General features: G+C 39.0%; 1 long non-coding RNA gene and 1 pseudogene across 1 annotated transcript; one reads left to right on the top strand and one right to left on the bottom strand.

Annotated features, from left to right (window-relative positions):
- Positions 1–5,488: 5,488 nt before the first annotated feature.
- On the bottom strand, positions 5,489–5,790 carry LOC100684008 (annotated as a pseudogene).
- Positions 5,791–21,307: 15,517 nt separating this feature from the next.
- Positions 21,308–59,377, top strand: LOC111096473. Its single transcript, XR_005354060.1, has 4 exons — positions 21,308–21,400; positions 21,518–21,601; positions 36,934–37,010; positions 58,429–59,377. It is a non-coding gene; the product is annotated as an uncharacterized LOC111096473 (long non-coding RNA).
- The last annotated feature ends 12,712 nt before the right edge of the window (positions 59,378–72,089 follow it).

Raw genomic sequence — 72,089 nt, 5'->3', positions numbered from 1 at the left:
TTATAAATTTTCTTAATATTTCATACTTTCCCACCACATTTATCATAATTATTTTTTTAAAGATTTATTTTTATTTATTTATGATAGACAGAGAGAGAGAGAGAGAGAGTCAGAGACACAGGCAGAGGGAGAAGCAGGCTCCATGCCGGAAGCCCAATGCGGGACTCGATCCCGGGACTCCAGGATCCCGCCCTGGGCCAAAGGCAGGCGCGAAACCGCCAAGCCACCCAGGGATCCCCCATAATTATAATTTAAAACTGTTAATGGAAAATTTCAAGCTTAGAAAAATGTTGAGAGAATAGCATAGTAAATTCCTGCATTTCTGTCACCCAATTTTAACAATTAACTCAATTTCAGTCTTGTTTGAACTATATGCCATCCTTTGATTATTTTGAAGGAAATCTTCAACATCATATAATTTAATTACTAACATTTTGGCATTGTAATTATCATTTGACAACTAATTGTGAACTCTATTGTTCACTGACTTTTGCAGAACGTAAGTAAATTCCATGAGTTCAGGGATTTGATTGTCTTGTTCTAGCTCAGTGGTGTGAATGAATGGAATGTTACAGATTACTGGAGAAAACAGGAATATGCATTTAGCATATTGAGAGTTCAGCACAGCACTTGTCATATTCTCCCACAGAATCTTTGTTAATGATATGTTCTAGAATTAAGAACAATTAAGTGGATCCATTTTTTGTTGATTGATTGCATCCAAATGGATTAATGAGATTGTGGTTTTTAGTGTCGTGTTCTTCCCATGGTCTGCTCTTGTTCTCTCTCTGTCTCTGTCTCTCTCTGTCTCTGTCTCTCTGTCTCTGTCTCTCTGTCTCTCTCTCTCTCTCTATATATATATAAATTATATATATATATATATATATAATTTAAATCAAAGACTTGGACAAGTCAGAGAGAGGACAATTTTCTCAAATATGGGATGCATTTTCCAATACTGGAAGACAGAATCAGAACCCAGAAATGATTTTGACAGCATGAGGTGACTGACAAAACCAGTAAGAGAAATTTAACAGTAATAACAGCCTCATACTTAGGGCCAAAAGACACAGTTGCAGGAGTTTATGGTGGGAGAACATGTGGCTTAGCAGCAGCATGTATTAAAAATATCTGATGTCCACAGTGTAGTCACTTTGATGAGAAGATAATTCAAACTGGATTTTCAGTATCATAAGGATAGTGTGACAATTCTAGCCTTTCCACTTCCATTGGGTGCTGTAGTGACACTGTCTGGGACTTTTTAAAGCAGCTGAGTCCCCATCAGGCTCAGCCAATCAATTTTCTTGTTGCTCTTGTTTTACTTCTTTGAAACTTCTATAGGACGAGCAAATAGTGAGTTGGAGGCCCATCAAAATTAGATCCCATTTGTTGAGTACAGTGCTAAATGCCTTATATGTATTCTTCATGGTTATGAGAATGAAAGAAAATGAAGGGGTTAAAAAATTTATTTTCTTATTTTTTATTAAAAATATCTATTGTTGTATTTTCTCTAAAATTTGTTTTCATTAAATAATGAACAGATTAACTGCATTTATAAGATACATGTAAGTTTTAAGGAATGATGGTGAAACATATCAGTGTCTCCACACACAGCTTAAGAACCAGAACATTCTAGGGAATTCTGAGGAATTTTCCTTCCCAATTACACTTCACTTCTTCAGAAGAGGCCATTATCCTGAATTTTGTGTTTAACACTTTCTTGCTTTCCTCTTTAATTTTACCACTCTGTATGTATTCTTAAATAATATGTTGTTTAGTATTGCATGTTTTATAACTAAAAATGAAATCCTAGGATATATGCCTTTCTGTTTTTTGCTTTCCACCCCTCAACACTATATGTTCCATGCTGATGGCATGTGATTAGTTTATTCATTGTGCTGTGTAAGATTTCATTTTAGGAAAAGACTACATTTTGTGCATCCATGTATTTATGGACATTCAGATTGTTTCCAGCATTTTGTTTTTACAAATATTGCTATGAATATCCTTGTACACATATTTTGGTGCACATGTGAAATCATTTTGGGAGGACATCTGCTTACATGTCAACTAAGATTATTGGGTTGGGCTGTGTCTATTATACTAAAATAAAACAATTTTTCGAAAGGTTAGGTTGGGCTGCACCTCCTCTGTATCACCCCTTTGCACTCTGGTAGCCGTGACTTCTGACATATTCAAGAGGTAAGACTTAGGAAAGGTCTTAACTGACTATTGTTCCTTGGTCTTTGAAGCTGTTTTAAGGCTAATTCTGTCTGAACCTAGTAGTGATCATATTTTTTTGGTGCAATAGTGGGATTTTTTTCAGAGGCGATCCCTTGCACTGCTGGGAATCTCTACCGATAGATGCCTTGGTAGGGGTGAACACATTTCCTCTGCATGGTCACTTATGAGTTCCTCAATAACTCCTGCACATCTCTCCATACATTTTTAACATCTGTCTAGTGAGGTCATTACACTATGCCAGTGACTCTCGCTGGTGGGATCCAAGACTGCTCCACACCTGCTTGTATTCCCACTTGACATTTACCCTGCCACCTTTTACCCTCATAATGAGGAAATGTCAGATGCTTGACAGAAAATGGAAGATGGGGCATTTTCAAAAGTTTTTTGTTTCTTTTTTTTTTTTTTTCTCTTTAAAGATTTTATTTATTTGAAGAATGCCTGGGTGGCTCAGTCGGTTAAGTATCTGCTTTCGGCTCAGGTCATGATCCCAGAGTCTTGGGATTGGGCTTTCTGCTCAGCGAGGAGCCTGTTTCTCCCTTTCCTTCCTCCTCTTCCCCTGCTTGTTTGTGTGCTGTCTCTCATTCTCTGTCAAATAAATAAATAAATAAATAAATAAATAAATAAATAAATAAAACATTTCCTTAAGATTTTATTTGAGGGAGAGAGAGAGACTGAGAGAGAGAATAGAGGGAGGGGCAAAGGGAGAGGGAGAGAGAGAATCTCAGGCAAATTCTGCACTGAGCATGGAGTCCAAGCCTTAAAACAGCTTCAGACCATTTGAGCATGCCCCTCAAAAATTTTAAGACCACTTAAACTCACTCTAATTATTATTATTATTTTTTTTTTTAAAGATTTTTATTTATTTATCCGAGAGATAGAGAGAGAGGCAGAGACACAGGCAGAGGGAGAAGCAGGCTCCATGCAGGGAGCCCGACGTGGGACTTGATACTGGGTCTCCAGGATTATGCACAGGACTGAAGGCCGCGCTAAACCGCTGAGTCACCTGGGCTGTCCAGTTATTATTATTTATCATACATTACTGTTGGGGGCAGCACCTATTAAAAATGAAAATGCATGTGCCCTAACATATTCATTTATAGTACTTTGTTCTGGAGATATACCTGCACAAGTTTGCACACACACGCACAACTAGTCATTGTCACATTGCTTATAAAGCAAAAACATTGGAAACAATTTAATGTGTATGTATAGGTAATGCATCCATGCAGGGTTATCGTAGGCAATCCTTAAAAATGAATAAGGTATATTTTGTAAGAAATAAATTGCAAAATATATTGTTAAGCCAATAAAAGTAATTTGGAGAATAATGTATATAGCATGCTACCATTTCAGTGTGCTGGAATATTTGGAAATTTTTTTTAATATTTAGAATTTTTGAAGATTATATATATATATATATATATATATATACATTTGCAAATGCATAGGATATTTCTGGGTAGGTATATAGCAAACTGATAACACTGGTTGCTTCTAAGAAAGGGAATTGTAATTGTAGGTATAGTGGTCAGGGATGGGAGGATAACCTACCTTTTGCTATGTGTAATATACTATTTTGTATTTTTGGATTATTCTTTAATAATACTTTAGGTGATTATAATAATACTAAAGATAATACTTTAGAATTAATTTCTTTAGAAAAGTATGCATTAATTCTGAAAAATCCTTTTTTAAACAAAATAAAATAAATCCTATTAAATATTCCACTTCCCACTATTAATATTTGGTAATTGGGATGTCAGTAGGACAGCAGATGGAAATGTCTGCAAGGCAGTTGGGAATGTGGACGGGAGCAAGTCAGAACTGAAGATGGAGAGAAAAGACTCATAAAATTGCCAAAAGATAGAGGGTAGAGGGGAGAGAAGTGGGCAGTGGGCACAACCAAAGGGAGTACTTACATTCAGGGTCAGAAGGAGAAAGAGAAGCAGAGGGAGAGGTAGATGTGAGAGTGAACAGCATTGTAAAACATCAGGGGAGCAGATCATCTGAAGCAATAGAAGTTGTTGATAGTGGCTGGCTGCAGAGAGCCTGAGGAGGACGGAAAGTGTTAACAGCTTGTTGGATCCTTCATTGGCTATCAAGAAGATTTCTCTTGCATGATTAGATGTAAGGAGATGGAGGCACTGAGAAAGAAACTCGATAGTGAAGGGAAGAAAGGAGGAGCAGGAATGTAGTTCAAGGAGTAGCTGATGAGTGGAGGTGGGCTGTGTGTGTATGTATTTTAAGGTGGGAAGCACCTCAAAACATTTATTACATTGGCAGGAAGCAGTCACATAAGAAAGAATGAATATGTAATGAGATCTGGTTCAGGGTTGGGGAATTATTGATGGAGTAAGGCCCCAGAGAATGGATGAGAATGAGGGCCATGAAGGGAGTCTTTTACTTTGAAACAGAAAAGGGTCATCTCTCTCTTTTTTTTTTTTTTTTTTGATACCTATCACTTTTATTTCAGGACTAAGCTACTCTTTAGACTCATGGATGCTACTAAGTTATACCCCTGTTTAAATATCTGTAGGATATTTTATTTTGCAAAGATAGGTTCTAAAAATCATAAAACTGGACAGATTAATGATATCACACATATCAAACAGACTTAAATGTAGATCGTGGCTCTCATTCACTCAGTCCTACTGTTAAGATGTTACAAGATACATATTTAGAATACCACCCTGCTATTTTCTCTTGGGGAGGCTATATTCAAGTTGACAAGAAGTACCCCAATATTTATAGACATAGCTATTATCAAAGGGATCTTTCCCTGATTTTAGCAAAGAGAAACAGTCCAAGTTTTATTTTTTATGACTACTGACATGATTTAACTATATCACTTTGGCACATGGTCTTACTATTTCTCCCACTATGGCAAATCCCAGTTTCCTCAAGTCTTTTGCTTACACTTCTCCAGAAATAAAGCTTAAATATCATATCTTTCAAACCTTCAAACTAAAATGTTATCTTTATATATACATGTATAGGTTGATATATTTACAAATATCCTTTCCAATTTCAAGCTCAACAAAGACATTCATTTAGAGCTATATGAATGTATCATTGCAAAGGACAACAACTTAATATCAAAAGAAATCATTACCTTCCATTGTAGCATTTGATAGAGAAAACATTGATTTTGACACATTATTTTATTCAGATAGCAGTTTAGTCAAACATGGTTCAAGAACCTCAAATAATAAATCAGATATAATCAAATGTTAATGATTGGGCTTCAAGTATAGTGAATGATGCCATGCCTACCTATGATCTTGCCAAGATAAAACCACATCCACACCTCAGAGGCCACCAAACCATTCAGCACAGCTTCCTTAACTGTGAATTATTTGAAGCTGCCAAATTGAGTGCCAGTGACAATTTTTTTGCAGCTCTGAATAGGGACCTCAGCAGGAATTGGAGGAACCAGCTCTACCCTAAGATAGCATCAAAATATGGCAGTCTAGGCTACAAGAGAGTCACAACAGCTTTTTCCAGGAGTGGAATCTTCTCTATGAGGTTATAGACAGATTGGATCATAGCTCTAGCATGAAAAATTTGTCATTCAGAACTGGAGGGTGACCTCTCTGTGCGGCTCTAGTGAAGGAAGGGATGATGGGGAAGAGACAAAGAAGTGATGTTAATGAGGAATCACCTCTACATTATGAATAAAAGAATGAATGTGATCATCTGCAGGGAATAAGATGATAGAATGGAAGAGATTTTACATTTATAGAATAGTCTCATAAATTTTATAATTAGAAAAGATGCAGGAGGGTTCTTCTTAATTTAGCAAAGCAGGTGGTGTGCAGCAGCATGATGTAATGGAAAGAACAGTAATTTTGAGGCCAGAAAGACCTGAGTTTGAGTCTTGGCTTTATTCCTTTTTAACAAGGTACCAAACTTATCTGTCACAGTTTCTTCATAGTAAAATGGGGACAAGAGTATTTATTTTGCCAGGTAGTTATACACATTCAACGATAGGACATGGAAGTTAATTTCATTTCCAACAGCCATTTATTAATCTTTTACTGAGTGCCAATATTCCATTATGTCTTTATCCTCAAGGAGTTTGATGTCTAGAAAGGAATTCTTTTTCATTCTCTTTTTGGGCCAAAAAACCTCCAAATACCCAACTTTTGCAGAATTGTGAGAGGACTTGTTGACTGCTTTCCTGTCTGTGTGCTTTTAGATAACTATATCAAATCCCATGTGTAAGTGTTATTCCGGTCTGCCTGGATTTAGCCACTAATGCTGGGCAAGCCACTTCTCCAAGGCAGTGTGCCATGAATGTGACCCCTTGACCTCTGGCCAACCGGCTTGGTGGAGGGAACCCTTTGTAGCTGCCAGTCATAAGGCATGAGTGGCCTTGGACTCCTGGCTTCAATAGTGATTCAGCCTGTCTCGCCCTCATCTCTGTAATAAACTTGATGTGTGTTTTTTCTAGTCTTCTTTTTGTTATTGTTGTTGTTAGCAGCTGAACATAGGGTTATTTAACTTTTAGATGGTCTCCCAGAGAGCAATGGTACCAGGCTGAGGACCTAAGAGCCGCTGACCACAATCATGAACAGTAAATGACATTCATCCATTTATTATCTCCATTACTTTTAGGGAGAATAAGTAAAGACATGTGTCCTTGATTAGGGAGATTGGAATTAAACATGATGATTGAACTTGGAATGTGAGTCTAGAGAAATGTTAAATTAAATTCTAACAGAAATGCTTTGGCAAAAGGATTATAAATTAAAGCTTTAATATGTGTACTCTAGTTGCTTAAGTGATCGTAACATTGGTTAAGCATTTAACAGCAGTGAAATTGTTCCAATGTCATCTGTGATTTATGAAGATCAGCACGTCCAGATCAGAATTGGGTTAATTGGAGCTCATCACCAAGGAAAGGACAAAACATTCTGACCAATACCTGGATTGTATAATAGACCTCATTCCCTTCTTCAGTGTTTTTTTAATGCAGCAGAACATTTAGAAGGATCAGTAGGGATTAGGTTGGCTCCATTTCTAGAACCCTGTAAATATGAACCTTTCAAAGTTGGTGATTGACAGTTCATAGATGTATCTATTTCATACATGTGACCTCTCAGTTTTCCAGGCAGGTCAGTCTGTTTGTCCGTGTTGTCAGGCTTGCACAAGAATGATCACATTGTCACAGGTATCAGTAGAATGTTCCAGCTGACCTCTGTTAGGCCTTTGAGAAAAGGTGGAAAACAAAAACAAAAACAAAACAAAAACTGACAAATGCCAAGATATTTGATTCAGTGATTAACAATGATTTTTTTAAGACACTTTGTGATTCTGTTAAAATAGAATAGACCAGAGATTGATGAGCTTGCTTTGAGTGAGATAATGCATGGAAGAAAGGCACTCACCCAGCACGGGGTCAGTGCTCAAAAAACACAAGCTCCTACTACCTTTCTCTCTATTATTTGGAATGAATGTCGCTGAATCCCCTGCCATCTCCCACTTTGGTCCTCCTGAGCATCTGTTGTTTTCTCTGAACCTTGGTGGCATGAAGGCAAAACACATTCATTCTAAGGACATGCCACCCTGATGTTGAAGGTGACAGGACATAGTCAGTGGCCCTGGAAGCCCTATTTCAGATTCCAGGTAATTTTGCTGGGTCAGCACAGCATGCAAACTGGACGATTGAGGTCATGTTCTGCATTGGCCTACACTGGGGAATTGCTGTATACAGCCAACAATCTTCCCTGGCAGTAAGGAGTGATGAGCGGCCCTGGACCTCATTGTGCAGCATTCCTTTAAACCATGTGTTCATAAACCAGCACTCAACTGCTGTACTAACAAGAGAGCCAGTTTTTGGATAGTCAGAGGCATTCTATCAAGGCATTGTTGTCCAGGTTATATACTAGAATTGCTACATTTTTGGTTCTCTTCAACTCATTTTATAGATAGAAGAGGAGAATTTGGAACTTCTGTAGCTTCTAAATCAACTCTTGTTTCTTTCTTTTTTTTTTTTTTATTTATTTATGACAGTCACACACACAAAGAGAGAGAGAGAGGCAGAGACACAGGCAGAGGGAGAAGCAGGCTTCATGCACCGGGAGCCCGACATAGGATTCGATCCCGGGTCTCCAGGATCGCGCCCTGAGCCAAAGGCAGGCGCCAAACCGCTGCGCCACCCAGGGATCCCTCAACTCTTGTTTCAATGCAGATGGCTCCTTGTACTAAATAATATCCTCTACATTCTATACTTTATACTTGTAAATTCTTTCTTTTTTTAAAGAAAATATTTTATTTATTTGAGAGAGCAAGGGAGAGAGCACAAGCAAGCGAAGGGGCAGAGGGAGAGGGAGAAGCAGGCTCTTGGCTGAGCAGGGAGCCTGACATGGGGCTCGATCCCAGGACCCCGGGATCATGACCTGAGCTGAAGGCAGACACCTAACCGACTGAGTCACCCAGGAGCCCTGACATTTCCAGTGACTGTTTCTAGTTCTCCACCCTTTGTAAAGAGAGACGAAAAAAAGGGAATATGGCTGGGCATGGTTGTTGAAATAGCCAGGCCACAGTGACTGCCACAGTGATGAGTGCATGTTGGCTGTTATTGTTGCTGTGATTCTAGTTCCTTAGATTAGGAAGTTATTTCATGGAAGTTATTTCTTACTCCCCCCTTCTTTCCTATCAAACACTTAGACACCAAGTTTGGTGATTTCTCCTACTCAGTGTTTTCTATGCCCATCCTTCTTTGCCTTTTGTACTATTCCTAATATTTCTGGTTTTTATCATCTCATACATGCAAGAAAGTAGGAATTTCATTCTGTCCCTTTGATCTCCAGTTTCTCCATGCCCTGCTCCACCTTCTCCTGTAGCAATGAATCTTCATTGAATACCTGTCATGCCACATCTGGCCCCAGATCCCTCAGTTCCTCCCTACTGTCCAGGGTAGTGATTTTTTTTTTTTTTAATACTGGATGGCTAAATTTTATTAAGATTTTATTAAAATGTTGTTACCTCTAAATTAGTTTAAGTCATTTAATTGATGTGAGACAATTGTTTAAAATAATTACAAAATATAACCCCAATCCAGAATCAATCTAGATTTTTTGAGATACTTGATAACTTTAAAGTTAATAGGGAAGAAATTTCTGCAAATATCTAAATTTTGAAAAGGAATAACAAAGAGAAGAGTTACCCATTTCGATACTAAGGTAGACTACAAAGCCTAGCAAGAAAAATATATGTGATACTAGTATAGGAATAAATAGATCAATGGAATGGAGCACATAATACAGGGACAGATCTTGTATATGTGGGAATTTTTTTAGATTTATTTATTTTTATTTATTTATGATAGACACAGAGAGAGAGGCAGAGACAAAGGAGGAGGGAGAAGCAGGCTCCATGTCGGGAGCCTGACGTGGGCCTCAATCCCGGGACTCCAGGATCGCGCCTTGGGCCAAAGGCAGGCGCTAAACCGCTGAGCCACCCAGGGATCCCCTGGAATTTTTTTAATATGGGAATTTGATATACAATCAAAGTGGTCCCAGAAATCAATGGGAAAAGGAGAGAAGGTACTGGGAAAACAAGCTTGTATGGAGAAAAAGAACAGTGGGACCCTACTTAGTACCATGTTCAAAAATGGACTGTAGGTGCATAAAATAACTAAATGTGAAGAATAAAGCGATAAAGTTAAACAAAGATAATCCTGGAGGTTTATGTCCACAGGGAATGGGGCTTCTTAAATAAATCTCCAAAGCAAAACAGGAATAGTGGGGGGGTGGAGAGAAATTTTATTATAAAAGAATTAAGGATTTCTGTCCAACGAAGAAAATGTGAGCAAAGTAAACAGTTAGATGACAAACTGGGAGAAAATATTTGCAGTGTCAAACTACAAGAAACTCCTGCAAATAAATAAGAAAATGATACTTGAGTAGAAAAAAAATGCAAACGGAAAAGAAGTAGCAATTCACAGAAAAAAACAAATGACTATATCAGGTATATTAACAGATGCTCTAAATCATTAATAATTAGTAAATACAAATTAAAATAATATTATTTTGCACCTACCAGTTTGGCAAACATCAGAAGAGTGGATAACACACCGATGGGAAAATAGGAACCATTATACATCACTGGAGCGAATGTGGGGAGTAGATTGTTGGAGCTATTCTAGCGAGAAATATGGCAGCTCTTAGGCAAATTAAAAATCTTTATACATTATAACCAGAAGTTCCGCTTTTGGTTATATGTCCCAAAGAGTTCTCATAGAGGTCTGTTAAGGTGATTGCAATTGCACATGCTTGTCACAACATTATTATTTTTTATTTTTTTATTTTTTGTCACAACATTATTTGTGGTAGTGGGGGTAGGGCATCATACAGATGCACACCACTGGAGAACGGTTAATCAAGCATCAAGGGTGCAACTCATGGAATCCTGTGCAGTAATTAGAAGCATCAGACCAGTTGTACACAGTCACATGGAAAACTTAGAAACATAGCGCTGAGTGAGGAAGAAAACTGAGGGCATGTACATGAGAATGATGAACGGGACTGAAAGAATAAATAAATAAAATACAACAAGAGCAGGACCTTGCATGGACCAATGATGACAACATGTCACAAAGAGGATCCTTAACTCAATCCTTGGCCAACTAGCGTTCTTCGCTGAATGCCCACTGCCGCCTTCTCTCAGCTTCACTGACATGGTTATGCTGAGCTTTTGCTGAGAAAAGTCTCTTTGAGAGGTCCTTGCTTTTGCCTGTATTGTAAAACGTTAGGATTTCCTTCACTTCCCAGCTTTTTTGAGTGTTACTGTCAGGCTGGCCCAATTGAATTTGTAACTACCAGATATTTCTTTCTTTTCTGATCTGTTGCTGATATATGGTAGTGATTCTTTTTTTTTTTTTTTTAAAGATTTTTATGTATTTATTCACGAGAGACACACAGAGAGAGCAGAGACATAGGCAGAGGGAGAAGCAGGCTCCCTGCTGGGAGCCTGATATGGGATTCCATCCCAGGACCCTGGGATCACACGCTGAGCAGAAGGCAGACACTCAACTGCTGAGCCACCCAGGTGTCCTTATGGACATGATTCTTAAACCTCAGTGTACATCAGAATCATCTGGGAGGCTTGTTAAAAGTTAGATGTCTTGGGATCCCTGGGTGACTCCAGCGATTTGGCGCCTGCCTTTGGCCCAGGGTGTGATCCTGGAGTCCCGGGATCGAGTCCCGAGTCGGGCTCCTGGCATGGAGCCTGCTTCTCCCTCTGCCTGTGTCTCTGCCTCTCTCTCTCTGTGTGTGTCTATCATAAATAAATAAATAAACCTTTAAAAAAATAGATGTCTCTTAAAAGTAGGTACTGAGGTTACAAAATAATATATTCTCAAGTCACATGGTGTAATGGGAAAGACAGGTAAAATAATGATAATCAAGATCATTGCTGTTTATTTTCTATGCCAGTTATTTGGCACATTAAAAGTATTGCTTTACATAGGATCCATTATTAGTTATCTTTTCATCTATATAGAAGGCTTACTTACCTCTTTCAGTAGATCAGAAATTCCTCGAAGGCAGAGATTATATATCACTTTGCTGCTCTCATTAATCCTAAAACATTCAACAAAAACTTGTTGAATGAGTCAGTGGTATACATACAAGATATTCACTGGGAGCTTTAAAAATATGGGACAGATCCATCAAAAACATTGGAAAACCTTAGAGACTGGGTAAATAAATCCTCTGTCAGATTAGATATATAGTTTGAAGCAACAGAATCAACAATCCTGGCGTGCCCAGGAATGAGGAGTGTCCTAGGGTGTAGGACCTTCAAAGCTAAAACCAGGACAGCCATAGGCTCACTGAGAGGAGTTTGTTGCCTTAGGATGTAGTAGAAAGATTTGGAATTAAGGGACCTGGGTTAAATTCCTGATCATGGACAAGTCCCTTAATTCCGGTGGCTGCTTTAGTCATGAAACCATGTGTGTCCTTGGAAGCCAAAGCAGCCTTCAGCCTGCAGATTCAGAGTGAACATCTCACACAACCTACTGGGCTTGTCTTGTCCCCTAGTTGGGCCAAGTCAACATAAGCATATGTTTACAGTAAATATTTGATATAACTTTGTTGGAATTATCAGAGATTCTCATGGTCTTCTTCTTCTTTTAAAGATTTTATTTATTTATTCATGAGAGACACAGAGAGAGGCAGAAACATAGGCAGAAGGAAAAGCAGGCTCCCTATGGGGAGCCCGATGCAGGATCCCAGGACTCTGGGGTCATGACTGAACCAAAGGCAGATGCTCTACCACTGAGCCACCTAGGCCTCCCATCTCATGGTCTTCTAATAATGTTTTATTAGACAAAAAAAATAATATAACAACTTTTAAAAATTAAGTTTATTTCTTAAGTTCTTATCAAAGAAACTCCTTGAGTTTTTTATTATGAAAAATGAAATCCTTACTTTTTTGTATCCTTACTTTTAATTTTTAAAATTTAAATCCAATTAATTGACATATAATGTATCATTAGTTGCAGAGGTAGAGTTCAGTAGTTCATAAATCTTGTATAACACCCAGTGCTCATTATATCACGTACCCTCCTTAATGTCTGTCACCCAGTTCTACCTTGTTCCCCCACACTCCTCCCCTCCACCAACCCTCCGTTTGTTTCTCATGATTAAGAGTCTCTTATGGTTTATTTCCCTCTCTGATTTCATCTTGTTCTATTTTTCCCTCTCTTTCCCTATGATCCTCTGTTTTGTTTCTTAAATTCCACATATGAGAGGGTGCCTGGGTGGCTCAGTCAGTTAAGCATTTGTCTTCTGCTCAGGTCATGATCTCAGGGTCTTGGGATAGAGTCCCACATCGGGTTCCCTGCTCAGTGGGGAGTCTGTGTTTCCCTTTCACTCTCCCTCTGTGCTCTCTCTTTCTCATATATATATATATATACTATATATATCTCAAATATATATATTATATATATGATATATATATATATATATATGATATATATATATATCACCTCTTCTTTATTCATTCACCTGTCAATGGACATCTGGACTCTTTCCATAGTTTGGCTATTGTGGACATTGCTGCTAATAACATTGGGGTGCAGGTGCCCTTTGGATAACTACATTTGTATCTTTAGGAAAAATACCTACTGTGTCAATTGCTGGGTCATAGGGTAGCTCTATTTTCAATTTTTTGAGGAAACTCCATACTGTTTTCCAGAGATATTTAACAATTTTTAGATCAACCTCCTGATTTTTATTAGCTTCATGAGGCTGGTTCTAGTCATCAGAAAGCTGAGTATGAATTTGTCACTTGCCAGCTGTGTGATCTTAGATAAAGGCTTTGTTTTTCTCATCTGAAACATATGATAAGGCTTATTGTAATGTTTAAATGAGTAAATATGACTCTAGGTCATGAAACAGAGACTATTTTGTTTATTCAAAACTTTTCAAATGAGGAAACTGAACCATAGAGAACCTTGTCCAAATATAGAGCCAGGACTGAGCTCTCCAGTGGTCCATCGTCATCCATGCTCTAATTGCTACTCTCCTTATTGCCTCCTAGACATGGGGGACCTGCAGCCTGGGGAGGTGGTAAGACCTCAAAGGGCAATGAATGGATATATCTGTAAGACTGGATCCTGGGGGGAATATTAAAAAAAGAAAACCATAGCTGGGGGCATCACAATGCCAGATTTCAGGTTGTACTACAAAGCTGTGGTCATGAAAACAGTGTGGTACTGGCACAAAAACAGACACATAGATCAATGGAACAGAATAGAGAATCCAGAAGTGGACCCTCAACTTTATGGCCAGCTAATATTCAATAAAGGAGGAAAGACTATCTACTGGAAGAAAGACAGTCTCTTCAATAAATGGTGCTGGGAAAATTGGACAGCCACGTGCATAAGAATGAAACTAGACCACTCTCTTTCACCATACACAAATATAAACTCAAAATGGATGAAAGATCTATTTTTTTTAAGATTTTATTTATTTACTCATAGAGACAGAGAGAGAGGCAGAGACACAGGTAGAGGGAGAAGCAGGCTCCATGCAGAGAGCCTGACATGAGACTCGGTCCAGGGTCTCCAGGATCACACCCTGGGCTGCTGGTGGCGCTAAACCACTGCACCACCGGGGCTACCCCAGGATGAAAGATCTAAATGTGAGACAAGATTCCATCAAAATCCTAGAGGAGAACACAGGCAACACCCTTTTTGAACTCGGCCACAGTAACTTCTTGCAAGATACATCCATGAAGACAAAAGAAACAAAAGCAGAAATGAACTATTGGGACTTCATCAAGATAAGAAGCTTTTGCACAGCAAAGGATACAGTCAACAAAACTCAAAGACAACCTACAGAATGGGAGAAGATATTTGCAAATGACGTATCAGATAAAGGGCTAGTTTCCAAGATCTATAAAGAGCTTATGAAACTCAACACCAAAGAAACAAACAATCCAATCATGAAATGGGCAAAAGACATGAACAGAAATCTCACAGAGGAAGACATAGACATGGCCAACATGCACTTGAGAAAATGCTCTGCATCACTTGCCATCAGGGAAATACAAATCAAAACCACAATGAGATACCACCTCACACCAGTGAGAATGGCGAAAATTAACAAGGCAGGAAACCACAAATGTTGGAGAGGATGCGGAGAAAAGGGAACCCTCTTGCACTGTTGGTGGGAATGTGAAATGGTGCAGCCACTCTGGAAAACTGTGTGGCGGTTCCTCAAAGAGTTAAAAATAGATCTGCCCTACGACCCAGCAATTGCACTGCTGGGGATTTACCCCAAAGATACAGATGCAATGAAACGCCGGGACACCTGCACCCCAATGTTTATAGCAGCAATGTCCACAATAGCCAAACTGTGGAAGGAACCTCGGTGTCCATCAAAAGATGAATGGATAAAGAAGATGTGGTTTATGTATACAATGGAATATTGTATTGTACTCAGCCATTAGAAATGACGAATACCCACCATTTGCTTCGATGTGGATGGAACTGGAGGGTATTATGCTGAGTGAAATAAGTCAATCGGAGAAGGACAAACATTATATGGTCTCATTCATTTGGGGAATATAAAAAATAGTGAAAGAGAATAAAGGGGAAAGGAGAAAAAATGAGTGGGAAATATCAGAAAGGGAGACAGAACATGGAAGACTCCTAACTCTGGGAAACGAACTAAGGGTGGTAGAAAGGGAGGTGGGCGGGGGGTGGGGGTGACTGGGTGGCGGGCACTGAGGGGGGCACTTGATGGGATGAGCACTGGGTGTTATTCTATATGTTGGCAAATTGAACACCAATAAACAATAAATTTATAAAAAAATAAAATTAAATTAAAAAGAAAAGAATGAAAAAATGAAAAGAAAAAGAAAAAAAAAAAAAAAAGGACTGGATTCTGGGTTACTGAAAATGCCCCAAGTCTAGCATGGAAGCTGTCTATCTTTTAGCAACTGGATCTGAAGATATAAGCAAATGAGCACAATGGACTGAGGATATGGCCTGTTCATGTTTTCTTGGAATCTCCCAAGTCTCTATGATTCTTAGGCAACCTAAGGACAAATCTAGGATTGGTTGAGATTGCATTTTCTAGCACAAGCTTTGTCATTTAGGTTGAGTTAAAGAAAAAAAGGAAATCGATGTTTTCTTTATACTTCAGTGTGTAATTGTAACATCATTTCTACTACACATAGAAAAAAGCCCAAAGGACATACACAATAGGGTTTTTTTTCTCTCTTATCTTTTCTCTTTGGAGAAGTTTGGAGTTTGGATGAGAGGAGTTCACACATTTTACTTCATACATTTACTCATTTTTTTGGCTTGGTTATAAGGGGCTGTTATGGACTGAATTGTATCTTACCAAATCCCCCTCTCTCCTTCATTCATACGTTGAAGCCCTAACCCCCAGTATCTCAGAATGTGACAGTATTGGAGATAAAGTCTGTAGAGAGGTAATTAAATTAAATGAGGTCCTTTGAACAGGCCCTAATCCAGTGAGACTGATGTCCTTTAAGAAGAGGAGATAGGAAAGAAAAAAAAAATAAAAGAGGAGATTAGGATATAAGCACACACAGAAGAAAGACCACATGAAGACACCAGGAGAAGACAGCCAAGGAGAGAGATGTCAGCAGAAACCAATGCTGCTGAAGCTTTGGTCTCAGACTTCTAGTCTCCAGAACTCTAAGAAGATAAACTTCTGTTGTTTCAGCCTCTTGGTCTGTGATACCTTGTCATGGTAGCCTGAGCTGACCAAGACATAGGCATTATCTTCATTTGGGCTTTCCCAGATGCATATGGGGATTTACACACCAGTAGTTTATTTGGGAGATGATTCCAGGAAGCCTTGAATGGAGAGAGGACATGAGAGAGAAAGGATACCAACCCAGAGCTGCTGGGGACAACTGGGGCCAGTTCCACTGTAGGCCTCTTAAGACTGTGTAGAGCACACAATCTGAGATTGTGCCTCCAGAGGCCTAAGGAGCTGGGTTGTTCCCCAAGCACCCCCCCAAGCCCCATCTCTCATTTGCCTGGGGCAGTGGCTGGCTGACTCTCTGGCAGCTCTGGCTTGCCTTATGCAGTGGTGACTCATTCCTGCAGTCATAGAAAGCCCGCAGGCAGGTCTGGAGGAGTTGGAAATATAAAAGCTGCAGGTGTGCACAGCAACAGTGAATGCATGCTGTATTTGCTTTTGCAGTAAAAATCAAGATTTAAAAACCAGGAAAGTGGTTGTATTTCAAGTTCAAACTCTGGAACTTGGCCTTGAAAGAAAAGTTGCCTTTTCTAGGCAGGTGTGAGATATGAGATGAACCATCTGCTCTCAGTGTTCCTGTGGCATTATTCATTAGGTCCACAGTGCCAGCATCACTGTCATTCCCGAATTTCTAGGAATTGTGCTTTGTTGGTGCTAAAGGTCTCTGTAAGTTTCCTTTAAATCAGTGACATGCTGATCCAATAAGCAGTGGGACTCTTTCATACTTAAGCTAGCTGAAGGCAAACAGCAACATTTATTTTTCTTTTATCAAAATTAAAACAGAACTCTCAGTGTTGTGGGACAGCTAGAGACAAGTTCCTGACCCAGTCAGTAACTTCCTACCTTTTCCCACTGAAAATGAGATAGTAAATACTCAGTACCTTCACCTAGGAGGACAAAAATCAAGAATGCAGGTAAAGTTCTCAGCAAAGGGCTGGGCTAGTAACCCCAAACATCAAAGCAAATTGAAAATACTGGTAATTTGTGTATTTGTGTCTGGTAACCAGAAATCTCTCTGTTATATTAAGAAAATGAATCTTACCCTCAGATCCTGTTTCACTTACGAGTAGTGCAGAACCGTGACTGAGGATCTTTTGTTGTGGCTTAGGTATCTCCACGTTGAATTACTGGGAAGCTTTTAGTTAAAATAAATATCTTAGGAGAGCTGGGGCTAGCCCTGGATGAAGGGAGGAAAGGAATGGGGAGGAGAAGCAGAGAGCCAGGGGCTGGGAGGGGCTGGCAGCCTTCCTGCTTGTGGCCCCCTCTCCTCCTCCTGCACTCTCTGCCACCTGTCTCCGTGACTTTGACAGACTGGTGGGGCAAATATAAATGACTCACAGTATAACAAAAGTTGCTTGCCCTCATTATAAGCCAGAACAGGAGAATTAAAACAACAGATAATTGACTGTGGGTCTTAAGTAGGGGAGGTATATGGTTAGAAAACTTTATAAATGAATGCTTTCTGACTAGAGTCATTATTTATTTATTTGTTTTTAAAGATTTTACTTATTTGAGAGAGAGAGAGCAAGAGAGCGAGAGAGCACACTAACAGGGGCGTGGGGCAGAGGGAAGGGGGAGGGAGAAGCAGATTTCCTGCCAAGCAGAGAACCTGACAGGGGGTTTGATCCTAGGACCCTGGGACCATGACCTGAGCTGAAGGCAGATGTTTATCTGACTGAGCCATCTAGGCATTCCATGGGAACCCAAGTTTTTTGTTTTTTGTTTTTTCTTTGTGAGATAGAGCATAAGCACAAATGTGTGAGTTGGGGTGAAGTGGGGCAGAGAAAGAGGGAGAGAGAATCTTAAGCAAGCTCCATGCCCAGCAGAGAGCTAGATGGGGAGGGGGCTTGATTTCACTACCCTGAGATCATGACCTGAGCGGAAATCAAGAGTCAGATGCTTAACTGACTGAGCGCCCTGGGAACCAAGTATTAATAAGGCTTTGAAGCATCTCAGGGCAGGACTACTCCATCCGCTTTTCCCTCTCCAATTTGGAAGGATCGGATGGCCAATGACTCAGAAAGGTTACTCACTGAGTGCCAGGGCAGTAGTATTTTTTTTATTTTTATTTAATTTTTTTAAAAAATATTTAATTTATTCATGATACAAACAGAGAGAGAGGCAGAGACACAGAGGGAGAAGCAGGCTCCATGCGGGAAACTTGACGTGTGACTCGATCCCGGGTCTCCAGGATCACGCTCTGGGCTGAAGGTGGCGCTAAACTGCTGAGCCACCCAGGCTGCCCTCTTCCATTGTTTTTATTTTTATTTTTATTTTTTTATTATTTTTTATTTATTTTTTTTGATCTTTTTTTTTTTTAAACTTTTATTTATTTATGATAGGCACACAGTGAGAGAGAGAGAGAGGCAGAGACACAGGCAGAGGGAGAAGCAGGCTCCATGCACCGGGAGCCCGACGTGGGATTCGATCCCGGATATCCAGGACCGCGCCCTGGGCCAAAGGCAGGCGCCAAACCGCTGCGCCACCCAGGGATCCCTATTATTTTTTTAAATACATTTATTTTTTATTGGTGTTCAATTTGCCAACATACAGAATAACACCCAGTGCTCATCCCGTCAAGTGCCCCCCTCAGTGCCCGCCACCCACTCACCACCACCCCTAGTTTGTTTCCCAGAGTTAGGAGTCTTCCATGTTCTGTCTCCCTTTCTATTATTTCCTACCCATTTCTACTCCCTTCCCCTCTATTCCCTTTCACTATTATTTATATTCCCCAAATGAATGAGACCATATAATGTTTGTCCTTCTCCGACTGACTTACTTCACTCAGCATAATACCCTCCAGTTCCATCCACGTGGAAGCAAATGGTGGGTATTTGTCATTTCTAATGGCTGAGTAATATTCCATTGTATACATAAACCACATCTTCTTTATCCACTCATCTTTTGATGGACACCGAGGTTCCCTCCACAGTTTGGCTATTGTGGACATTGCTGCTAGAAACATCGAGATGCAGGTGTCCTGGCGTTTCATTGCATCTGTGTCTTTGGGGTAAATCCCCAGCAGTGCAATTGCTGGGTCTAGGGCAGATCTATTTTTAACTCTTTGAGGAACCTCCACATTGACTTTCTTCAGAGAGTTAGAACAAATTATTTTAAGATTTGTGTGGAATCAGAAAAGACCCCAAATAGCCAGGGGAGTTTTAAAAAAGAAAACCATAGCTGGGGGCATCACAATGCCAGATTTCAGGTTGTACTACAAAGCTGTGGTCATCAAGACAGTGTGGTACTGGCACAAAAACAGACACATAGATCAGTGGAACAGAATAGAGAATCCAGAAGTGGGCCCTCAACTTTATGGTCAACTAATATTCGACAAAGGAGGAAAGACTATCCACTGGAAAAAAGACAGTCTCTTCAATAAATGGTGCTGGGAAAATTGGACATCCACATGCAGAAGAATGAAACTAGACCACTCTCTTTCACCATACACAAAGATAAACTCAAAATGGATGAAAGATCTAAATGTGAGACAAGATTCCATCAAAATCCTAGAGGAGAACACAGGCAACACCCTTTTTGAACTCCGCCACAGTAACTTCTTGCAAGATACATCCACAAAGGCAAAAGAAACAAAAGCAAAAATGAACTATTGGGACTTCATCAATATAAGAAGCTTTTGCACAGCAAAGGATACAGTCAACAAAATTAAAAGACAACCTATAGAATGGGAGAAGATATTTGCAAATGACGTATCAGATAAAGGGCTAGTTTCCAAGATCTATAAAGAACTTGTTAAACTCAACAGCAAAGAAACAAACAATCCAATCATGAAATGGGCAAAAGACATGAACAGAAATCTCACAGAGGAAGACATAGACATGGCCAACATGCACTTGAGAAAATGCTCTGCATCACTTGCCATCAGGGAAATACAAATCAAAACCACAATGAGATACCACCTCACACCAGTGAGAATGGGGAAAATTAACAAGACAGGAAACCACAAATGTTGGAGAGGATGCAGAGAAAAGGGAACCCTCTTGCACTGTTGGTGGGAATGTGAAATGGTGCAGCCACTCTGGAAAACTGTGTGGAGGGCAGTAGTATTAATGGTAGCAGTTGGGCAGCCCGATGGCTCAGCGGTTTAGCGCCGCCTTCGGCCCAGGGCGTGATCCTCGAGACCGGGGATTGAGTCCCACGTCGGGCTCCCTGCGTGGAGCCTGCTTCTCCCTCTGCCTGTGTCTCTGCCTCTCTCTCTCTGTGTTTCTCATAAATAAGTAAAATAAAAAAAAATTGTAGCAGTTACTACTAATTGAATTAGTCATCATGCTAGTGCTTACCATATATTGCTCATTTCTTTTCTTTTTAAAAATATTTATTTATTTGATAGGGAAAGAGAGAGAGAGAGCACAAGCAGGGGGAGCAGCAGAAGGAGAGGGAGAAGCAGGCTCCCTACTGAGCAGGGAACCTGGTGTGGGGCTCAATCCCAAGACCCTGGGATCGTGACCTGAGCCAAATCAGACGCTTAACCAATTGAGCCACCCAGGCAACACTGCTCATTTATTTCTGACAATAATCTTGTGAGATGAGTATTATTAGTTCCAGTTTATAGATGATGAAACAGATGCTAAGAGAGATTAAGCAAAATTATTCAAGATAGCACAACTAGCAAGCAGCAGAGCAGAGATTCAGACTCAAGACTCAATGAAGTCCTAGTGAAGGTCATGTTCTTCAAAGGGCAGCAGGGGGTGTCTCACTACTTCTCAGAAACCATATGAGGTGTCTGATCACTGAGCAGAGGGCAGTGACATGTTGTTTCTGCATGATACAGATAGTTCCCCAGGCCCAGACTGAAAGCCCAGGAGCACTGCTGAGTTATAGGAATTCAGGATGGCTAAGTGAGGCCTCCGGTGTTTTCTCCCCTTTCCTCTCTCTCCTCTCAGGTGGTGTAGACTGTTTAGCAGAAGCTCCCAGAGCTTCTAGCTTTGTTCCATACATAGCCTTGGCCAAGGAGAATCCCAGAAAAGCTAAGAGATGTCATCTCTTCTACTTTATTGTAGGCTGGGAAGAAAAGGTCCTAATACCTCTTGTCACCTGTAAACAGTTATCTTCATCAGTAGCAGCACCAGCAACTCCTACTATAGGTAAGTGTGGGGGTATTCAACTTTGTGGAGGGAGATAGCCAGGACTCAAGGTCAGTGAAGTGAGCACATAGGCCTAATAACACGACAGCTTGGATAATGGGAATAAAGGCTTTGCATTTGTCAATGCCAGTACTTAGGTTAGCTCTGTATCTTGGAGAAAAAAAGAGTAAGTTGACAGGAAATGCAAAACAGGGATACATTTTGCAGAATTCTGGGTTCAACATGACTGTATTTTAAGATTTTATGCCTCCAAAGGCATCAATTAGGCCTGATGAGTAGAAGAAGCAATAGACATGGTTCGATAGAAATGGGAGGAGGAGCTATAGCAGATTTCAGCAAGCAGTGGTGGAAGAGTTAGGGGATAGGTCTTTTCCAAAAATGTGATAGATTGGACCTTTTCATTCTGGTAATGTAAAGGAAGAAAGGAGGATTGTGTATATTAATATTATATTCCTGTGATATGAAGGGAGAAATGGGTTGCAGATTTCCATCATATCACCATGCTCACTAGGTCAGCATTAGAGGGACTTACATAAATGCTCAGAAATACTTTGTATGGATGAAGGCAGTAGAACAATAGAAGATGGGAGATTTTTAAAGAATAAAGTAAATAGAAGGCCTTGTTTCCTAGATGCCTTGGTGAGTTTTCTTTTAGCTTTGTGATTTTATAAGAAGATGTGGATATTCTTAACACATATCAGCCCCATGGTCAGAAGAAGATAGCTTTAACTCCTCTATTGGAGAATAATTTACCACTTTTCCTGCTTCAAAGTGAAATACGAGCTTTCAAAAATATCCTGCCCAGCAGTTGTTACAGCATTTTGATGTGCTTTTATATTTTAATAATTTTCAGTTTAGTATATTAATTTTGATTATAAATGTCCCCACACACATGCCCACTAGTGGTAATATTATGTTTACCTTCTCGTTTGTACAGTTTTTGGGCATAATGCATTCTGATAACTTATTAGGATACATGGCTGGAAAAATTCTCATTTTAAAGTAGAATAGTTGTTAAGCAACATTAAAATTTAATTAGAACTGTTCACTGCATTTCATTATGAGGTTAGTGTGTAATTACTAAGCAAGTCCTGGTGTTTACTAATAACAGAAGTGACAGCACATAATGCTGCTAAATTATTGCCACATCGCTAGAGAAGACAATTGGAAAATGAGGAACAGATAAAGGCATTGTTTAAAGAGCCTCAGGAGAAAAAACACAACATTAGAACATAATCTTTATTTCCTTTAAACTGCCTTTTCCCTTGTCCATCTAGGGCAACATATGCATGTAGGCCTCCTCTATCACAGATTAAGTAGCCTACCTATAATGCCTCTAGTTGCTATTTTCACATTTTGCACAAAACTCTTCTCTTGGAAGAGTAGGCATGAAGTGGGCCTTGGGAGATATAGTTCTAAACTGCTCAGATGCATTATGTATGGGGAGAAAATAAACCTTCAGGTAAATGACATAAACTGAGTTTTCTAAGAAACTTTATGCTTTTTAAATAATCATAACTTACTCCTCTCTAATTAAGACATAAATGTTACATTATGACAGAGTAATGATGTTAGAAAGCTCTATCAAATGTAGCTTGACCCTACACAACATGGCCAGTGATGTGTGGGTTGCAATTTTCATATATGGGCACATTGAAATGTATTTTTTGAATTTCCCTTTGTACAGACCTCATAATCTTGCTGTTAATTTGATTCCCTGCTCCATTTTCTCCTTATGCCCAAGACTGCCTCTATACATTCACAGCGAATTGGGGCAACTATTTCGATAATTTGGATGAAAATTAGTTTTAACAAAGACATTCAGATAATAGGTATGATCTGTGTGTGTGTGTGTGCGTGTGTGTGTGTGTGTGTGTGTGTGTGTTTAGTTGGTGTTGGAGTTGGTCTGGTGGGGAGCATTGAGGTGAGAGGGTAAGATAACATCTCTGGAATAGATTATTTTGATAAATCACTAAACTGTCCTTTTCATATGCTTTTGCTTTGTTTTTGATCTTGGAAAGGGATGGGGGAGCACTTAATCTTTCATCCTTAACAATGGTGTTAGCTATAGGTACCTGTATTATTTTGTAGGTCTTTTTTGGCCAGGGCTGTCATAACAAAGTACCACAGACTGTGTTGCTTAAACAACAAAAATTTATTTCTCACAGTTCTGGAAGCTGGAAGACAGAGATCAAGGCAAAAGTTGGTTTGGTTTCTTCTGAGGCCTCTCCTTTTGGCTTGCATGCGGAGATCTCTCCATGTCCTCACTTGCTCTTTCCTCTGTGTGCATATCCCTGGTGTCTCTCTGTGTGTCTAAATTTTCTCTTAAGGACACCATTGGGATTGGATTAGGGCCCATCCTTATGGCCTCATTTTAATATAATCACCTTTATAAAAAGACCCTATCTCCAAATACAGTCAAGGCTCAACATCCAAATTTGGAGGGAACAAAATTCAGACTATAACAGAACCTTTTATCAGGTTAAGGAAGTTCTATTTAAGGTTGTTGAGAATTTTTGTCATGAATGAGTATTGAATTTCATCAAGTGATTTTTTTTTTGGCATAGATGAAAAGATAAGGTGGATTTTTTCTTTAGACTTTTTTCTTTAGATTACATTGATTTTTGCATATTGGATCAGTTATGCTGTATTTGTTTATATATAGCTGCATTTTATTTTGTAATGTTTTGTATTTTTGCAAAAATACTTACTAAGGTATATTGTTTTCTTTTCTTGTAATGTTTTTGTCCAGTTTTGATATCAGGATTATGCTTATTTCAGCAATAAGCTGAGAAATGTTTCCTCCTCTTTAATACAAAACATTGTGTAAAATTTGTGTTCTTTCGGGATGCTTGGGTTGCTCAGCGGTTGGGTGGCTGCCTTCAGCTCGTGTCGTGATCCCAGAATCTGGGATCGAGTCCCATATGGGGCTCCTGCGAGGAGCTTGCTTCTCCCTCTGCCTGTGTCTCTGCCTCTCTCTCTCTCTGTGTCTCTCATGAATAAATAAATAAATCTTTTAAAAAAATTTGTGTTATTTCTTCTTTATTGCTTGATGGAATTCATTAGTGAAATACTTGGAGTCTGGAGATTTCTTTTTCAGAAGATTTTAAATTACTAATTCAATTTCTTTTAATAGTTATATTGGATTATTTAGTTTTACCTTGAGTGAGTTTTGATAGTTTGTGGTTTTTGCAAAAGTGCTCATTTCATTTACAATGTTGAATATATGTGTGTAGAGTTCTTTGTAGTCTCTTCCAATTTCTGCAGTTTGTAGTAAAATCCCCTTTTTCATTCCTGACATCAGTAATTTGTAAATTCTCTGCTTTTTTCTTTATTGCTCTTGCTAGAGATTTATCAAATTCTGCCCTTCTTTCCCAACCTGCCTGCTACTATTGACTTTTCAGAGTCCTCAAATAGCTGCTCCATGCATCTCTCTAGGTTTTATATATTCATTCTGTGGCAGAGACAGAATGAAGTGGGTGTATTCCTTTTTATTTGGAACTGGAACTCTTATATGTAACTTTTCAGTTTGATCTACAAGATTCCAGGACAGGTAATTTACTACCACAGCAGTCTTTATGGTAAATATATGAAATACATTTGACCTACTGGTACTGTTCCAATGGTAATAGAAGCCTCAGCTGTTACAGAAACAATTCAGAAAGGAGACAACACTTACTCTCCCCCCACTAAATTTTACTTTGACAGTACCTGCCAATGATGCTTTTTGTGAGCAGTGTTATGGGTATTGGGGGACTAATAGATCCCAGGTAAACTTGGGAAGTTTGTCAAATATGCCATGAAGATCCCGGCCTCTCCTCTCCACAGCTTTTGCTAACCTCAGTGGCCCTGTGACTCATACTCTTCATGCAGAAGGGTTCCTGAATTTTTAAAATTTATGGAATGGGTGAATTAAGTTCAATCACAGGGGTCAACTCTTATAAGTATGCTATGTTGAGAGTGTTATGTCTAAGTTCAGAGGGAAATTGTGCTGGATTCTCTTAGTGGTGTCTGTTACGGTTTGCGGAAGGGCAGTGGCAGCAGATGTTCTGTTGTGTTATTTGCTAACTTTCTTCTCCTTCTCACATAAAATCTCGCAAAAAGATGTGCTATTGTCAGATACATTTTTTGAATACATTTAAGATAGTTAACTTCCCTTACCTCACATCATTTCTATTATTATTACATTCTCTGATTGTGAACTAAAGTCCTGGTCATCTGTTAAAGGGTTTTCCAGGACCAGTGAGCAGTTGTAGGAAACTATTGGGGAGAGGAAATTAGTAGGTGCTGGTGGGAAGGCTCTCCTTGACTCCTATCATGATTCTTTGTATATCCAGGAAGTCCAGTCATGTCCGCCTGGGTGTAATAACATGGGAGCCTTCTCTGATTGGAAGAGGGGATAGATGGGCTCAAAGGGTGGGTCAGGCAAATGATGTGGTATTAGCTATATCTTAGCAGGGTCAGTGACTGCTGTTTCTTTCTTCTTCCAAAACTTACTCCATTGAAAAAGATCCATGGCTTACAAGTGCAGCTTGAGGAGTCTTGGCCTTTGTGCAGGCAGGGGAAAAGCATATGACTGGTAAGAGCCTAACTGACGTGGCTATATGAGCCAACTTTGAAGAGTGACTTGACCTATGGCCTTTGGAATAACACACATTTGACTTTGAGTCTGGGATTTACAATTTACTAATTGTGAGGCTGAGAGTAAGCTGCTACTTTTCTGAGCCTCAGTTTCCTTAATTGTAAAATAAGATAATAGTGTTTACCCAATTCCCTCTCTGGATGATTGTAGGGACCAACAATAAAATCTGAAGAAAAAAATGCCTGGCATAGGCAGTAAGTCCTCAGTAAATATTAGCTTTTTATTATTTTTAGATTGTATCATGGGCGTCACAGAGTCACTGCTCACCTTGGATCTTCTGTCTAATGGGGTGCAAGCAGGGACAAAATCATGGGCATGACCTTTCTTGGATAGGCAAAAGAGTCCTCATGTTTCTCATGTTGAAACTAAATCAGTCCCTTAAGTCAAATGTTACCAGAGCTAATAATGATCTACATTTTTAACAACTGCCATGACATTCAGAACAACTTTTAATTGTGTCTCTTTCTTCAAAACAAAAAATTCATATAAGCAAATGCTACTATTTCAAGAAAATCCTTCGAGGGACTTTAATTGACACATGTAAATGCTGTAGTTCAATTTGCATTTAAATAGGCATTCTTAATATTTCTTTTAAAATGGGTTTTATTTCTCTCTTATAAAACTAAAAATTGATTTCTTCTTTTTAGCAAAATGAGTGCCTACTAGGGTTCATGGTTAAGAGATGTGGTGCAGCTGTTCTTTTATTTCTCCCACTCAGTGTGGAAATAGCCTTACCAGGCAAGGTAGAAATGAACAATAGAAATAATATTTTTAAAAAATATGCTTCTGCACAGGATTGATCAGTGGGTTAGCAAAGATTGACATCAGCGTGACATTCTTTCCGTAAATGCACAAGGCTGCACAGAAAAATCTTCCCTATTTACAAGTACAGTCAATCTTCCATCCTTTATTTCTCTTTGATACCACAGTTGACTCTCTTAAAATGCACTGCAGAGACGGTCTTTCTTGCCTTTCTTCCCTTTAAACTGGGATGGGGGTGTTCCCGGAAAAAGACTTTGGTAACGGTGTTTGGGAGGTAGAAGTCTCATCTGGAATATATTACTGAAGTAATTCTTGAACAGGTGTTTGGCACATGTTCCCAGGCTCCTAAGAATGGAAATCCAAGTGTGGAGTTTGGAATTTATTGAGGTCCCTTATTCAAGTCTGACTGTAGGTCTGCTAATGGTCTGTAGCAGGAAATACTAAGGGCTCACCCAAAACACATTTTCCTTTTCATTCTGGGCAAATAGTTAGACTATATTGCCCTGCCTGCCTTGTAGTTTGGTATGGTCACATTCCTAAGTTTTATCCAAAACCGATACATCCTACTTCTGGATTCGGTCCATATAAGCCTCCCACATGGTCTTTGCTCTTTTCTCCTTCTGATTAGAACTAGGTGATTAGAACTGGGTGACTCCCAGGGCAACCTTGGAAGCCGTGTGTTGAAGATGGCTGTGCCTCCATCAACTTGGGCTCCCTGAATGTTCTGCCAACCTGTTCACTTGCTCAGTGCTGTTTTGTGAGCAAAAGAAATAAACTTCTATTGAGATTGAACCATTATACATTTGGGGGTTTATTTGCTATAGCAGTTAACCTATCCTAACTATGACTTACTCTTTCTCTACAGTTTAAGCTACTATATATGTTTAAACAGGGCTATGAGTTCTGTTGACATGGAACCAGTACTCCTTCAAGCATCTGGTGGAACTATTAGTCCTCATATATATCCTTCCTTGGGAATGTGTGGTCTGGATTATTGTCCAGTAATGCTAAAGTAGTTCTTCCTCAGCATGTCTGGCATTCCCATCCCACCAAATCACTTTAAGGACTTTTCTTTTCTTGAAAATAGTCACAATTTATTCAACCACGCATTCATTTTACCACCTGATGAATAAATTGCCCATTTGTTTGATTATCTGTTCTCAAAAATGTTCCAGACAAGGAAGTCAGTTTACAAGATGAATAAAATGCAACAAAATGGCCTATGAAGACCAGGAGTGAAATAAAGGAAAATAAGGGTAGAATCAATAAACCTGAGTCAGGAATATAGCTAACATACTTTTATTTTTAAAGGGTTTTTGTTTATTCATGGAAACATAGAGAGAGGCAGAGACACAGACAGAGGGAGAAGCAGGCTCCCCTGCAGGGAGCCCGATCTGGGACTCGATCCCGGGACTCTGGGATCACACCCTGAGCCAAAGGCAGATGCTCAACCGCTGAGCCATCCAGGCTCATCCATAAATCTTTAGCTGACATACTTAACAAACATGAACATAGTTGATCTTGCTAGCTCCTGCCCTCTCTGACATCTTCCTCCTAAAGCTGCTCCTGGCCACTTTCTCTCACCTCCTTCCTAAATCCCAATTTTTTGGGAGAACCATTTCTTTAAACATTTCCTGGTGGCCCCACATTTCCATCTGTCTCTATAGGATCTTTGATGGCTTCTTATCCCCTTAAATTTCATTTAAGCAGTTGGACAATTTGATGTGGGAAGACTTAACCTGGGAAGTCATTTTTCTTTTCTTTTTTAAGATTTACTTATTTATTTTAAAGAGAGAGCACGAGCAGGAAGGGTAGAGGGAGAGTGAGACAGAATCTCAAGCAGACTGCTCTGAGCATGGAGCCCAACATAGGGCTTGATCCCATGACCCTGAGATTATGACCTGAGCCCAAACCAAGATACTTAACCAACTGTACTGTTTAGGTGCCCCAGGAACGTCATTTTTCTTATCACTTGTGAGGCTGAGTATTTTTTCATATATTGTACTTACTTGCCATTTACGTTGCTTCCTTTGTGAGTTTTTATTTTTATTTATTTATTTATTTTTAAAGATTTTATTTATTTATTCATGAAAGACACACAGATTGAGAGAGAGAGAGGCAGAGACACAGGCAGAGGGAGAAGCAAGCTCCATGCAGGTAGCCCGACGTGGGACTCGATCCGGGGTCCCCAGGATCACACCCCGGGCTTCAGGCGGGGCTAAACTGCTGTGCCACCAGGGCTGCCCCCTTTGTTTTTAATAGTTTTTTAAATCTAATCTATTACTGATTCTTCTAGGGTTTTAAAAAAATTGATGTATCGGATTTGTATGTGTACAATATTAATCATATTTTTAATATTTATGTTACAAATATTGTTCCCAGTCTGCCTTTTATCTTGAACATGATGTATGCAAGTTATGTATTTTGAATTTGTTCCCTTTTGTTTATATCTTTATTTTTTGAGCAGTTATAGGATAATTGAAAAATTGAGGAGAAGATACAGACATTTCCCATAACACCCTTGCTCCCATACATGCATTGTCTCCCCCTTTACCAAAGAGGTACATGTATTACATTGATGAACCTACATTGACACATCATTATCATCCCAAGTCCAGGGTTTATGTGAGGGTTCACTCTTGATGTTGTACATTCTGTGGATTTTAACAAATGTGTAATGACATTTATCTATCATTTTATCACCATACAACATGTTTTCACTGCCCTAAAAATCCTCTGTGCTCTGCCTATTCATCCCACTTCTCCCAACCTCTTGCAACCATTTATCTTTATACTGTTTTCATAGTTTTGACTTTTCTAGAATGTCATATGGTTGGAATCAGAGTATGTAGCCTTCTCAGATTAGCTTTTTTCACTTATGAATATGCATTCAAGTTTCTTCCATGTCTGTCCATGGCTTGATAGCTCATTTCTTTTGGTCCTGAGTAATACTCTGCTGTCTGGATGTACCAGTTTATTTACCCATTCATCTACTGAAGGACATCTTGGTTGCTTCCAAGTTTCGGCAATTATGAATAAAGCTACTATAAACATCCATGTGTTGATTTTTGTGTGAACGTTTTCAGCTCTTTTGGGTAAACACCAAGGAGAATGATTGCTGGATCATATGGTAAAAGTATGTTTAGTTTTATAAGAAACTGCCAAACTGTTTTCCAAAGTGACTGTACCATTTTACATTTTCCAGCAATACATGAGAATTTCTGTATTTCAATCTTTGCCAGCATTTGGTGTTGTCAGTATTCTGGATTTTGGCCATTCTAATAGATATGTAGTTGTATCTTATTGTTTTTTAAGTTTGCATTTCCTTAATGTCATCTTTTCATATGCTTATTTATCATCTGTATATTTTCTTTGGTGAGATGTCTGTTGAAGTCTTTGGCCCATTTTTTAATTGGGTTGTTTATTTTATACTACTGAATTTGAAATGTTCTTTGTATATTTTGGGCACATCCTTTATCAGATGTATCTTTTGCAAATATTTTCTCTAGACTATAACTTGTCTTTTCATTTTCTTGACATTGTCTTTTACAGAACAGATGTTTTCAATTTTATTTTTTTATTATTATTTTTAATAATAAATGTATTTTTTATTGGTGTTCAATTTGCCAACATACAGAATAACACCCAGTGCTCATCCCATCAAGTGCCCACCTCAGTACGTGCCACCCAGTCACCCCCACCCCCCTTCCACCACCCCTAGTTCGTTTCCCAGAGTTAGGAGTCTTCCATGTTCTGTCTCCCTTTCTGATATTTCCCACTTATTTTTCCTCCTTTCCCCTTTATTCCCTTTCACTATTATTTATATTCCCCAAATGAATGAGATCATATAATATTTGTCCTTCTCCGATTGACTTATTTCACTCAGCATAAAACCCTCCAGTTCCATCCACGTCTAAGCAAATGGTGGGTATTTGTCGTTTCTTTTTTTTTTAATAAATTAATTTTTTATTGGTGTTCAATTTACCAACATACAGAATAACACCCAGTGCTCATCCCGTCAAGTGACCCCCTCAGTGCCCGTCACCCAGTCACCCCCACCCCCCACCTTCCTCCCCTTCCACCACCCCTAGTTCGTTTCCCAGAGTTAGGAGTCTTTATGTTCTGTCTCCCTTTCTGATATTTCCCACACATTTCTTCTCCCTTCCCTTATATTCCCTTTCACTATTATTTATATTCCCCAAATGAATGAGAACATATAATGTTTGTCCTTCTCTGATTGACTTACTTCACTCTGCATAATACCCTCCAGCTCCATCCACGTTGAAGCAAATGGTGGATATTTGTTGTTCCTAATGGCTGAGTAATATTCCATTGTATACATAAACCACATCTTCTTTATCCATTCATCTTTCGATGGACACCGAGGCTCCTTCCACAGTTTGCCTATTGTGAACATTGCTGCTATAAACATCAGGGTGCAGGTGTCCCAGCGTTTCACTGCATCTGTATCTTTGGGGTAGATCCCCAACAGTGCAATTGCTGGGTCGTAGGGCAGGTCTATTTTTAACTCTTTGAGGAACCTCCACACAGTTTTCCAGAGTGGCTGCACCAGTTCACATTCCCACCAACAGTGCAGGAGGGTTTCCCTTTCTCACATCCTCTCCAACATTTGTGGTTTCCTGTCTTGTTAATTTTCCTCATTCTCACTGGTGTAAGGTGGTATCTCATTGTGGTTTTGATTTGTATTTCCCTGATGGCAAGTGGTGCGGAGCATTTTCTCACATGCTTATTGGCCATGTCTATATCTTCCTCTGTGAGATTTCTGTTCATGTCTTTTGCCCATTTCATGATTGGATTGTTTGTTTCTTTGCTGTTGAGTTTCATAAGTTCTTTATAGATCTTGGAAACTGGGGATCCCTGGGTGGCGCAGCGGTTTGGGCCTGTCTTTGGCCCAGGGCGCGATCCTGGAGACCCGGGATCGAATCCCACGTCGGACTCCCGGTGCATCGGAGCCTGCTTCTCCCTCTGCCTGTGTCTCTGCCTCTCTCTCTCTCTCTCTGTGACTATCATAAATAAAATAAAATAAAAAAGAAATAGATCTTGGAAATTAGCCCTTTATCTGATAGGTCATTTGCAAATATCTTCTCCCATTCTGTAGGTTGTCTTTGAGTTTTGTTGACTGTATCCTTTGCTGTGCAAAAGCTTCTTATCTTGATGAAGTCCCAATAGTTCATTTTTGCTTTTGTTTCTTTTGCCTTCGTGGATGTATCTTGCAAGAAGTTACTATGACCGAGTTCAAAAAGGGTGTTGCCTGTGTTCTTCTCTAGGATTTTGATGGAATCTTGTCTCACATTTAGATCTTTCATCCATTTTGAGTTTATCTTTGTGTATGGTGAAAGAGAGTGGTCTAGTTTCATTCTTCTGCATGTGGATGTCCAATTTTCCCAGCACCATTTATTGAAAAGACAGTCTTTCAATTTTAAGGAAGTCTAGCTTATCAGTTATTTCCTTCACACATTCTAAGAAGGCAGTGTTGTACCCAAGGTCATCTAGGCTCTCTCTTATGTTACCTTCTAGGAGTTTTATAGTTTTGCATTTTACATTTAGGTTTATGATCTGTTTTAAGTTATTTTTTAAAAAGATCTATTTATTTATTTTAGAGAGAGGGAGAGAAAGTGTGCAAGCTTGGGAAGGGGCAGAGGGAGAGGAAAAGAATCTCAGGTAGACTCCCTCCTGAGTGCAGAGCTTACCTAGGGCTCAATCTCACAGCCCTGAGATCATGACCTGAGCTGAACTCAAGAGTTTTTTCTTCTTCTTTTTTTCATTGATTGATTGATTGTATATTTTTTATTGGAGTTCGATTTGCCAACATATAGTATAACCCCCAGTGCTCATCCCGTCAAGTGCTCCCCTCAGTGCCCGTAAAATCAAGAGTTTGACACTTAACTGACTGAGCCACCCAGGAACCCAAGGTTAATTTATTTTTGCAAGTGGATATCCAATTTTTCCAGCACCATTTGTTGAAAAGCTTATCTTTACTTCATTGTATTGCCTTCTCTTTCTCAAAGATCAGTTGACTATATTTATAGGGGTTTATTTCTGGGCTCTCTATTCTGTTTCATTAATCAATTTGTCTATTTCTTTGCCAATACCACATTGTCTTGATTACTGTAGCTTTATAGTAAGTCTTGAAATTGGGTAGTGTCAGTTCTCTAGCTTTCCTCTTCTCTTTCTGTATTGATTTGGCTATTCTGGATCTTTTGCATCTCCATATAAACTTTGGAATTCCTATCTTTTGCTCACTATAGGAAGGATGTCTTTTTCCCCTCTGGCTTCTTTCAGGACTTTTTATTTAACTTTGATTTTCTGTAGTTTGATTTGGGCTAGAGTTCGGATATTTCCCTTTCCCAGGGAAGAGGTGGTAATACTCCAGGCTACATTCTTGTTAAGTTTCTCCTGAGGACAGGCCTTGTTGAGAAGAGAGTACTCTGGCTTATTTCAAAAATGGTTCCTTCTCCCTCCCAGAAACACGAGGGGATTTCTCTTTGGTATTTACTGTAAGAATCTGGTCAAACTCCTGGAGGTAAATCTCACAAAACCATGAGGGTACCCCTTCTGACTGGGTCCCCTGGTGTTTTACTCTCAGACTTTGCACACTGAGCCTCCAGTAATTTGTCAATTACAGTTCAGATTTTCTTACTTTGGCACCATTTCCCGTGATGGTTTCCACTTGTGAGCCTTCTCTGTTAAGCCATGACTATTTGTGTTTACCTGTCTGTGTCTCCAATCTTGGGAACAGTGCATTACTCTGTGTCCTCACCTCTTTTAGGGATCTTATAAAAGTTATCATTTTTTCAGTTTGTTCTGCTTTTTATTTGTTGTTAGAATGGATTGGTGACTTCCAAACTTCTTACATGCAGAACCAGAAACCAGAAGTCAACTTATTATATATACTTCCTGAAAATTTCCATCACATTTCTTATTTGTACAGGTGATGCATTATATAGTCCTATAAAAATTAAAAGAATACAATTATATAAGGAAAATATTCCCTTTTAACCTTCCTTCCTGTGTTGTAATTTCACTTCCCTCTTGGGGGGAAAAATACTTATCTATTGGGTTAGTGTGTATCCTTTGAGTTATTTAATTTTCTACACACTTAAATTTAAATATTTGTATAGGAATTACATATGTATATATACAAAAAGAGAATCATGCTGTATGTATTATCCTGTTACTTACTTTTTCACTTAATGTATGTTTGGAGAACCTTCTATGTTGTATATCTAGATCTACCTAAAAAATTGCTGCATAGTATTCCTTTACATTGATGTATTAGGGTTTATTTAACCATCTTTTTCTCTATTTTTACTTATATTGTTTCTAATTTTTTGTTATAATAAATGATACTAAAAAATATTCTTCATTCTACTTTGAACATTTTGGGAAGCATTTCTGTAAGGTAGATACCCAGAAGAGGAATTGCTGGGTATTTTTTTTTTTTTTTTTTTAAAACAGAGATTCTTTTTTTTTTAATTTATTTATTTATGATAGTCACAGAGAAAGAGAGAGAGGCAGAGACATAGGCAGAGGGAGAAGCAGGCTCCATGCACCGGGAGCCCGACGTGGGATTCGATCCCGGGCATCCAGGATCGCGCCCTGGGCCAAAGGCAGGCGCTAAACCGCTGCGCCACCCAGGGATCCCAATTGCTGGGTATTTTAAACAATTAAATTTTTCTACAATTCTGATGGGTAAAAAAAAAGTACCTTTGTTATTTTAATGTACCTTTCATTGATTCCCAGTGAGACTGAGCATTTTTCATATATTTATTGGTCATTTGTAACTTCTGGATTCTGTAATATTGGTCTTTTGCTTTATATGTTATAAATATTTTCTTTCTGTTTCTTTGTTGATGATGTCTTTTATGGTTAGGTTTTCCTAATTTTATGAAATTAGGTCTGCCAGTTTTTCATTTCTTTTACTTTTGGCTTAAGAAAATCTTCCTTACCATAAGCCTACAAATATATCCTCCTAGTTTTCTTCTGAATAAAATTGTATAAGTGAGGCAGAAATGGCTAGCTGTTCAGCAAACTCTTTTTCTTTTCCTTCTGAACACAGCCAGACTTGAGATTGGGTGTGGCCATGCTATTGAGATGTAACAAATGGAATGTGGACAGAAACAAATTACTATCTTCTGGGACTTACCTTGTGTGATCTTTTGTGCTATAATGAATATAACCCTCAGGGAGAAATGGGGAGCTATGTATGGAAGGCTGTGGAACCACAATATGGAAGGTGACTGGATCTGAATCACTCCTTGAAGAAGAGCTACTTGATCAAAAACACTCATTGTGACTTTTACATGAATTTCAAGCTAATGAGATTTGGGGATTTATCTGTTACAGTCACTGATCTACCTTAACTAATAAATTTTGTATATATTTCTAATATTTATTTCCTTAATACACTTGATAAATAACTTATTGTTATATTTGGTATGAGATAAGGATCTGAGCTTCCCATTCCTCAAATGGATAGCCAATTTTGGGGGATTATTTGTCTTTTCTCTACTTATATGAAATGTTACCCTTATCATATATTTGACTGCACCATATACAATTGCCAATTTTCAGTTTTGACCTCTAAAATCAGCAGTTTCATGAGTCAGTTTAATATTTGATTGTCTTATACATATTAGACTTTCTATTCTTGCCCATCAATCTATGTTTCTTTGCCAGTAGCATACTGTAGCTTTGTAGTGTATTTTACATCGGGTAAGGCAAGATGAACTTAAAATCTCAAGTCAAGTTTTATAAAAAATCCCATTGGGATTTTGAGTGGAATTACATTAAATTCACATAGATTAATTTTTTTGAGAATCAACATCTCTATAATATGGAGTTTGCTTCTTTGAGAGTGTGAACATAAATAGGCCAGAAAAACTTGATCACAGATAATTAGAAATGTGTAAGTCACAGCTCTAGGGAAGCCACAGGTTTAATGACTACTGTTTATATCTTTCTAAACTATGGGCATTAAGGGCGATTTGCCCACCAAAGGGCAAATCAGGCTGTACCTGATATCCCATGGTTTCAGTAGGGAGAGTGGGATGCTGAGATATATTTATTTATTAATTTTCTGTGTTTCTCCACTCTAGAGTGTAAGTACCATAAAATTAGACCTTTGCTTTCTTTATTCATTGCAGTATCTTCAGTGTATAGGACAGACCCTGACCTATCACAGACCCTTAATAAATATTTATCAAAAGAAGGAATGAATGACTGTGAGGGTTTGAGCCCTTAATGAAGGTGGTGGTTTACATCTAGCATGTGATCCATAAGACATACATTATAGCCTAAGAGTACTTATATTTTTCTGGCTCTTACTGTGTTTTCATAGCTGTGTCTACTGGTTCATGCTGATTTGTTATGGAAAAATAGTGTATACATGGCAGTGATGACTAAAACATTCACAAGCTGGGACACCTCAATGGCTCAGCGGTTGAGTGTCTGCCTTTGGCCCAGGGCATGATCCTGGAGTCCCGGGATCGAGTCCCACATCGGGCTTCCTGCACAAAGTCGGCTTCTCCCTCTGCCTCTCTCTCTGTATCTTATTTATTTAAAAAAAAATAAAACATTCACAAGCATAGCCTTAGAATAAATATTGTAACAAACACACAAGGTTACTCATTGCAACATTGTTTGTAGTAGCAAAAGATGGGAAACAGCCTAAATGTGAGTCAATAGAAATAGTTAAAAAATCCAAACAACTATGGCATATTCATATAATGGAATACCATTCTGCTGTTAAAAAAAAAAAACACTAAAGAGGAATTGATATGGAAAGGTTTCCAGGATAAATTGCATTGTTAAGTAAAAAAAAAAGTGCAGAGCAGACTGTATAATATACAAACTTTTGTGGAAAAAAGGGGAAGAAATAAAAATACATATTCATGTTTGCTTCCAGATGCATAAAGAAACTCTAAAAGGATTAAAAGAAATTAATAAAAGGAATTACCAGTTGGAGTGGTGATAAGAACTAGGGTGAGTGTGACACTTTTCACTGTCTATTTTAGATATTATTTGATTCCTGAGCCGTGTGGATATATGGCCACTTAAAAATGAAATAAAGTATCAAATATAAAAAAATAAATGAAAGAGGTACCTGGGTGGCTCAGTTGATTGGGTGTCTGCCTTCTACTCAGGTTATGATCTCAAGGTTCTGGGATTGAGCCCCTAGTTGGGCTCCCTGCTCAGTGGGGGTTTGCCTTCTGCCCCTCCTCCCTGCTTGTGTTCTCTCACTCTCTCAAACAAGTAAATAAAATCTTTAAAAAAATAAATGATGAAGATAATGATCATATTTAATCTAAGAAATTCTGTTTGTTGGTACAACAAAGAAATGAAAGTTATTTTGAACTTGTATGTTGAGGAATTGTACTTAGAGGAATTGGTGTCTTTGGTATAGCTGTTAAGTGCAGTAATAATGCAGAAGGCCATGGTGGCAGTGGACTTGTATGTAGAGGAATCGTACTTAGAGGACTTGTATATAGAGGAATTGTACTTAGAGGAATTAATGTCTTTGGTATAGCTGTCAAGTGCAGTAATAACGCAGAAGGTCACGGTGGTGGTGGTGGAGGCCACAGCAGACAGATCAGATGTAGATTTGCCTCCTTGGGCCCTTTTCATTTGGGAAGTTTTTCTCTATCAGGCAGTTTGGGTCAAAGTTGCTTTTGTTCTTTGTTTTAGACTACAAGGCGCAGTGCACATCAAATGATTTTATCAAAGCTTCTGTTTTGATGCAAAATGTTTCAGTTTTCTCCTCTTGGTCTATGTTGGATCAACGAAATATTTCTTAATAATTTCAAGGCAAATTGGTTCCAGAGAACTAATGAGTTACTTGCCCACAGCTCACTTATTCACCAAAATAATTAAATTTGTTAACAAATATATGGAATTGCAAATATTGAATGGTCTCACTGCTTTGGCCTGGTTCAGTCATCTTCCTTGTCAATATTAACCATCGTTTCTATGTGGTTGTAAGTCACTGTCTTTTAAATTAATTTGTGAATGGAATTGATAATTTGCTTACTTAAAAAATCCCAGCTTCCTCATTCTATATAAAAAAAGACATCATTAATGGAAAGTACTATTATTCATCATGAACTGTACCAAGATAATTTATATAAATTCAACTAATATCTTCTAAATCACAGTGAAAGATTTAATTTAAAAATCGAAGCTATAATGCAGATTCAATAATAATTGTGAAAGTTCTTTGTGAAGTGCATCATACAAATGAATGGTATTGTTATTTTTTTGGCATGCATTGTGATATAAAAAATATTTTAAAAAGGTAGAAAATGACATAGAAGATGAATGGGCAATTCAGGTTGGGGAAGATTGATGAAAGTAGTTCTAATAAACATAATCAGCTTTCAGCTAGGTAGAAAGGCCCCACAAATATTCAGGTTATTAACTGATAGTCACCAACCACTTGATAATCATGCTTCTAATGAGAGTGAGCACTAATGGCTCAAGGAACTGTGAGTCAAATTATGAAGTTTTATTAAAATGTTTTCCCCATTTGTCTTCAATTATTTAGATCCAATCTAATTTTTCTTCAAAATTAAAGTCTGGGGCTCAAGCTAATTTTTGTGACTGAATATTTAAAAATAGATGTCCTCTCTACCCATAAGTAACATCACAGAGAAAAAGTACAGTGCGTTTCCACAGCACTCTTGTTGAAACACAACCATTTCTTTCCCCCCAACTTATTAAAATAATGTGCAATGGAACAAGCATAACCAAAGCTTTGTCCCTGAACACCAAAATTTAGAGAGGCTCCAAATGACTCACCTGCTACTACTCTAATTACTTCTTAGTAGCTGTAGCTACTTTTCACTTTTGCCCTAACCCTTTGGCTGTTGAACACAGATAAAGCCAAGAACCAAGGTCAGAGTCTAAGCGAGTGAGGCATTCAGGGTCCAGAGAAACAACACATATTCAACATTTTGGATAATTGTTACAGAACTGTCTCTCAGCCTGGAATCTCAGGGGCTATTCAAGAAATAACCCCTTCCTGGGATCTGGGCATCGAGGATTCATTTTATTTTGATGTGCAGCCCCTGGATATCATTCAACATTGTTCAGGAGCCTGGTATGGCTACTTGTAAAAGGATTTGTGGTGAATGGCTTGCTATCTTTCCTGGTTGGAGTGCCCAACCACCAGCCAGTCTTCCTCACCTTCTCCTTCATCTTCTACCATTCCTTTTCTCTATGCCTTTGATCTTTTCCTCTCTGTCTTTATTTTTCCATACAAAATTTACCTTTCCTTTAAAGCCTCAGTTGTATATCATCTTACTCATAGGAAAAAAAACCCCATTCTGATATAACTGGTACTTATGAATTTAATAACTTATTAATGGGAGTGCCCCATGTTAAAGCAGTTATGAGTATGTCAGGTGGAGTGACTTTTTCCTCAAGGGTAGGTATTTGGTTGGACGAAATACATCTTTAAATTCCTAAATGTCTATGCTGCTACAGTATGCAGTGATTTCTCAATTACCTGTGTAAGAGTATTGACCTAATGAATAATTTGAAAATATTTGGCATTGGAATGCATGGTACAATTTTTTTTTCTCCCAGTAGCTTATTACTAATTATTTAGTAATTATTTAACCTATTATTACTAATTTGGTTGAACTTGTATTAAAATAAATACTTCTCTAGAGTACATACCAAACTAGAAATAGTTGGGACATAGGCAGAAGCCAAAGGGAAATGAAAAATGTTCAGAATCAGAAGACTCAACATTCAATTATTTAATATACTTTGCTATATTTCAAAAAAGATTTTGAGGGGGTAATAGTAACTGTGCCTCATACTGGAAGCAATATGCCTTTTGAGGCCCAAATGCAAGAGCCAGCTCTTTGTCTAGTGTAGCATTCTGTTGTCTGATAATAACAACAGTAATCATTCCAGAGTAGCCTACAGTGTCAAGTACTCTGCTGAATACTTGATATGGTTTCTCTTAATTAATCTTCAGATTATTTGCTGCATCATTTTACAGATGAGGCTCAGAGAAGTTAATTATCTTGCCCAAAGTCATATAGCTAGTACCAGGCAGAAGCATCACTTGGAACCCAGATTGTGTGGCTCTAACGTTAGTGTTCCTAACACCTTCACCCACTGTTTCTGTTGATGAATATAGCTGTACAGCTATGACTGCTTTTTGTTTGTTTTTTATTTTTTAAAATATTTTATTTATTTGAGAGAGAGAGAAAGAGCATGCATGCAAGAGAGCACAAGTGGGGTGAGGAGCAGAGGAAGAAGCAGGCTTCCCTGCCAAGCAGGGAGCCCCAGGTGGGACTTGATCCCAGGACTCCAGGATCATGACCTGAGCCAAAGGCAGATGCTTAACCAACTGAGCCACCCAGGCACCCTGTGACTGCTTTATAGAAAAAAACAAAAACCCATAAAAACAACTGAGTATTTTTAAAGTGGGTCTCAGAGCTTGAAGTACTGTCTACACTGAATGTAAAGGCTTTGTTAACAACAAATTATCCTCTCTGAGAAAGGGATTGTGTTCATCTTACCAGGACAGTTCTGAGAAACAAGTGGAACCCCAAACCTTTAGATTGCCCAGACTCACTAGTTCCAGACTAGTGTAAAGTCTTGAGATCCTATTATATCCACATGGTCCTGGCTTGACCAAAGGACCTGGCTGTGGAACTCTTTGTCCAGAGTTACACCTTCCTGTTTGCCATTACATTTCTTGCCTTGTATTATCCCCTGCCAAATTATTTCCCTCAAATATAGGTCTTTAATCAGCTATGGGCTGTGCCCTAGCCTTAGGATGGGAAGTACCACTTGTGGGTCTTAAAACTCACCCTCTTCCTAGGCTCAGCTGTCCTGATGACAGAGGACATTGTCATTGTCCTCTGACTTCAATGTCCTGGATCTCCCTGCTACTCATCCTCCCCAGTTACAGCTGCTGGGAACTCAATGATGATTGAGCCCATCTCTGGTCTTTGGCACAATTTCAACCTATGTGTACCCTCCCAGAAGAAGACTCCTTTGTGCCAGTTGTTTACCTACACCTCTCTTTCCTGTCCTGCTGCCTACCCTCCACCACTCTCCTGTATCTTACTATAGTCAGAATCAAAGATCAATGAATATTAAATTTCAGCTTTTAGCAGCTAGTATCAATACTTCCTATAGTGGTGAGGTCCTTGGTAATTACTCAAAACGGTTAGATTCAATTATATGCAGTTTTGTTTTTTAATGGAGGAGGAAAAACAACAAACCCAGACCTATAGTAACATGAATCTTCCTGAGCACGCACTCACCCGCCTTGTGGAAATTACTTTGCAGAAACAATGCACAGTATCTAACTCATGTCAGTGCAAATCATTACTTTGTCAAAAAGCAGGGACTTATTGCTTGTGTTATTTTAAAATTGTTTTCAGCCTGAGATTGGCATACCTAATTGCTTTTTAAATACACTTGTTAAAGCATCAAGGATATTGCTGATGGTATTTAAACGCCTTTGGGTGGGCTGCTGTCATTAAGAAGCAAGGTTGGCATTTTCTTCTCTAACCTCGAACTTGATGGTTTTAATATCTAGGCTATTAAATTTACACCATGAAGAACTCAGGCAGATAAATCTTTTACCAAAGCAATTTAAGTAAACCAAACCAAACCAAACCAAACCAAACCAAACAAAACAAAAAAAAGGAAGGGGTAAAGCATTTAACTTTCAGATTACATATTCTCCAGGGATTGTCCTCTATTTTTGTGGCACTGCACAGACTCATTTGAGCCCACAGAAGATGCCACATTGGAGCTTGACTTTTTGTGGAATCAGCTTCTGAATTCAACCTTGAAGTACATGTTTTGGCTTCAAGTGTGGTGTTAATGAATTACTGAAGAAATTTCAGTGGGAGGTAAAAATCCTAAATTCTCTTTCATTATTTTATTTTATGTTTTGGAGTTCAAAAGTTAGCTCTTTTGGGGAAAAAAGAAAACAAAATAAAACTGATTTACTTTGCTTCATTTAAAAAATATTGCTTTGGTCTTCTCCCACCCCCTAAATCCGAGGGCCCTTCATTTAGCAGGTAATTGTGGACCTTCCACTACATTCCCTGTACCACGAAGTATAGTGGCTATATCCCAGGAAGCCACATCTCTGGGAGATTCTCTGTACTAGTCTGATGATAACTTAACCTGGAGAAACTCAGGGCTGAGACTACCATGCCTTAGGAGAGTTGTGAAAAATAAAAGCATAGAACTTTTTTTTTCCTGATATGCATTTCTATATGGATTCTATTGGTAGATGCTTTTTCATTTCTTTCTGGTAAGATATACAACAAAGGAGCTCAGGCTGTTTTTTAGAGAATTTGCCTGTTTTCTGCTGTTAAAAAAAAAGTCTTATGTGAAGTAAAAGCACTCTGCAAGGCTAGGACTATTGGTGACAAATGCTGTGTTATTTGTGATAGAGGAAATATGCTATTTTCCCCTCCTCTGGTATGATGTGCATTTATTAGAGCATGTATCAAATAATTTGGTTTTCCAATACATTATCAGGAATTAGTGAGATTGGTTATGGACTTAATTATGCTTTTCTCAAAAATGTTTTTAGTCTGCTCTCAAACATTTTGAAGTGGACCTTTATTATAGTTACCAAATTGTATGAAAGTGCATTGCCCTCATCACATAAGGGTCACAGGTGGAACATAGCAGAGCTGAAATGAAGGGTAATGGAAAAATCCAGTACTTATGTTTGCTACTTAAATGTCATGGCTGGGTAAATGGATTTCTGTACTTCCTAGGACTCAGCTTCTACTACATTAGGCTGGCAAATTAGAGAGGAGAGGTTGCTCTGCAAATTGGCTTGGCGAACCATGTAGTTCATCTTTTTATTGTGCAAAACAGAAAAAATTGCTTCTAATCAATCCACTTCAACTTTTAGTCTCAAAATTATTTACCATCCCATCAGCTGAAAGTACCTATGAAATGGCCTATTTGAATTAACTGAAGGGAAGAGGTATTTGTATCAATAAGCTGATTACAATTTATGGGGGCACAGTCTTACTATAGAAGCAATAAAGAGACTGCATTATTATTGAGGTGTCCTTGCCAAATTGATTAATGCTTTTAGGAGAATTAATCTACATTTCAAATATAATTGGACTCTTATTAACTAAATCAGAAATGTACCACTTCATGATTATGATGCTCAAAAGAGATAGGTTTTCCTTCCAAATAGAACATGATTAATTTTGAACTTTTTGTAATCTTTGTGTTTGATTCACATGATTGATCAATCTCTCTGCTTTGTAACTGCCCTACGATGCAGCATTTGGGGGTGCTTACGTGAAAGTTTATTATTCTTAATTTTTGCAAAACATAAACAGAACTGATGTGAGGTACAAGGAAGTTTCCATTTTACCAATTATCACACTCAATGACTTTAAAAAGTGAATGAATGAATTACACTTCTAAATGAAGTATAATAATGAATTTGGGATAGTGAAAAATTATAAGAGTAACTCTTCAAGCTGTACCTTAACACAGCTGGCTTCATTGGAAAACACTAAGGACCAGAAGACAGGGTTGCCCACAAGGAAAGACAGGAAAGGGTGAGCAGAGGAGCAGAGGAGCAGTCTGACAGCAGGGCATTTGTGATATTAAAACAGTCTGTGCTGGGAGCTGGAAGTTTGTAGCCTGAGAAATACTGGCCTCTTTTGAGAAGGAACTTCACTCACAGTTCCGAGTCAGGTAAATATTGTTTGGCTTCTTGAAAGTCAAGGATTTCTTACACAGCGAGAGTCCAAATTTCTGAACAAAAAAAATCGTAGCAGAGAAGAACAAAAAGTGTGGAAACAAAAAAATTTTTTTGATGAGTTCTAATTCTTCTGGATTGGCTAGGGTTGGCTAAAATCATTTAAAATCATCTAAATTAAATGAATTTTTTTGAGGAGTTGATTCTTTGAAGAGAAAACTCGCTTCTTCGAGATGAATGTTAATTACACAATCCCTGAATTAGGTAATATCTACAGATAATGTCATGTCTTATTTTGGGTAGAGATTTAAATTCTAGCCTCCTGTTTGAAAAGAATCTCTTTAACCTTTGTTAAAAAAAACCAAAACACTCCATTGGAGAAGCCTCCCCTTTTGTGTTCTCTCCCTGACATCCCCGCCTGCCTCCAAACAGGGGCTGCTTCTGTGCTGGTTTATGCGGAAGGAGAGAGAGGAAGGGGCAGCTGGCTTTTGCTTTGATTTGAGCTCCCCTCTCATTACTGGGGCCACATATGTTATTAACACTCAAATAAAGCTTCCTACCTCTTGCAAGTGAGAAGGGCTTAGCTGAAGTGGACTTTGTACATTTGGTGCATATGGGGCTCCCTGAGGGCCAAACCCTATTGCTTGAGGCCTCCACTCACTCCCCAAATGAGCCTCATTAGAAAACTGAAGGGCCAGTGTTCTGAGGAGGAGGGACATCCCAATGCAGTGCTTCATGCCCAGGACCTAGAGCTCTTGGGTCATCTGGTTTCTGCGAAAGAGGGTTGCTTAGAGGATTTTTTTTTTTTAAGATTTAATTTATTTATTTGAGAGAGAGTGAGAGAGAGCACGTGCACGAGTAGGGAGAGGGGCAGAAGGAGAGGCAGACTCTTCGCTGAATAGGGAGCCCTAATGCAGAGCTCGGATCCCAGGATCCCGGGATCATGACCTGAGACAAAGGCAGATACTTAACCCACAGAGCCACCCAGGCACCCCGTGCTTAGAGGATTTTGACATGGAGATCCTGCTACTTGCTGGTTAGACCTGAATGTAGGCTTCCAGGCTTTACATGTCAAGAGCTGTTTATATCTTTTGAATTTAGTTCCACCTGAGAACCTTTCAGGCCTCTGTTTCCTAATTGCAAAGATGAGAAGGCTGACTTGATGGATGACTTCTTAGATTCCTTCTAGTGCCAACACTTAATGAAATAATCTTGCAAATACTGCCCCCCCCATGTGTTAAACATATTCAAGAAAACATATAATCAAGAATAAAGAGGTCTTAAATTCATATATAATGGAATACTACATTTTTTCTTTAACATCCTCTAAGCCTGTGTACATGCTGAATTAAAATTTTATTTGCATCCAATTCAGTCCTGCCCAAAGATCTAGTTATCTCTTACCCAACATTTCAGACTCAAGCAACACCCAGGGCAAGGATTTACTGAGCATGTTCATGAATAAACTGGTTTCCCACATTAAGAAAGGACTATTCATTCTCATATCCCTGCTCAAGTGTTTTGTTTACTGACAAGTGGGTGATGGGGTGGGAGGGTGGTGATAGTGGTATGTAAAATTTCATGGGAAAATGCCTAAAATCGTGCCTCATGGGCACATACATGTTTTGGGGTGCCTGGGTGGCTCAGCAGTTGGGCGTCTGCCTTTGGCTTGGGGTGTGGTCCTGGAGTCCCTGAGTGGAGCCCGCTTCTCATCTGCCTATGTCTCTACCTCTCTCTGTATCTCTCATGAATAAATAAATAAGATCTTAAAAAAAAAAAAGAAAATGCCTAAAAATATAAGACAAAGTTTTTTTGTGCTATTCATCTTCTAAGAGACACTACAGCTAACTTTGTTTTGTTGTGTGAGTTCCTTCCTTCCTTTTTTTCCAGAAAAAAATCTTTGGCAGCAAATGGGTAGGCACCTGTGGAGGTTAGAACCTTGGTGCAGATCATTGAAAAACGGGCCCCATAATATTTGGCTTGAGGATTAACTACCCCTCCCATCCCAAGGTTTATCTTACTTTAGACTTATCCTGGGTTAATTAAAAAATTAGAATAGGTAGCAAAATTATTGTTTAGCTCCTTCTCCCATGCTCACCCCATCAGGAGTGAGCTAGGTGGTGGGGAGGGCAGTTGATTTGACCTTTAACGGTTGGCCACAGAGCACAGAAACTTCGCGAGGCAAATTCGAAGTGTGTCTTGGCTGGTGAGATTTGTAAACCTTTGACTAGACAGGAAGCGCTGCGCGCCCGGACTGACAGCTTGCTTCCCCGAGCGCCTGCAGCCCGCAGGTCCCTGTAAAGCCTCCTGGGGAGGGCAGTGTTCTGTGAGCTTGGAAACCCATGCCCCCTGCGTACCGCTGGGATTGTGCCCGCAGTTTCGGGTTCCTGGGGGGCAAAACAACGTCTCGCTGCAGTCGTCCAGTTAGAGAGCTGTTTTCCTGCCCTTTCTGAGCCCAGGTCAACGTGCCAGCTGGGCCCGCGCACGATGCAGGTTACTCTGGGCGGACCACACACCGACACTTTCCACCGCCTCCGGACGCCTACCCAGGTTTTTTCATAGGTTAAAAAATAATGCTTTTGTTTAGCGACCGAAGACAGGGTGTGGGGTTGGGTTTGCAGGCAGGCGAGGAAGGGGAGAGAGCTTCTTTAGGAAGCTATGACAACCTGAAATTTACGGAGCGGTTTTTTTTTTGTTTGTTTTTTTGTATATTTTTTATTGGAGTTCGATTTGCCAACATACAGCATAAAGCCCAGTGCTCACCCCGTCAGGGGCCCCCTCAGTGCCCGCCCCCAGTCCCCCGGCCCCCCGCCCACCTCCCCTCACTACCCCTTGTTCATTTCCCAGAGCGGTTTTTGCGCGTCTTTTTGGAAAGCCGGTTTGGAGCCCTCCTCCCCTTTTTGTTCCGTTGACAAGATTTTAGATGTTTTGTGTGTGGTTTTAGAAAAGGAACAAAGCCACGACAAAATCCACGTATGAAGTATAAGCAAATAAATCACACGGCGTATTTAATTTAATTAAAAACCGGATAACATATTTCAAGTTTCACGATGGCAGCACTTGCAGGATTTTAACCTAATATTTATCCTAACAAAATGCTGTGATGCTGATTGAGGGTGATTTCGCTTTTGAAAAAAAAAATCCTTTTTCCATTTGATAGGAAATTTCTCAGTGTTTATGAATAAGCTTAAAGCTGAGGATGGAAAATTTTGGTGAGTTTTAATAATACACCATTTTATCATACATTTGGAACCAATTAAAATTTATAGTGTATATATATCTAAATGTGCATCTATCTATATAAATCAATAAAATCTTAGACTTCTAGAATATTAGGACTAACAGTGGCTTTTGTTCCTAAAGAGCAGCCCAACTCACTCACTTGACAGATGGGCTGATCTCACAAATTCTTTGTCTTCTTTTGGGGAAGTAGTGCATTTCTGGTTTTTCTTTTTCTTTTTTTTTCAATGGAGTGTTTTCTAAGAATTATTTCATGTCAAATTACTTTGATGACATGTCAGCAGCATGTAATGTTAAGGTGACTTCAATTCATGATTTTGGGGCATTTAGAATTGATTTTAACCTCCACATTTCTGTATTCCAAAGAAACACACACACACCCCAAGCACAATCCTGGGTTCAGAGTTTGCTTACAGGCAGTATTAACTAAACAGGTGCAATGAACTTTCTAATTTAAGAGTTCTTTTATTCCTGTTCTTACCCTGTATCTCAAGACACTGGAGTTGGACGGGCTGCAGGCTCATTTCAAACATCTATGAGGCATTTTAGAATGTATGGGTTTGCAGTGGTGGTGGTGGGAAGGGGCTATTTACTGAGAGGAGATCCACAGTGAATGGAAAGACTTTCTGAGGTTTCTCATTTCCCTGCAATTGCTGAGCAAGCACCCGCTTCCATTTCTGCCTTACACCCTGGGGACCTCACATGAAGGGCTTTTTTGGGAAGAGAATCTTTAGTGCATGCACTCATCATCTTTCTCCAGGTATTATAAAGATATGATAATGCTGAGATTTATACACATGTCAGAGAAGATGGTGAGCACTCAGAATTCCTAAATATGATTAAATTTAAAACATACCATTCAGCTCCTCTTTTTTTTAAAATGCTTTTATGCCAATGGATAAAGCTGTGGTGTTGTCAGATACCCCTCGCTTTCCTGTGCAACCCCCGTAACTGTCAACATTACTAGGAATAATAATGGTACAACTTACTGAGCATATGGTCTGTTCCAAACACAGTACTAGGTACTTTATGTGCATTATTACATTCCATATATACATCAATCCTATAAGGCAGGGTTTTTTTTTTTAAAGATTTTATTTACTTATTCATGAGAGAGACAGAGAGAGAGAGAGGCAGAGACAAGGCAGAGGGAGAAGCAGGATCTCTGTGGAGAGCCTGATGTGGGACCTGACCCCAGAACTCCAGGATTACGACCTGGGCCAAAGGCAGATGCTCAACCACTGAGCCACTCAGGCGTCCAAGGCAGGTTTATTCTTTATTTTTTATTTACAAATGAGCAAGTGGAGATTCAGCAAGGTGAAAAAGTTGCCCCAGATCCCACAGCATTAAGAACCAGAACTGGGAATCAAACTTCAGTGTTTCTGACTCCAGAAATCAAGTTCTCAGTCTTCGTTAAATCATTCAATTCCAGCTTTCATTTACTTGGTCAAATTAGAGCAATGGCTTTTAGTTCTCAATTGTGTTCTAACACAATTTCTTCTTATTTTGAGGTAGCTCCAACATTTGAAGAAAAACAACTTATTTTCATAATAACAGACATCTCCTTAGTACTTAGTTTCCAAAAGCCCTGTTCCACACTCTTTTTCACTAATTCTGATGTTTGTCCTGTGAGGCACTGAGTAAAAAAGATGATCTCTGGACTACTAGCATCAGATTTAGAATTTAGAAGTTGAGTTCTAGTTTAAAATGCAGATTTCTGTATTCCTTATGGACTGGGATAAGAATCTGGGCAGTGGAATGAGATTCGGGAATAAGCTTCTCAAGTATATGAGTGATTAAAAAGAGGAACATGAATTTTGGAATCAAACCTTGATTTCAGCTTGGTTTTAGCTTGTTTTAATTGTATGACTTTAGGCAAGCTGTTTATAGGGCTGTAGTGAAGATTTAATTAGATAGTGTGTGTCAAAACAGTAATGTGTAAGAGTGCTAATAGTGATGAAAGCTAATGCTTTTTGAGCACTTTTTATGTGCCACATGCTGTGCTGAAAACTTTGCACATATCAATTCACTGATGGTCCACAGCACTCACATAAAGGAGGGCTGTCATTATTCCTAATTTACAGAAGGGGAGGCAGAAAGCGCAGAGATTAAGCTGAGTCAGGATTTGGTGGCAGAGAGTGTGGCCCTAGAGCTTTGCCCTTAACCTCTGTATCTGTTGTCTCTCATAGTAGGTATTTATTGATTATTACTTTCCTTTGGACCATCTTGTAAAAACAACAGCAACAAAAGCTGGTAAAAAATAATGGATAGGAAAAAATAAGAGCTTTTCTTCTTTTGACTCAGAATATGTAAGCACTACATGATACATTGCTCTTTAAGATTATTCCAACCATGGGATCCCTGGGTGGCGCAGCGGTTTGGCGCCTGCCTTTGGCCCAGGGCACGATCCTGGAGACCCGGGATCGAATCCCACGTCGGGCTCCCGGTGCATGGAGCCTGCTTCTCCCTCTGCCTGTGTCTCTGCCTCTCTCTCTCTCCATGTGACTATCATAAATAATAAATAAAATAAAAAAAAAAGATTATTCCAACCAGAACGTGGTCTGGGCAGGGCATTGATGGAGCACATGCAAAGCACTCTTGATGGAGCTGAGATGGGGCAAGGACCTTGCCATCAAGGTGAAACCTGAGTAGGGCCTTGAAAGATAAGGAGCCATCCCCTAGACAGAGATATTTAATGGAAGCTTACTGAAAAATTTGGACCATCTTCATTTAAGGGTAGAATAACAATAGTTATGAGGACTTGGCAATCAAACCAAGATCTAGTGGAGGAACTATTTATTAATGACTATATATAGCACTGCATAGTGTATATGGAATCTAGATGCAAGGGATATTTCAGAATGTTAGAGGACAAGTACCTAACTTACATCAAGTGGTCAGTTATGTCAAATCAATGAAGACTTCCTGGAGGAGGAAGGTAGATACCCAGAGCTGAATCTGAAATGATGGGTATAAATTACATAGAAAAAAAGATTTTTCCAGAGAGAAAGTATAGCTGAGTCAACTGGCATTGCTTCCCAACTTTTAGCAAGTGGTGACTCTTGAGAAAGTGGTAACATTTGCAAGGTACCCTGGGGTAGTGCAACACATGGGTGGCACACAGGTTGGTACTCTCTGGTTTAAGGAGTGTAAGCTGTTCACAATAAACAGAGTGCTTAGGACAAGGCTGAGAGATGTTTAGAGAGCTGAGAGTGGGAGAGGTGGCAAACATCATCTCGTCAGGAGTTATTTTAATGTATAAAACAAGATCAATCACCACTTTAAAGGAAATTTAAAAAAGTTTTTTTAGCCAATATTTTTTTGCAAAGCATTGGGAGACATCTGGCCTCTCCTCCATAGGTAAGTCCTGGAAAAACTACTCTTGCCTCTCCTGGTGTGTTTTCACCTCCATTCTGGGTCTAGGTGGCTGTGTGTTGTTGTAATCAGAAGGTAAGAGTCCAGAGGCATGCGTGCTGGTGTGGTTTTCATAGATGAAGACGGCTCTGCTATTCATTTTCTCTGTGGAGGATGAGAAATGTCAGACCTTGCTCCACTGATTTTTGATTTTGATCAAAAATACCTTTGATCAAACCCACTTGGGCTTTTTTTCATTTTAAGAGCCACACATACTGAGAAGTAGAACTGATACAGATTTAAATATAAATCTCATCTAAAAGCTATTTCAGGAGAACTATGTAACAAATATTTCTATTTATTTCCCTATATGCATCTCTTCTCTTAGCATCAGAACTTTCAGCTAGGTTTATAGGGATGCTCCATGTGCCCAAAAATGAACACTGGAGCCTTGGTCACCGGATCATTTCCTCTGCCTCCCTTTTCCTGCTGGAGATTTATTTTATAAATCTGAGTGATGAGAGCAGAGGCAGCAAGAGAGGCTATGAGATTTATATTAGAAAAGCTTTAAAAAGACGTGTTTGTTTGGGATTTGAGAACTGCCATTTATGGGGAAGGATATGAAAGGAATGAGGAGAACAGATATTAAAGATGTTTTACAATGCATAAGAATTTACTCTTCTGCATTCCTGGGACCTTTAGTCTTTTGGATAAAAACCATCAAGATTTTAATCCCCCCCCCCCTTTTTTTTTAAATGAACTGTGTTTCTGAGAATGTGTCTCTATGAAGCACTGAATTACAGAAGCCAGAGTGTCCTTGAGTTGTACCAGCATAATTTTACTTCAGCTTCAAAAAGGCTGCATTTATCAGCCTTTTAGAATTCAATAAGGTCACTGATGAAGTTTAAAAGAGGTGGTTGTACAAAAGAGAAGGGGAAAGGAATAATCCAGAAGCTTGTAGTAAAGAATGATCCAGGGGATAGAGTTTCATGATAGTGGTGAAGGCAGTGAGGGGGGAAGCTTCTAGAATAACTTTCACTTCTTGCCATTAAGTTAGTCTATAAAATGGTAAGTTGTATTCTACTTTGTCCTGCTTTAACTAGAAGTTGGTATCAGAGTAGATATCTTCTGAGGCATTCAGGACAAAATCTTCACGTGTGAGGTCACACGTGGGTGAGAAGAGAATGAGAAGACTGAATAGAGAGAAACTAAAAAGAAAATTGTGATAAAATATACATAACATGAAATTTACTATCTTAACCATTTTAAGCCTACAATTCAGTAGTGTTAAGTATATTCACGTTATTGTGTAACTAATCTCCAGAACTCTTACTATCTTGCAAAGCTGAAATTCTATACCGATTACCAACTCCCCATTGCTCCCTCCTTCCAGCCACTAGTAGCCACCCTTCCATTTTCTGTCTCTATGGATTTGATTATGTAACTTATGTAAGTGGAATTATATAGTAATTGTCTTTTTATGATTGGCTTGTTTCACTTAATGTCCTCAAGTTCATCCATATTGTGACATTTACCAGAATTTCCTTCCTTTTTTTGAGGCTCAATAATATTCCATTGTATGTACACCCCATTTTGTTTATCTACTCATCTGTCATTGGACACTTTTGGGTTGCCAACTTTTGGCTATTGTGAAAAATGCTGCTACAAGCGAGGATGTACAAATATTTCTTCTAAACCCTGCTTTCAGTTCTTTTGGGTGCATACCCAGATGTGGAATTGGTAGACCATATGGTAACTCTATTTTTAATATTTTGAAGAACTGCCATATTATTTTCCACAGTGGCCATATCAGTTTATATTCCCACCAGTAATGCACAAAATTTATCCACATCTTTGCCAAAACTCGTTATTTTCTTTTTTCCTCTCTTTCTTTCTTTCTTTCTTTCTTTCTTTCTTTCTTTCTTTCTTTCTTTCTTTCTTTCTCTTTCTTTCTTTCTTTCTTTCTTTCTTCCTTCCTTCGTTCCTTCCTTCCTTCCTTCCTTCCTTCCTTCCTTCCTTCCTTCCTTCCTTCTCTTTTTAAAAATAGTAGACATTCTAATATATGTGAAGCTGTATTTGTAAGCTGTAGCTGTGAAACACAATTTAGTGGATTAAATAGCTATCATGTATCATTGTTATGAATCTGCAGGGTGACAGCTTGGATTATGATCAGCTGAGTGGTTCTCTGGTCTTGGCTGGGCTCACTCACACATCTTGGCCAACGAACAGCTGGATTGACTGGGGCCTGGCTACTTGAGGGAGGGCCCATTTGTATGGCTTATCCAAATCTTCTAGCAGATGTGCTTGGGCTTGTTTACATGGTAGTAGCAGAGTTCAGATAGTGACAATGGAAACATCAAGAATTCTTGAGGCCATGGCTCAGAAATTGCTCATCGCTTATATCATATTCGTTGGAAGACTAAAGATCCCAGCCTAGATTCACAGGGTAGAGCAAAAGATTTTTGATGGTAGGAGCTGCTATGTCACCCTGTCAAGAGCTGTGGAAACAGGGAAGAGTAAAGAATCGTGGCCATTTTTGCAGTCTACCACAGGATTTTAGAATTTTGGTGGGAGTAAAGGTGAGAAATTTGCCAGAGGATCATTAAGATTCTTATAATAAATGGTTGGTTTTGTCTGTCTAGTACAAATATTCCAGAATTCTTTAAAATATTGAAGGTGAGGGGGTGGTGCTTGAGTGGTCAGTGGTTGAGCGTCTGCCTTTGGCTCAGGTCGTGATCCCGGGGTCCTGGGATTGGGTCCCGCATCAGGCTCCCTGCAGGGAGCCTGCTTCTCCCTCTGCCTGTGGCTCCCATAAATAAATAAATAAATAAATAAATAAATAAATAAATAAATAAATAAATCTTTAAAAAATATTAAAGGTAAGAGCTGGGAAGCTAGAAATGAATTTGGAATTTTTTCAAATAACCTTGGGCTATAACCACAAAAGTGCCATATTAATTTTTAAAAATAAACTTACAAAAAATAAACTTATAATTTTGGAATAATTTTAGATTTATAGTAAAGTTCCAAGGATAGTACAGAGAGTTCCCAAATATCCTTTACTCAGCCTCTTATACTGTTAACATCTTATTACCATGGTACATATGTCAAAACTAAGAAACCAACATTGGTACATTACTATTAACTAAACTCCAGACTTTATTTGGATTTTACCAGGGTTTTTTTTTTAATTCATGTTCTTTTTCTGTCCCAGGATACAATCTAGGAAACCACATTTCATTTAGACAGTTATTACTTAAAAAAAGAGCCTTTATTTTTAGAGCACTTTTTTAGGTTCACAGCAAAATTGAGGTGAAGGTACAGAGATTTCTCATACATCCCTGCATTCACACACACATAGCCTTCCCTAGTATCAGCATCCCCCACAAGAATAGTACATTTTTTTTTACAGTTGACGAAACTAATTGACACACCATAATAGCCCAAATGCATGGTTTACATTAGGGTTCACTTTTGGTGATGTACATTCTATGGGTTGGGACAAACTTATAATGACATTGTGTCCATCATTATAGAATCGTACCGAAAATTTCATTGTGCTAAAAATGAAAAATCCTAAAAATCCTCTGCGCTCCCCTATTGATTCCTCCCTCCCACTCCCCAACCCCTGGCAAACACTGATCTTTTAACTATCTCTATAGTTTTGCCTTTTCCAGAATGTCATATAGTTGGAATCATTCAGCATGTAACCTTTTCCAATTGGCTTGTCACTTAGTAATAGGCATTAAGTTTCCTCCATGTCTTTTCGTGGCTTGATAGGTCATTTCCTTTTAATGCTGAATAATATTCCATTGTCTGAATGTACCATGGTTTATTTATAAATTCACTTACTGAAGGACATCTTGGTTCCTTCCACGTTTGGGCAATTGTAAATAAAGCTGCTATAACATCCATGTGCAGGTTTTTGTGTGGAGATAAGTTTCAACTCCTTTTGGTAAGTATCAGGGAGCACGATTACTAGATCATATGTTAAGAGTATGTTTAGTTTTTTAAGAAACTGCCAAACTCTTCCAAAAGTGACTTACTGTTTTGCACTTCCACTAACTATGAATCAGAGTTTCTTTTTTCTTTCTTTCTTTCTTTCTTTATTTATTTATTTTAATTTATTTTTTATTGGTGTTCAATTTACTAACATACAGAATAACCCCCCAGTGCCCAACACCCATTCACTCCCACCCCCCGCCCTCCTCCCCTTCCACCACCCCTAGTTCGTTTCCCAGAGTTAGCAGTCTTTACGTTCTGTCTCCCTTTCTGATATTTCCCACACATTTCTTCCCCCTTCCCTTATATTCCCTTTCACTATTATTTATATTCCCCAAATGAATGAGAACATATAATGTTTGTCCTTCTCCGACTGGCTTACTTCACTCAGCATAATACCCTCCAGTTCCATCCACGTTGAAGCAAATGGTGGGTATTTGTTGTTTCTAATGGCTGAGTAATATTCCATTGTATACATAGACCACATCTTCTTTATCCATTCATCTTTCGTTGGACACCGAGGCTCCTTCCACAGTTTGGCTATCGTGGCCATTGCTGCTATAAACATCGGGGTGCAGGTGTCCCGGCGTTTCATTGCATTTGTCTCTTTGGGGTAAATCCCCAACAGTGCAATTGCTGGGTCGTAGGGCAGGTATATTTTTAACTCTTTGAGGAACCTCCACACAGTTTTCCAGAGTGGCTGCACCAGTTCACATTCCCACCAACAGTGTATGAGGGTTCCCTTTTCTCCGCATCCTCTCCAACATTTGTTGTTTCCTGCCTTGTTAATTTTCCCCATTCTCACTGGTGTGAGGTGGTATCTCATTGTGGTTTTGATTTGTATTTCCCTGATGGCAAGTGATGCAGAGCATTTTCTCATGTGCATGTTGGCCATGTCTATGTCTTCCTCTGTGAGATTTCTGTTCATGTCTTTTGCCCATTTCATGATTGGATTGTTTGTTTCTTTGGTGTTGAGTTTGATAAGTTCTTTATAGATCTTGGAAACTAGCCCTTTATCTGATATGTCATTTGCAAATATCTTCTCCCATTCTGTAGGTTGTCTTTGAGTTTTGTTGACTGTATCCTTTGCTGTGCAAAAGCTTCTTATCTTGATGAAGTCCCAATAGTTCATTTTTGCTTTTGTTTCTTTTGCCTTCGTGGATGTATCTTGCAAGAAGTTACTATGGCCGAGTTCAAAAAGGGTGTTGCCTGTGTTCTTCTCTAGGATTTTGATGGAATCTTGTCTCACATTTAGATCTTTCATCCATTTTGAGTTTATCTTTGTGTATGGTGAAAGAGAGTGGTCTAGTTTCATTCTTCTGCATGTGGATGTCCAATTTTCCCAGCACCATTTATTGAAGAGACTGTCTTTCTTCCAATGGATAGTCTTTCTTCCTTTATCGAATATTAGTTGCCCATAAAGTTCAGGGTCCACTTCTGGATTCTCTATTCTGTTCCACTGATCTATGTGTCTGTTTTTGTGCCACTACCACACTGTCTTGATGACCACAGCTTTGTAGTACAAACTGAAATCTGGCATTGTGATGCCCCCAGATATGGTTTTCTTTTTTAAAATTCCCCTGGCTATTCGGGGTCTTTTCTGATTCCACACAAATCTTAAAATAATTTGTTCTAACTCTCTGAAGAAAGTCCATGGTATTTTGATAGGGATTGCATTAAACGTGTATATTGCCCTGGGTAACATTGACATTTTCACAATATTAATTCTGCCAATCCATGAGCATGGAATATTTTTCCATCTCTTTGTGTCTTCCTCAATTTCTTTCAGAAGTGTTCTATAGTTTTGAGGGTATAGATCCTTTACATCTTTGGTTAGGTTTATTCCTAGGTATCTTATGCTTTTGGGTGCAATTGTAAATGGGATTGACTCCTTAATTTCTCTTTCTTCAGTCTCATTGTTAGTGTATAGAAATGCCACTGACTTCTGGGCATTGATTTTGTATCCTGCCACACTGCCAAATTGCTGTATGAGTTCTAGCAATCTTGGGGTGGAGACTTTTGGGTTTTCTATGTAGAGTATCATGTCATCGGCGAAGAGGGAGAGTTTGACTTCTTCTTTGCCAATTTGAATGCCTTTAATGTCTTTTTGTTGTCTGATTGCTGAGGCTAGGACTTCCAGTACTATGTTGAACAGCAGTGGTGAGAGTGGACATCCCTGTCTTGTTCCTGATCTTAGGGGAAAGGCTCCCAGTGCTTCCCCATTGAGAATGATATTTGCTGTGGGCTTTTCATAGATGGCTTTTAAGATGTCGAAGAATGTTCCCTCTATCCCTACACTCTGATGAATCAGAGTTTCGATTGCTCCACATTCTCACCAGCACTTGGTGGTGTCAGTGTTCTGGATTTTGGCCATTGTAATAGCTGTGTAGTGCTATCTCATTGTTGTTTTAATTTGCAGTTTCCTAATGACAGGTGATGTTGGACATCTTTTCATGTTTATTTGCTATCTGTATGTCTTCTTTGTTGAGGTGTCTGTTAAGGTTATTGGCCCATTTTTTAAAAAATATTATTTGAGAGAGAAAAAAAGAGAGTATGAGGGGAGAGGCCAAAGGAGGGGGAAAGAAAATCTTAAGCAGACTCCTCGATGAGTATGGAGCCCAATACTGGGCTTGATCTCATGACCCAGGGAGACCTGGGCCAAAACCAAGAGTTGGATGCTTAACAGACTGAGTCACCTAGGCACCTATCATTGGCCCATACTTTAATCAGATTGTTTGTTTTCTTATTGATGTATTTTAAGAGCTCTTTGTATATTTTGGATAACAGTCCTTCATTAGATGTGTATTTTGCAAATATTTTCTCCCAGTCTGTGTCTCGTTTTCTTGTTCTCTTGGCTTTATCTTTTATAGAGCAAAATTTTAAAATTTCAACCAACTTTAATTGTAGCTGGTAAAAAAATTCTCAAACAGAATAGACACATCATAATGAAGCTTTTTTTAAAAAAGATTTTATTTATTTACTCATGAGAGACACACAGAGAGAGGCAGAGACATAGGCAGGGGAAAAGTGGGCTCCCTTCACTTGATCCCTGGATCACTGGATCACACCCTGAGTCGAAGGCAGATGCTCAACCACTGAACCACACAGGCATCCCATGAAGCTGTTCAGCCTCATGGGTTCTTGATGGTTGTTCTATGGGCAATCCTCTTCTTGAAGTGGTACATCCTTTCAGATCCTAGCTAAGTAACTGGCCATATCCTATGTTAGCCCAAACTCTACCTCTTGGCTTCCCAGTGTATTATAGCACTGAATTTTTCCTCCTTTCCAAGCTTCAGGAAGCCTCCCTCTTTCCTGAGTCTCTTTCAGACTCTGAGCTTCTGTCTCTCAGGTGTCCTTAGGCTGTTTTCTCACACCCTGAGAGCCATTTTTCAGCCCACACAATCCCTTTCTCAAGCGTCTCTTAAATGCAGAGAATTAAATATATGTGGTGGTTGGAGCCAGACTTCACTGGCTGCACGGGTTCTTCAGGAAAAGTTTGAGACTGACAGCTGTCAGTCTTTGTGGTGAGGTGGGGCTGCAGGGACAAGGTGTTTTCACATGCTATTTGTCTTCTCTGCTCACTTTAGCACTATTGTTATTGATGTGAATATGACATATCTTTTGTTAGGTCCAAAACAAACAAACAAACAAACCTGGGGCACCTGGGTGGCTCAGTTGGGTTATGCAATCAGCTCTTGATTTCTGCCTAGGTCGAGATCTCAGGGTCCTGGGATTGAGCCCGTGCTTCCCCCTTGTTGCCAGGTGCCATGCTCAGTGGGGAGTCTGCTTGAGGAATCTCTCTCTCTCTCTCTCTCTCTCCCTCTCCCTCTGCCCCTTCCCCCACTCATCATGCTTTCTCTCTAAAATATATGCGTAAATCTTAAAAAAAGAAAAAACAAAAAAACCCCCAAAAAACAAACAAACAAACCAAGCCAACTAACCGAACAAAATGGTCATTTAGGGAGGGGTGATTACATAATTATCCTTTATATCTTTTTACAAATATAACAAAGTTGTTCTAGAGACAGAGATACCTGGATCCTTATTATACCCTTAGTTTGTTCTATTTTCTTTTTCCTGCAGGTCAGTTGGAGACTTTCCCCCTATGTTGAATTCAGCGCCTTCCCTAGAGCAATAACTTTGTCAGGGCTGTGCTGTGCATGCCAGACATGAGCTTGGGGAAAGGAGCCAACAGAGTGCTGGTCCCAAAGGCCCTGCAACTTGTTTTCTTGACCAGTGCCTGATGTCAACCAGCCTCGTGGTCATTTGCTGCCTCCTCAGAAGGTAGAGTGAGGCACGCACAGCTGCCCGACCCCTGGGTGGGATAATGTGCCTGCCTCTCTAGTGAACTAATCAACAAAGCAAAGGCAGAAGCAGTTTTTTCCCCCCTGAGTGATTTTTTTTGCCTCCAGAAAGTTATTATCTACCTGGGTGTACTCAGTGACTCATGACTTGTCAGCACCATTCAAAACATTATTATTTCTGTCCACATGACACAGTGCATGTGCTCTTACAGTTCATATTTTCATTGCACGCACACCTAATACTACACAGTCAGTGGCCAGTCCCTATGTGTGTACCCACACTAGAGGTGTGCAAGTTGGGAAAGCATGCCTGGAATTACATATTTCTGTAATAGGCAACACAGTGTTCTCTGGGGTCATTAGAAGATCTCAAATGAAAGCAAATTATTGCTTTGCTCAAAACACAACATGGAATTACAAAGCAGCTGAAAGAAACCTTTAGAACTTACTATCGAGGTCTCCAGGTAATTAACTTGGGTGGAAAATTAAGTAGGTATGCCAATTCCCACCCCCCAGATTGGTAAAGTTTTCAAGCCTGGAGGATTAGGTGTGTCCCAGCCCATTTTCCTCTTTTTGTCTGGATTAAATTTTCTTCCTAAATATTTTATGTTGTCCTCTGTGTTCTGCAAGCCCAGTTGTCTGCTTTCTCTCTGTGTTAATTTGTGCAGTTAACCAGTTTGCAAGGTCTTCTTTTTCAAGTACCTCAATGTCAAGCTGCTTCTATTATTCCTAAGACTTGTTTGTCCTTGCTCCCATACCTTAGGAGCTCATTTTCTTTCTTTTCTGTTTGGTTTTTCTCCATTTTCTGTTCAACTGAGTTATTCAACTCAGCATGGCCAGCACAGAGGCATAAAACAAGCTGCCCATAAATTTTGCTGAAAAAAATGCATTGAATGAATGCTCTCATACTTATTATCTCTCTGCTCTTTTTCTAGTTTCTCTTCTTCTTCAGTGGAAGTCAGGTTACTAGACTATTTAAACAAAAATACCAGATCCTCTTGATAAAAATCCCCCCCCCCCGCCCTGATGCAAGACATTAGAAGTTTATAGATGACAATGTCTGTCACGTTTTTCTATTATGTCAGGTCGTGCGACTTTGTATTTTTACTTTGTTTTGTTTTTCAAACATTGTCTTTTGCTTTTGAGCAATTGTGAGCCTTGTTATTTAACGCACAAACACACCCAGTTCAATTCCACAGCGTGTGCATACCCAGTGGCCTTTAATGTTTTAGAAGTATATGCTCAATTTAATCAGTGAAAGATTATAAATCTTATTAGAAGTGAGGCCATTCACCCTACATGGAGCCTGCTTCTTCCTCTGCCTGTGTCTCTGCGTGTGTCTCTGCCTCTCTATGTCTCTCATAAATAAATAAAATTAAAAAAAAAAAAAAAGAAGTGAGGCCATTATGTTAGATGAGGTCAGATAAAGTTGACCTCAGCATGGCTCCCCTTGGGCCCCAAAGTCCCCAATTGGGTGGGTCACTTGAGGGAAGTACGTGGAGGTCAGGCATAGGGCTCCTGTGACGTGAGATCCTTACCAAGCCTGAGACGCTTGATTCTTATTTTGCCACTGCCCTTTTATCTTCATAAAATATCTCCTAATATTTTATGTATTATCTTCTTTTTATCCTGTACTTCCAATCAGTGTGCTTCTGTTTTCATTATGTTTACAGACATCAACTTCTTCTAGTTCTTAATCCAATGCAGAAACTAGAACCCATATCCTTACCTAAGGATGGAAAGCAAATGGAGCTCAAGGTTTGAGCAAATATGAATCAACATTCTCTTTTGTTTCTTTTTTATTTTTTTTCAAATTTTAATTTAAATTCTAGTCAGTTAACATATAGTGTGATATTGGTTTCAGGAGTACAATTTAGTGATTCTTCACTTACATATAATACCCAGTGCTCAGCACAAGTGCCCTCCTGAATACCCATCATCCATTTAGTCCATCCCCCCACCTACCTCCCTCTATCAACCCTCAGTTTGTTCTCTGTAGTTAAAAGTCTCTTATAGTTTGCTTCCCTTTCTCTTTTTCTCTCCCTTCCCCTATGTTCATTTGTTTTGTTTTTTAAATTTCATATATGAGTTGAATCATATGATATTTGTCTTTCTCTGTTAGCTATTTTTATTATCAAGAAATATTATGTCTGGGGGTCCCTGCGTGGCTCAGTTGGTTTTGGCTCAGGTCATGATCTCGGGGTCATGGGATCGAGCCCTGCATCAGGCTCTGTGCTCAGCATGGAGTCTGCTGAAGATTCTTCCCTCTCTTTCTCCCTCCCATCCTCCTCTCTCAAATACATGAAAAGAAAAAGAAAAAGAAAAAGGCAAAGAAAAAGAAAAAGAAATGTTACTTCTTATTATGGATTGAATTGTGTCCCTCCAAAATTAGTATGTTGAAGCCCAATCCTCAGTACCTCAGAAAGTAAAGGGTTTGGAGATAAGGCCTTTAAAGAAGTGACTAAGTTAAATGAGGCTGTTAGGGTGGACCCTAATCAATCATGATAGATGTTCTTATAAGAAGAGGAAAAGACACCAGGGACCTGTGTGCACAGAGGGACACCTGTGGGAAGAGGTACAAGGAGATAGCCTTCTGCAAGTCAAGGAAAGAAGGCTCAGAATAACCCAACTCTGCCAGTAGCTTGATCTTGGATTTCTAGTCTCTAGAACTGTGAGAAAATAACTTTGTTGTTTAAGCCACCCAGCCTCTGGTATCTTATGGCCACCCAAACAGACTAGTACACTCCCTAAAAAGAATGAGCCTAATATCCAACCTATTTCCTTCTAATTTAAGAAAATGAGGAAGGTGCTTTTTTTTTTTTTTTTTTTGCTGGGATGACAGGAACCAAATTAGAGTCACTGCATCAAAAGGAGTGATCTCATGAACACTCAGAGAATGGTACTGTGGGTATTAAAAGGGAAGCAACTACTCTTATTGAGGATACTTCTGTCATATATTTTTGCTCTTAGGAAGAGTGTGTTGGATTACTTGCTCAGTAATCCTTCTAAGATGTGATGTAACTGTGGTAATGTCTACCTTATCACACATCCTCAATATTTTTCAGAACTGAAAACATTTCTTTTGGTTTTGTTTTAAGTCAGCTGACTTAAAATTTTGTTGTTGTTGAACATTTCTTATCTTTAGAAGGGTGCTTCTAGTTCAAGAAAGATTGAAGGTAAGCAAAGGACACATTGCCTTGAATAGCACAGCAATGGAGTGAGTGCTCCCTGGCTGGTCAGTGGGGACAAAATAATAGTAGCCAGGCCTCCAGCTCTCAAGCTGTTCTTGATTTCATAGCAGTGACCAAGTCAGGCTCATGTTCCTGAAATGACACTGTCTAGAGAACGGGTAAGGATATGTGTGTACACATCATACCATCCCACACTGATGAGCCTTACTTATGGAGGATTTATGTCTGATAGTTTTCCTATTTCTTGAGCATACCAATGACTGAACTCTTAACAGACAACTCTAAGTGACAGACATGTTTACATTTGAGAAACCTCTATCATTATGAGAAGAAAAATACTGTTTTTGGCAGTGTAACCAGGGAGACAGACTCCTCCACTCAGAGAATAAGACAAACCTTTGCTTTATTGTGCTCCCTTTTTGGGTCTCATTGAATTTAGTGCTGCAAACTGGTAGCCCACAGGCCAAATTTGGTTCACAGATGGGTTCTGTTTGACCTGCAAGGTATTTGCGCAGGTTTTAAATTTGAGCATGTTTAGACAAAGCATGCACTTTCCAATTTGACACAATGGCTACCATTGCCTGTTGTCTTACACACCACATGCTGGTTCCCACTCATTTATGTGACTGGCCTGGCTCCTAAAGGCATTTAGCTTGCGACCCTTGTTAAATTGTTCCCTGGCCACACTCAGAGATGTTGCCTTAACAGAAAAAGATTATTTTTTAAGCTTTTATTGCTTACTACATATGGATCAGAGAATACTTACATCTGCATCTAAGATATTTGAAGGATTTGAAATACTGCTACCAAGGCAAATCTTACTGTAGTTAGCAGGAAGTAGACTCCCAACTTCTCAGTTTCTTTTAAAACCTCAGAAATGAGTTGGAGTATTATATTTCACACATGAGTTATTCTTAATTCTGAGACAAGACCTGAACTATCCAATATAGTAACTGCTAGCCCCATGTGGATACTGAGCACCTGGAATGTGGCTGGTCTGATTTGAGATGTGCTGTGGGTGCAAAATACACACTGGGTTTCAAACATAATGTGAAATAATAGCTCATTAACAGCTTTTTATAGTAATATAAATAATAATATTTTTGAGGGTGCCTGGGTGGTTGGTTAAGTGTCTGCCTTCACTCAGGTCATAGTCCCAGGGTCTTGGGATCGAGTCCTACATCAGGCTCCCTGCTCAGCAGGGAGTCTGCTTCTCCCTCTTCCTCTGCCCTTCCCCACTGCTTGTGCTCTTTCTCTCTCAAATAAATAAATAAAATTCTTTAAGAAATAACATTTTTGAGATACTGGGTTAAAAGTTAATTTCATCTGTTTCTTTTTCTTTTATCTTTTTAAATGTGGTTACTAGAAAATTTAAACTTACATATGTGGCTCATATTGTATTTTTATTGCACAGCACTAAACTAAAAGCTAACCAAAATGAATTTTTAACTACATCATGTTTATTAACTTGACAGCACCATATGCTGAGTTTATTTGTAACAACCCTTCTATAAAACCATAATGAATGACTATTTTCAGTTTCCAGAAGAAAAGCCCTTTCTGAGTTGTGTGGTATATAAAGATAAAAGGCCTTGCTAGGGAGATTTTGCATTCAGGCATCAAATGAACACAACAGAAGAGTTTGGGCTGAACATTTGTTATTGCTTTGACGTGCAACAGGATTTGTCAACTTTGTTACTCATATTTTTCTGTCAGGCAGCTGCTGGGCTTTTAAAAATGTATTTGCTCACACACACGTGCATGCACACGCGTATGTGTATACACACACACACACACACACACATACACACAAACACACAGCTGTAGCCAGGAGCCTCTCTTAGGGGTTCTCTTGGCATCTAATTAAAATTCCTTACCAGTGGGATGTAACCTTGGAATTCTTTTAAACCCTAGTGGCTGTTAGAAATCATTCATGGACTCTTTTTTTCTTGGTACAAAAATTAAGGAGGCAAGAAAGTACTGAAATTAATATTGGATAGTGTATGAGGAGCCAGGAGGCAGATGGTACACTGGAAAGGGACTAGAAGCTGGCGGAGGGAGACAGAGGAGTTTGAGGGCTGGTTCTGCCACTCCCCAGCTTGTACCCTCCTGGGGCTGCTTCTACTGTAAAGGATGGTGCTGGTGATAAGTCACGGACAGTCACTGTGCAGACCTAAGCAGGGAGCAAACATGAATGCTTTTTAAACTCTTAAGATTCCCAAGCTAATATTTTTATTAGGGAATGTAAGTATTTATTCCATAATCATGATTGTCAACAAACATTTGAGTCACTAAATGCAAGTTACTGTCCCAAGAGCAGTGCTCTGATTTGGAACTGGCTAAACCAAAAGCTATGTTCATTGCTAAAATTGATCTTATATCTCCCGTGGCTTCTGCTGTGGCAGAGAAGGAATCTACTGTTACATATAGGTTTCATTTTACTAGACTGTTAACCCACAGTTTACAGTTTAGAAATTTAATTCTGAGATTGGTCATTTTAACCTTGATCCTATTTGTTGTGCCCAACAAATTATTTAAAAGTTGCTCTGCTATCCTTTTTACTCAAGATAATGACAGTTGTGTACTTTTTATTGAAGCTCTAGAGTGGACATCTCTCAAGGACTGAGCATATGTCATTGAGGACTTCAGAGCTGATTAATTTGCTTAGGGCTTTAAGCACTTGGGTTTGCTCCCCTGTACTCTTTTGCATTGTAAGTTCTTCTTTATGCTCTTTTAAAAAATACTTTATTTGAGAGAGAGAGAGCACAAGCAGGGGGAGCAGCAGAACGAAATGGAGAAGCAGACAACCCACTGAGCAGGGAGCCTGATGCAGGGCTTGATCCGAGGACCCTGGGACCATGACCTGAGCCAAAGGTAGATGTTTAACTGGCTGAGCCACCAGGGGCCTTTATGCTCTTTTTATTTTTTTTTAAAGATTTTATTTATTTACTCATGAGCCCCCCCCCCCCCCCCCCCCCCACACACACACACACACGGAGAAGGAGAGGCAGAGACACAAGACAGAGGGAGAAGCAGGCTCAATGCCAGGAGCCCGATGTGGGGCTCGTTCCGGAGTCTCCAGGATCCACCCTGGGCTGAAGGTGGCGCTAAACCGCTGAGCCACCAGGACTGCCCTTTATGCTCTTTTTAAAAATAAATACCTTTTAGCTCTTTTGATGCTCTGTGCCATCAGAGTAACTTCTCATTATTTCAAAGATCACATTTCTAAAAAATGTAAAAGAAATAACTTCAGGTGGAGGACAAATGCAGGGTAGGATATAAACTGCCTTCTCCAATTACTGCTGTTTCTTTAACTTCTGTTTTAATCGGCCAACTCTATTTCTGTCTCATTTGTCTCTGAGCAGAAACATAAATCTTGGTGAGAGGAAAGAAGATGGGTAAAAGAGACGAGGTAGAAAATAAGCCTTACTAGGAAAGAGGGAATATCACTGTGGATAAGGAGATGAAAAGGCATAGTAAAATGTTAATGTGGTGAGCTGACCAAGAATCTCTCCTTGATCTAACTCCAGCTGGCTCCTCTGAGCCTTCTTCTCAACTAGGCCTCAACCTTGGCTAATACAAACCACAGAGTCTCAACACAAATGATTTTGTCCACCCCACTGTCCCTCTTCTGATAGCTCAAGGGCACATCCCCAGGTGACCTTCATGCTGCTAACGTGCCTGCCTGAGAAAGTTCAAGGTGCCAAGAGAATTTATTGTTTGTTCTAGCCAACACTTGCTATTAGGCCCCTCTATTCTCTTCTTAGGGCATTTACTAAAAAGGACTTATAATTGTGAATCCTTCCTCTGTCTCTTTGAGATGTATACATATATCCTACAATGCAGGAGTGTCCTTCTCAAGGACCTGAGCACCTCACAGTCATTTAAATGTAATCCTTTAAACAGAATCACCAGGAAGGATAGGACCTCTGTCTCCCCATCTCTGTGGCAGGACAGAATCCTAACTTTAGTACTTAGCAGCTAATAGATACAGCTGGCCTAATTGCATCTACAATGACCATCCTTTATAATTTTTCATGTCTCCAACTCTGCTGAGTCCCAGCTTGTCTACCTTTTTTGCTTCCTCATTCTCCCTTTGAAACTGCCAGTCAACTCTGTTCAAATTGAAGTGGAGTTCAGTTTATGCTGGGTCTTCTTTCCTATTGCAAAAGCATAGTATTAATTAAAAATCTGTCCTAACCACTTTATCATTTGGTTTTGTTTATCTTGAACAGAATGTATCCTAAAGTGAGCTCCCAGTGAGTCCCGCCTTGTATAGTTCTCTCCGCTTGAGTGTATGGGATGATGATTTGCCTCTAATCAATGGAATATGACAAGGTGATCCAACTGTCACTCCCTTGATTAGGTTGCATTATATAATACTCCATCTTAGGAGATGACAGAGAGAGATCCTCCTGACGGCCTTGAAGAAGCAAGTGTCCAGCCATTTTGTAAACTACCTATGGAGAATACCATGTGGGAGGAAACTGTGCAGGGTCTTTAGGAGCTGAGAATGGCCTCTGGCAACTAGCTGGGTGAAGCTAGTAATAAGCCAGGGTGCTCAGGCATATAGCCACAAGGAGACGAATCCTGCCAGTGGCCTCCATGAATGAACTTGGAAGTAGATTCATCCTAAGTTGAGTTTACAGATGAGACTGTAGCCTAGCCAACACCTGGCATACAGCCTTGGTGAACCTGAGTGGAGGACCCAGTTAATCCTTGACTAGACTCTTTTTTTTTTTTTTTTCCTTGACTAGACTCTTGATCATGGAAGCTGTAAGATGAAAGAATGAGTGTTTTAAAAGGCTAAATTTGTGGTAATTTGTTATACAACAATCAAAAACTAATATAATTACTACATATAATTCTATGCTAAGATTATGGTTTTACTTTTAAAGGTTTTTTTATTTTCATTTTTTCTATAAAGTTTCAAACATATAGTTGAAAGACCTTTTTAAGAAAAGATTTATTTGTTTATTTGAGAGAGAACAAGCACTCATGTGCATGCATGAGCAGGTAGGGAGGGGCAGAAGAGAAATCTTAAGCAGACTCAGTGCTGAGTGTGGAGCTCCACACAGGGCTCAGTCTCATGACCCTGAGATTGAGACCTGAAATGAAGCCAAGAGTCAGTTGCTTAACCAACCCTGCCACTAAGGAACTCCTGAAAGATTTTATATAAAGACCTGAATACCTACCACTTAGATCCTACCATTAACATTTTGCTATACTTGCTTTATCACCTGTCCATCTAACCATCCTTCTATAAATCTATTTTCTTGGAGCGTTTCAAAGTAAAAATTGGCATTAGTACACTTTCCCCTAAACATTTCAACATGTGTTTCATTAACTAGATTCAATATTCCTTATTAGTTTAATATATAATTTACATACAATGATATGTGTACAAAGTTTAGTTGTACATTCATTTGACAAATGCATACACCTGTGTAACCCAATCCTCCATCATGATAATTAGTGAATCTTTCCATAACCCCACAAAATTCCCTCATGTTTCTTCCCAGTCACTTCTGGTTCCCAGCCCACCCCCTAGAAGGAACCATTGTTCTGTTTCCCCCACATATTGGTTCCTATCCTGGAACTTCATATAAATAGAATCATATAACATGCACTCTTTTGTACAAAGTGTCCTTTATTTAGCATAATGTTTTGAGATTTATCTGAAAAATTGAATGAATACTTTCTTAGGAGATTGTTACATAATGAAATTGAAAACCACGTCAACTATTTACCTTAAAAAGGGCATGAGGGTCTAGAGGTTTTGGGGGCAAGTGATTTCAACTGTTAACAAATATAGTTTCTACACAGTTTAAATTTTTCTTAGCATAGATACTGGTAGAAAACTGTTCGGACTTGCTTTACTTCTAAGCTACTAGAACCCCAATTAAAAAATGAATCAACACTCAGAAAAGAAGAGAAATGAATTTCACTTCACAAAAAAGCCTAAATACAATATTAAACTGGATCATTCATATGCCTAATAAAAATAATGCATAATAACTAAATAGAGGTTATCCCAGGTTATAAGGATAGCTTAATTTTTTTTTTTTAAAAAACCTATTAAGTATAATGTGCTATCTCAATAGTAAACAACAACAAAAACCCAAACACTTGATTATTTTGAAAGATGTGGTAGGAGAGGCTTTTGAGGCCTTCTAATTAAACATGAAAGTGGAGCATGTGCTCAAAGACTTCCAAAACTCTACTAAAATAACAGCTAGGGAATGCAAAAGGGTAGAAACTTTAAAGAAGAAATAAAACTGGCTAGGAGACTATAGCTGACTACAGAAGTCAATGCAATGCTGGAGGAAAGAAAATAGCTGGAAGAGAAGGGACAGATGCCAACTAGAAGCAATAGTTTGTACCACCTATGCTCAGAACAGCTCAGGAGTGATGATGGCAGGTAGCCCTAAAGATAAGGATATGTGTAGGCTCAAAACAAAATGTTCTGTTGAAAGTTTATATCAAGAAGAGTTAGACCCTCAGATTCCCTCTTCACCTTCCATAGCCAAATGACTCTAACTCTCTGGCCATGGAAGAAAACTGGAGGTTTATTCTCTGAAGACGTTGAGCCAGAGAGATGTGGACTACTACATCAACTACCAGTGGCAATTGAATCAGGGTACCATGTTGAAGACAGTGTAACATAATTATGTTGAGAACAAGGAGACTCCAGGTTCCTTTTCCAGGGTCCCTTTCAGCTCCCAGAACACCAGTAGCCAGGGTTATGTTCCCCAGGAACATAGAGCATTAGTCTCCGGAAAAAATGACCAGGCCGAAAGAAAAGACCAATGGAAATAGATATTTGTGTTCTCCAATGGCATGGCTGGGTCCATGCCCAATTACTCTATGGGGAGGGCCGTCATTCTATAAGCCTTAGCCACACAGAAAAATACAAAGCTTTTTTTAGAGTTGAAAAAAAAGAAGAACAAAACTAAGGGGGCATTGGCATGGCTCAGTTGGTTAAGCATCTGACTCTTGATTTCAGCTCAGGTCTTGATCTCAGGGTTATGAATTCAAGCCCCATGGTGAGCTCCATGCTGGATGTGGAGCCTCTACTTAAAAACAAAACGGGGACACCAGGGTGGCTCAGCGGTTGAGCGCCTGCCTTTGGCCCAGGGCGCGATCCTGGAGTCCCAGGATCGAGTCCCACATCAGGCTTCCTGCATGGAGCCTGCATTTCTCTCTGCCAGTGTCTCTGCCTCTCTTTCGCTGTGTCTTTCATGAATAAACAAATAAGAACTTAAAAATAATTAAAACAAAACAAAGAATCATCATACATTTAAGGGAATATCTTAATGTGAAAATATTTACTATGAAAGACAAAACAGATAGAAAAAGAAACTCAGAGGAAAGAGAGACAAAACAAAGCAGAATAAGACTTCAAAAAGCTATAATTAGTATTCTGAGAGAGATCAGAAAAGATGGCGTTAATGGCATAAATGCACGATGCTATAAGAAAGGAAATTTTGGAAACCAGGGACACCTGGGTGGCTCAGTGGTTGAGTGTCTGCCTTTGGCCCAGGGCGTGATCCTGGGGTCCTGGGATGGAGGTCCGCATTGGGCTCCCTGCAGGGAGCCTGCTTCTTTCTCTGCCTATGTCTCTGCCTCTCTCTCTCTTTCTCTATCTCTCATGAATAAATAAATGAATGCTTAAAAGAAAAAAACCTTTAAACTTATAGAGGAAAAATGTAAGTGAAAACTCATGTAATTTAGGGGAGTGTAAAATCCTTTCTAAGTATAACCCCAATGGCATACAGCCATAAAGGAAATGATGGATAGATTTAAAACTTCTTTTTAACAACAGCACCGCCTACTCAAAACATTTAAAATAAGATTCTGAAAGAAACAAGATTGGGTAACAATACATGACAAATAATCAATATCCTTAAAATATATGCAATTTACAAATAAATGATAGGATGTGAATATTTCAATTGGAAAATGGGAAAAAGTTATAAATATTCAGTTCACAAAATAAAATAATATAAATGGTTAGTTAAGAGATGAGGAAATAGTTAACATTCTAATATCCAAATACAAATTTAAATGAAATACTATTTTAGCTTACTTTCTTGTTCAATAATAAAACCAGCACTAATACCTAGTGTTGGGGAGGGCATAATGTTTACTTATGGTGGTAGAACTGAAAGTACACAATCTTTGTAGAGAACAATTTGGCAATATGTATTAAAAACCTTAAAATACATGTATCCTTATAGTTTGAAGTCTGATTCAAGGAATTTATCCTAGATTAGGACACAAAACTGCATGTATATATATGTTTATTTCAGCTTTTATTATAATGTCAACAACATAAAACATAAAAATCCAATAGTAGGTTACTGGTTATATAAATAATATATCCAAATATTGGAATACTATTAGAAATAGTATTAATAGAAAGGTACTAGACAGTACCTTTTCTATTTATAGCTGCAGAAAGGGATAAAGGTTTCATCTATTTTGGAGACTATGCTAGATAGTGATTATGTATGTTATTTGTTTCGAAGGTCAAAATGCTCCCCTCACTCCCCTGCCCCTACTCATGATAGCAGTAGGCAAAATTCCACTTTGCTTTCTCATGCAGAAGAAAGTGTGGAAGAATATATATATCACAAGGTAAATATAATTATCTCTGAGAGGTAGGATTACAGATCATTTTTATTTACATTTTTGTCTTTTGTTTTTTACTGTATTTTCTATTTTTTTGTCATAATATTATTACTTATGCTAAAATATTCTTATTATAAAAGCAATACATTCTTTATGTATATGAGTTAATTAACATTGAAAAGTGTAGGGAATAACAGTTGAAATTGTCTCTAACCACCCAGAAGTATCACTTTGGTGTATTTGGTACATTTGCTATATTTTCTTCCAGTAATTTTTTTATTTGAATCTATAATCTGCTTTTTTCCTCTTAGCAAATAAAGTACATGTAAATTCCATTGTTATTACTTTTTTCCCATAAAATTTTAATGGCTTCATGAAATTCTACCATATATATACATATTACATTTATTTACCTATTATTGGACGTTTGGGTTACTTCCAAGTTGGGGCTTTGAAATAATTTTAGTTCATAATGAACATCTTTATTACATAAATCATTGTATGCATTTTAGATTATTTCCTTAGCTCCTTGGAAATAGAATTTCAATGTAAAAGGTGGGAATACTTTTAAGTCTATACATGTTGTCAGACTGGCTTCTAGAAAGGTCAAGAAACAAAACCATTGACCCCTCCACAGTCTGGACACTTAGAACTGAAATTAATGTCTATATTAATGTGGCTTTGCTATTTCCACTGTCTTTATTAGCATGTTACTATTCCAAGAGACTCTTGCCCAGAAAGACTCATCAACCAAAAGGCTTGTCAACTCATCAGCAGAAAGCACCTCTGAGATTCTTTGAATCCTTACTTCAGAATACCTCACTTTGCTGTTCCCACCAATTCTGGATTGTTGTATTGTGATCCTCACTCAGTTCTAATCACACCCCAGGTCACTCAAAGCTTTAAACTTACACTTATTAGTAAATTCCAACTTGGCCATCTTGTATCCTAGACACAAAGTAGTGCAGAGCTGGTGTTCTCCCTTATCTCATCAGGCAATTAATTCAGCTTTGTCTTAATGTGATTGAATCTGAGCTCTTTCCACTCACTGCACAACAGGCCATTAAGTCAAGGGGCAAGATATTGGGGTAGGGAAGTGACTTTATTTGGAAAGCCAGTAAACCAAGGGGATGGTGAACTATTGTCCCAAAGAACTGTCTCCCCTCAGTGTGAACTTTGAGCTTCTGTGTTAGGAAGAGGGGGAGTCAGAAGGGGATTGGAGTCAAAAGCTGCTCACATCTGTGGATCCGAAGAAGATCATGTACCTGTTTGTCCTTTGTCAGTTGATCTTTGCATACAGGAATCTGGTCATGTCGTTCCGGTAAATCTTAAACATAGCGCCGTCCTTTCTGTACATACTTCATTATCTCCTTGGGTGTGGTAGGCTTCAGGTTAAAACAGGTTTTGTAAATCTTAGCTGTAATTGGCAGGCTAAGCAAAAGTTTCTAAGCTATAGGTCATAGCAGCAAGGAAAAGAGAAGCAATGTGGAATCAGACATGCTAAGTTTCTTTCCGTTACATTAGCAGTTTATGTTGATGACAGTATATACATTTTGCAGGGTATAAAAACCCATTTGGGAAATCGGTTTTGCATCAACAGATCCAAAAGGGTGAT

The sequence above is a fragment of the Canis lupus genome, chromosome 1 (assembly GCF_011100685.1).
Source record: "Canis lupus familiaris isolate Mischka breed German Shepherd chromosome 1, alternate assembly UU_Cfam_GSD_1.0, whole genome shotgun sequence".
Classification (NCBI taxonomy): Eukaryota; Metazoa; Chordata; class Mammalia; order Carnivora; family Canidae; genus Canis; species Canis lupus.
The sequence above is the reverse complement of the archived record's forward strand: the minus strand, read 5'-3'. Positions and strand labels throughout refer to the sequence as shown.